The sequence below is a fragment of the Neoarius graeffei genome, chromosome 2 (assembly GCF_027579695.1).
Source record: "Neoarius graeffei isolate fNeoGra1 chromosome 2, fNeoGra1.pri, whole genome shotgun sequence".
NCBI classification, from domain to species: domain Eukaryota; kingdom Metazoa; phylum Chordata; class Actinopteri; order Siluriformes; family Ariidae; genus Neoarius; species Neoarius graeffei.
The window spans coordinates 67012838-67084926 of NC_083570.1; the positions used below are offsets into that span (position 1 = coordinate 67012838).

Sequence of the window (72089 nt, forward strand, 5' to 3'; positions counted from 1 at the left end):
AGCCTGAGCCATTTCCAGAGCCCAAGCCAGAGCCATCTCCAGAGCCCGAGTCCAGTCCAGAGCCATCTACAGAGCTCGAGACCAGTTCAGAGCCATCTACAGACCTCGAGACCGAGTCCAGTCCACTCCAGAGCTCAAGCCCAGTCCAGAGCCCACATCATCCTCAGAGCTTGAGCCCAGTCCAGAGCCCATGCCATCTTCAGAGCTCAAGCCCAGTCCAGAGCCCACATCATCTTCAGAGCTCGAATCCAGTCCAGAATCCATGTCAAGTCCCAAGGTCAAGCCTACTCCTAGCCAAGAACCCAAGTCGTGTCCAGAGCCTGAACCCCCACTGGGGCCCAGTACGATGGATTTTCTCTCCCGGAGGGAGCACTTTGGGAGGGGGTTCTGCAAGTCCTGCGCGCTGTGGCACGTGCATCAAAAGGCGTACCTCGGGCTGCACGCGTGCCGAGTGAGCTCCAGCATGCATGCTGTGAACAAGGCGTACCTGTTCTCAATTAGTGAGCCAAGTATTGGGCTATTTAAGGACTGCGCTGATGCTAAGGCGATGTGAAGTATTACACCACGTTCAGTGCGCATTACCGAGCCTTTCTTCCCATGTTTGTGGTGTTCCTGGTTTCTTGACTCATGTTCCTGTTTCTAGTTCTCGTTCTACCTCTGACATACTGTTTGTGCCTCGACTGACCCTTTGCCTGTTTTCTTGTTTATGACCTTGCCTGACAATTTGGACTGTTTGCTTTTGTGCAAGTTTCATGCACTTTATGTATAGATCACACTTTATTATTAAAATAAACACTTCTGCACATACAGCCGCCTCTCTAGCGTACTTGACAGGAAGTTGATTCTATTAAAAGTAATAAATTTATTTATGAATTATCATAATTACAGTAAAAAAAAGTAAAAAAGACATTGAGATTGCTTATACTGAAAGGTTGTTTTCTGCTAAATCAGAGGCTTATTCCAAAAGCGTATTATTCTAACTCCAGCACCTACAGCATTATGTTATAATGAGCTAGCCAAGGCCATGTTGAATCAAGCAATTGTTCATTCTGAATCATGCGATTAATGTGCCAGAGTGTTTTGCACGCTAATGTAACACATTTTATCAAGTCACTCTGAATTGGGTATTGTTACAACACAAGCTCCACAGCTGCATTATGCATTTTTTTTTTATCCTATGCTGTGGCAGTCTGGCCAAGGCCACTATTGTATCCTATCGAGTGACGTGCTTGTTTGCACCTGTAGCCTGTATCAATCTTTAAGCTGATTTGACTCCAGTCATTTTGAATCATATATTTTGATTCTTCCTGAAATGACCATTCATACTGGAAAATTTGGCCTGGTTGATACAAAATATGAGAGGCATGAGATATACTGCCCAAAAGAAAATGAAGAGGTAGGACATGACAGGTTAACCATTGAGATTATTTCCATAAACTTATTTTGAAACTATAAAACGAGAACTTTGTGATTGCATCAGATCACTCTGCAGACTAACTCAGCTTCTGTTATTGATTTAACAAAAGTCTAAACTTTTCTGCAAACTCTTTGACCTTGGATTATTCTTGAGAGTTTCCACAACAGTGTCAATACAAGACATCAGGAGTTCTGACAGTGTGACTTTCTAGTTCTTAATTGACTAATGCCTGTCTTCACTGTTTGCTCACTTGGCTGGGCAGCCAAATCTAAGGAGTTTCTCAGGCTTTTAATGATAAGTCAGTGTGTTTTTCATGACCTTCAAGCTGTGGATATTTTTGGTACCCTTCCTCAGTCAGTCCTGTCTCACAAAGCTAGCAACAATTCCTTTGACCTCATGTTTTTTTTTTACTCCGACATTGCACAGCTTTATATCATCATCAGAACAAGCTGTAAAGACATCTCAAAGATGATCACTGAAAATGGGAAGCACCCAAGCACAATTTCTTCAACACTCATTTCATTGACTTAGTTTTCAAGATGAAATATTGGGTCGCAGGCGAGTTTCGACTGAAACCTTGGACAGTCAAACTCACTTCCAGCATTGCAACAACAAATCCAGAGGTCGCAGATATTTATTTTTAAATGTTTATTTTGGGGGGTATTTTTAAAAAAAAGTTGTTTGAACAAACAATGCAAAAACATACTATTTAATATTTAAGCAGCATTATGGTCAGAAGATATAATAGTGTCTCCCTTTCAAACAATGTTTCATCAACGCTGGAGCTTCAAATGAGGTCACATTTCTCACTTGATTGCATTACTATTTTAAGTGGTTATTTTCCTGTACAAATCGAAAGGCTCAGCTCCATTTAGTTAACTGGCTAAATACACATACTAGGTATAGAAGCATAAACAAAACGTTTATGATAGCATCACTGATGTATTATTTTTATATACTTTAAAAGAAAATTAGGTATGAATTCTCTGCTTTTTTTCTTCATATTTCTTCTTGAATTCTTGGAATGTGCTGGACCCAGATGTGTTTGGTAAGGTAATGGTAGATTTGAGGCAACGTTTCTTCCTGGGGCTGTCACACCAAGTACCTACCAGGATAAAATATAAACTTGACAGGTCAACTATAATCTGCTTAATAATAATAATAATAATAATAATAATAATAATAATAATAATAAATAAATAAAATAAATCAACCTGACATGCCCCATGTCCTTTTGGTTTGCATCACAGTTTTAACCTTTGTGCCTAGTATTTAAAAAAAAAAAAAAAAGAAAAAAGGGGTAAGTAGCCATATCTAAGCCTTTCCGAAGGCATAAAGGATATTTAAAAAGATGTAATACTTACCACTATCTGCACCTGCAGACTGACTGGCTTCCATGGAGGAACTACCATCTGATATGTTGAAAGACTCTGGCAGAACTCTGAAATTTAAGGCTAAACCTGTGTTTAATTTACTTTTATCAAAAGCCTGAGCTGGCTCAAAAGAGGACTTCACTAGTTTATGCCCATTATTTGTGCAATTCCACCTTTTGTTGAGATTAAGTGATGTCAAAATTTTATTTTGTTTCAGCTTTCTTATTTTATCCTTTCTGGTAGAACTGATGTTTTTCCTGGTTTTTTTCCTGGCTTGAGCTGTATTTTTCCGATTGTCAGCTGATGCAAGAGAGAATGTATTTTCACATTTTGCTTCAGATTGACATGTTTGTACATCATCTTCATGTGACAGCAAAGTAGGAATCAGATCCAACACTGCTGTATTTATCAAAGAGTTATTTGCAGCATCATTTTTTGATTCTGGTGCTTTTGCATGTTTTAGCTTCTTTGACTTTCTGTTAGTAGACATCTTTGATGGCACATGGGTCTTCTTCCAGGAATTCCAAACTTTTTGTTTAGGAGTCTGGCTTTTAGTAGTGTTTAGGTATTCATTCCAACCAGAACTTATTTTTACATCAAGTGTTTCTGGGGGACAATCCACATTATCCAGTGATGTGAATCCAGAAATATTTTTCTTTTGTCTCAGGTGAGAAGTGCCAAATAATGCAAGGCGTATTAGTGTATCTCCTGTTTTGAACTCAGGCGTTGTGATCTCTTTGTGGTGATTTCTGTAATGTTTTCTGCCTGATGTAGACTCATGTGAAGTACATGCTAGAAGTGGCATTGCCGTCAACTGCTCAGACATTGCATTGGACATCTCAAGTATATCTTCATAGTTTGTGATGACATCCACAATCTCAATCTCATCCATGCTGGCATCATCATCATCAGCATGTGAGGTAACTGATTTTTTTCCAGGTATGCTTCTGTATTCAAGTCTACATTTTGCCTGCCTGTTATCTCTTAGCACGCCAATGTCAGTATCAGTGAGCTTACAAGCTTTGTTGGAAGGATGCATGTGCTTAACTGCATTTGCCTCCTTCACACCTTTTCCCAAGGTGTCGGCATGATGACCAAGTTCAGCCTTTTGCTCACACTTACAACGTCCTCCATTTCTAAAGCCCAAAACTTGGAGCCATTTAGCGAGACAACAGTAGTTCTCCAATTGCCAACTGATTTTAATTCCATTGCTCCTTTCATCCGATTTCATTTCAGTGTCCATGTGTTTTTTATCCTGGTCAAATAATTCCACAGTGCCTTCATCCTTGTGCTCTGTCAAAATTTGTGCATCTTTTTGGATGTTATCTACCACTTTGTCTGGCTCCCCAGTAAATGATCTTCTAGCTTTCTCTGGTGGAAGGATGCTCATCTCAACAGAAACACAGTTTGCAAAACCATTTCTGTCCAACACAGGAGTCGTGTCTGTGGTGGGGAGTTTGAACAAATTTCCTGGTTTTATAGAGCCATCACTCACACCTGATGATTGTCGACTTAAGGACACAAGCAAAGGGGCCTCGTTTTCACCCTGTGTTTTATTTTGTTTCTCAGATTGCGTTTTCTTCATCACCACATTTTCCACAGTCATACTATCCTGTCCTTCTGTCTCTTTGACAGAACTTGTATTTTCAGCATCCATAACCACTGGCTCTTTTCTTATCACTTTGTCACCTTCAACACTAGAGGAGTTCTTTTGATGTTCAGCTGGTAATTGTTTTCTCTGTTTCACTTCTCCACTTAGTGCCTTATTAGATGCTTTTACCATCTCATTTGTAGACTTCTGCATGTTTTCCATCTTTTTCATTGGCAGTTCCTTATCAGCAATTTGAGATTTGCCGTGCAAAGTCATCAAGGATGACAGACACTCATGTTCCTTGTCAATATCATAGTGTGCGTCACTGAGATTCAACCAGGATGATCTGTATACCATCTTGGGTGGTGCAACGCCATGTTCTAAAATGTGAAAACTTGATGCAATTTCATTCAGTCTCTCTCTTGAAACTCCCTGAAGTATTACAGAATTTTCTTTTCCACAGTGAAGTCTGGCTTCTTTCATGATGTTGATATAAAGGTTTGATTTTGCTGCACTGCATAATTTGAGATAATCTCCGTTCCAATACAACTTTAGAATCTCACTAGAGAGATTGTTAAAAGGTATGTTTCTCTGCTGCTTTTTTTGCATCTGCTCTAAGCCAATCACCAAGGTGTGCAGCCTTTGAAGAGACCACTCATTTACAGGTATGGTAGACAACTTATTCATTCTAGCATCCATTCTAGATTCCTCTGAATTTCTGCCCTTCACTGTAGCATTATCTTTACTGAGACATTTAGCACTAGAGTTATTGTCAGTGGGACACAGCTGTACCTCCTTCATCTCTATACTCCCACTAAGAGGGACTGAAGACAGTCTTTCACTCTGACCAGGAAGTTGATTATTTTCAGCAGGACCATCATCCTTTTCATAATGAGAAACTCCAGGGGCGAGTACTGATTTTGATCGTTCTTCCTTTGGTTGTGACATAGAATCATACAAAATTTTCGCACCACTTTCATTTGGTGTTGATTGCAAAGTATGTGGAATGCAAGTTTGGTCATTCTTATTTGGTGCAAATCTTGTTTCAAGGCCTCCCTCCTTCATGTTGGTCAGGTTCTTTGAAAATGTAACGTCTGCCACTGCCTGTTGAGTCAGTGGTGTAACAACAGCAATAGCTTTCTGAGGTGCATACTTCTGCTGATCAGTATCTTTAGGAATACAAGCATTTCGTTGACAAAGTTTGACAGTTTGAGCTTGTGCTAAAACAACACCAAAATATCCAACATCAGTGAACAAGCCTTGACACGTGGAATCCTTAGGCAAATGATGAGTAATCTTTACATGCTGTTGCTCCTTGTATAAATTGTTCTTCCAGCTTCCACGGAGATTATTAGAATTCAAAACAATCATATGTGGCATAGACTGCTGTGGTATATTTGTGGTCATTGAGGTAGATGTATGTTGGCGTTCACAGGATGAAGAACTTAACTGAATTGGGCACTGGTGAAGCAAGTGTTTCTCACCTGTGGCAGATGTTTCTGATGGTCCATCATTTGAACGGACATGTTTCGATTCATGTTGAGGATAGTTTTCTCTAAGAAGCACTACTGTACAACCATGATTTCTACTCTGTCCACTCGGTCTATGAATTGGCACTGTAGATTTCCTTAAGCAAGCGTCATTATCACGTTGATAGTGTGCCAAAATCTGGTCATTGCTGGTTTGCAGACTTGGTAATGATTGTTTCCAGTCAAGTGCCATTGTTCCTTCACAAGAATGGATTTCCTTGTCCTTTGTAATGGTGTCCAGAGGTACTGTTATGTTATTAGATGCTTGGCTTAGATGATTGGATGTGCCATCTCCAGAGCCACCAACCTTTTCCATTGTTTAGAAACTATACATTGGTTGCATTCTTTTCTAATTCAGATTCACATCAAAAGGATGGTGCTGATGCAAGCTGAAAGAGGGAACATGAAGTTAGATGGGGAGGGGGGTTAAAAATAAATTGAAAACTCACAAAAATAAATACTTCCATAAATAAATGTCTTACAGAAAACCTCACCATATCAACTATTACACAGTTGGCTTTTTAGATAACAGCATTATATGCAATTTGCTTTGCAGCAGCATCTACTGTCAGAAATGTGCCGTTATAGAAAAGTAAACTGTGGCAGGAAAAAAAGCCCAGGATGGGGTCACCTCCTTTGGTCCTTGTATCTCTTACTATATCAGGTTAATTAATTCTTCTTTTGTAAAACAATTTAAAATGTTTAAACTGAATTATTTACTAAAACAGATTCAGAAAGTCGAAGAACTTATCTGGAGTCCTTGCTAGCAAGAATCAGCAGTTTATTTCAGACAAAAATCACAGCCGAGAGTTTCATCCCACAATGAAGGTCAACTGAACCTGATTCTATCAGAGCATCAGCAACTGAGACTCATCAGAAGTAGACCAAATCACTGAGCTGACCACTGCTCCTTTTATACAATTTCTGGTGACCCCTCCTGCTTTGTTTCTCATGGTTTTCCCCAAAGCGTTTTAGTGTATCGGGCCCAATATGCTTGCTCTGCCTGCCGATACGCTTAGTCGCTTTAGTTAAAATCCGATACATTAAATTTCCTACCCACAAGTAACTAGATACATAGGAGAGCAAATAACAGATCCATTTACATATTGATTGATGTGTGTGTTAAACAAGCGGTCTTTTTTTCTAATGTTCGTGTTGATTCTGTCAAAGTAATGTGTCCGCGCGGTATGATGTAAACAAACTAATCTATTGGCTACGTCAAGATCACATGCTCAAACCGTCCAATAAAAATATCGAAAGAAAACGTCAGACATCCCGGAAGTTTCCAATTCATTATAAGTGATCTCACTGGCTGCCGATGTTGTCCCCCACCAGACGGACAAAGCCGACTGATTTTAAGCAGCTAGGAGAAGACTCGCTGGACAATCTGATCCACATCAGCATGGATGACAGCGAGATGGACTATGAGAGGGTTGGCCAACATTGGGCCAAGCAAAAGCCAAGGAGAATTAATCTGCTTTAAAGGAGTAGAAAACTTCATTCATTAGTTTGGGTTTGCAGAAAGATTATGTATTTATAAACACTCACAAAGTGAAGTTGTCCAAATGTGTCAAATATAGCATAATTTCAAATAATCATCATAAGCATTTTTGGCAGCGTGAAGTCACTGGGATCCATTTAACAAAAGGCGGCTCCGGATTATTCTTTTGTTAAAGGCTCACGGTGACGTCACACTGCCAAATATGCTTATCGTTATTATTTGAAATTATGCTACATTTGACACTTAAATTCTCTTCATGAATGTGTTAAGTACATAATCTTCCTGCAAACTTAAATGAATTAAGTTTTCTTTTCCTTTAAATATGTTTTGATCTTAATCTAGTCCATTTAATAAAGTGCCAAAATTTAAACTTTATAATATGCAGTTGTCTTACTTTTCAGTGCATCTTAGTTACACATATATTACGGTAATTGCATCAGAAACATTCTAAATCATTACAGTTATAGTAATACAGCAACTTATTTTAAGGTGGCAGTTCTGAGGTTCAGATCCCTTTGTGATCAACAGGAGGTCATGATGATCGATTCTCTTCATTGGATTGCATAAGATGGAGCAAACCACTGTTCATATTTTCATACACATTTTTGTTACAACACGACTTGATCATAGATAATTAAGGGATCCCCATAGACTGAAAATCTATCATATACCTCAGTAATCTATAACAAAACAGTTTAACTTGCATTCTGAACTTTAAGGTGAAATTTCAAATGTGTATACGTTAATACTGTTTAGGTCAGAAATAATTGAAACACTGGTAAAATCTATCCTATAATCATGTATCTAAAACCTCTCAGAGACCCTGAAAATGCACCTGAGAGCATCTATTTTCAAAAAATTTGGGGGGGGGGGGGGGGGGGGGGGGGGGGTGCCCCCAGACCCCCTAGTTTCGCTTTGCGCTGTTGGCGCTCAATTGTCTGTGTATTATCATGCCAGAATTTAGGACTTTAATTTTTTTCTGGGGAAAACACTGGTTTCTTCATCCTTCAATACCTCCCACTGGTGAATGTTCCCTATTTTCCATTCCATTGTAACTTATTTTCCATGATTTTAACCACATTTTTCTACCACTATGCTTTGCCGCTTATCTACAGTTTTCTATCATTATCAGGCCTCAATGTTAACTTTTGACACCTTTTTCCCCTGCAGGATAAATGGCCTCAAATTTTTTTGCCCCCCCCCCCCTTAAATTTCCTTTTGCCCAAAATTTTGCGGTATTTCAGCAAGTTTAAGTACATGGTTCAAGGCAATACTGATGTTTTCTAGGGGTATAACCGAATTATTTAGAGAAAAGTATGGTTTTTTTTTAAGTTTATTTTTAAAAACAATATTTCTGCAACAGAACAAGACAAGCCCTGAAAACATGAAACATAAAATCGATATATATGTAAGACTTACGTACGGTATAGAGCATGACATTTGTCGGGAATTCCCGCGGGTCACGTGAATCCCGTGGGATTCCCACGGGATGGGAATCAAAATTTTATTCATCCTGTGATTGGGATGGGACGGGAATATAAATCAACGGGAGCGGACATGTCGTTTTTACAGTCCTCTTTCAACGAACCAAAAACAGTCTAAAGGACTACACTTCCAACAATGCTTTGACTTCCGCTACCGGAACTTGCATGCTGTAAAGGCGGCAAGAAATCAAATGAACACGAGATGCAACCAAAGTCGGTCTCTGATGCAATGGAGAAAAAATGAAGAGTGACCTGCAAAGTAAGGTGAAAAACAAAGACACCTCAGTACAACTCGTAGGTACAAGGCGTACCTCCCTTGACCCAGAGAATGTTAATGCACTTCTGTTTCTTCACAGCAACATGTAATGGCATTAAGGAACAGTTTTTCACACATACACTTGCACACTGTATAGTAAATACAGGGTGTTCGGAAAAAAATGCATACACACTTTAAATCACTGTAATGTTGGTCTTTAATAAAATGTACATAATATTCAAAGTTTAATTTACAGACATCATTTTATTGTTTTGTCACCACCTATTCTCAAACTGATGTTTAAAGTTTATGAGACCTGCAAGAGTCACTGAAGTTCAGTGCAGTAATTCCAAGAGAATTGTGATTTCACGTACTCAGCAGTGCCTTGACCAGACTGAATGTCAGTTTTTGAGAATAAGTGATGACAAAATACTAAATTAAGGTCTGTACATTCTAAACACCTACTTTACAATGATTTAAAAAGGTGTGTATACATTTTTTGGGACACCCTGTACATAATGTGCTATAGCTATATCTATCTATCTATCTATCTATCTATCTATCTATATATTTTTTTTTTTTACTTTTGTTGTGGTTGTACCATTTGATGTTTTCAGGGGCAAAGTCAAATTCAGTTTCGTCAATTTCTTCACATGCCCTGTTCATAAAAAGGAAGTTTCTCAGTTATCCTATGCGTAGACAGACACTAAAGGGCAGGACAACATATCAATAGTGATGGGCGCTTATTTTTTGTTTGTGACCTATCCTAGATGTAACAACCAGTGTCTTAAAAATGGTTAAAAATCTATATGAAATTGACTGAAAGAAATAAAAAAAATACACATTTTGCAAACCTGATCAAAGTGATGTGATTCTTTAGGTTCACACGTTAGAATTCATTGGGCAAAAAGTTGTCACTTTGCACTTTTTTATTACACCAATCTAAGATTGGTACTTCAATGTTAATGCTTTAAGGGAACCAAATAAAAATGCTACATTTTTGCAACATGTTGGGATTAATTTAATTAAGATGGACATAAATAGATATGGTGTGACCAATGTACTGTGTTGGTTTAACTGGCCTCCATCTCAAACGACTACAGGCATTTACATTGCATTATTACATTACACTAAGCTGATGCTTTTTTTATCCAAAGCAACTTAGTTACTACAGGGTATTGATTACAACCTGGAGCAATGTGGGGTTAAGTGCTTTGCTCAAGGGCACTTAAGCCATGGTAAGGGCAGGATTTGAACCAGCAACCCTCTGATCTAAAGACCAACTCCCTAGCCCACGGCTGCCTATTTTTGTTTGGATATGTAACCATGGATTACACCCATGATAAACTGATGAAACTGGATGAAAAACATCTAAAAACAAACCATTAACTGTCTGAATGACTTAACTTATTTAAAAAAAAATGGGAGTGGGATGGGAGTGGGAGTCATTTTGAGTGGGAGCGGGATGGGATTGGGAATCATTCTACAGGAGTGGGACAGGATGGGATTTGTCTTTTTACTCCGCCACGGGATTAGGACGGGATGGGATTTTTTTCTCTGGGAGCGAAAATCCACTCCCGTGTCATGCTCTAGTACGGTACTAGTACATAATTTGTCTTTTTATATAGAGAGTTTAGGACACAAAACACACTTTGTTTTGCCTATAACAATGACTAGCAATATTGCAAAGATGAATTATAAAACTAAAAACATTATACAAACAGGAGTCTATACTACAGTACGGTCTTATCATTCAGTCTCCCATTGCATTTAGGAGGAAATTAAACAACCTGTCCTCCTCATCTAAATCAGCTTCCTGTACAGCCTCTGCAAATTGTGGGCGCCATTCACACAGTCCCCCCCCAACATAGGTGGACTGCTTCTCAGCGTTATATGCATCAAGATCCGGGCCCTGTAGAGCAGGGGTTCTCAACCTTTTCTGCTTTGAGGCCTACCTATTCATACTTGTAAAGAGTCAGGGGCCCATTAAAAAAGATCCCCAATTATTTTGGCTCATCTATTGTATTAGAATCTAATAATCTATTGCAAAGTGTATTAATGGGATGCAACATCACTCCCTGTTACAGATGGGAGCCCAGGAATTAAATAAACGTGATAAACTGTTTTTAATTGTAGGTATTGTATTTAAAACTGTATGAATGTGCCAGAAGTCAATATAAACCATGCATGCAGGGCATTCTCAGTCAAAAGGGATTAATGATCCAAAAGTGGAGTCTGGTCCATTAACACAAAAACTTATTGCCATGTTTGTGTTCAGAAAGCAAGCAAGTTATTAAAACCAAAGTAGTATGGACCCTTTTCACGTGACGTCACGACAAACGCGGCCGCCATTTTGGACATGTACTACCAGTAGTTTACCACAGCCAGCACTAAGGAATGGCAGCAAAGAAAGTGTTTATTTTCAGCAAGACTTCCATCATGCCACTATATTGTTGTGCACCTGGATGTAGTAACCATCAACAAACAAGGCAAGGGTTATCATTTTATCGGATCCCGGTAGATGCTGACCGACGGAGAAGATGGATAGCGGCCATAAACAGGAAAGATTGGCAGCCCTCGGCATACCAGCGCTTGTGCAGTGACCACTTTGTTGGAGGTAAGACGAATAAAATTAGCCAGAAAAGGCATTACATTGCTGTTAACATTCTGTGGCGGCGAGTGTGTAACCAAATAGGCTAAAATAACCCATTGTAACCTCTGTTCTTCTGTAGTAGCTATTAGCTAACGACATTAGCTAGCGTTGTGTTCCTTTGCTGTTGGTAGACTGTAGGACAGATCAGAGGCAGTGTCCTACAAACAGCGCTTAATTTGAGGGGGAGCAAGCCGGAGCGCGCTCCAGAACCTCGGGCGTTGGCTCCGGCAGCTATTTACACTGGATCCGGTGATCCGACACCTCTTGACTATGTAACCAAAAAAAACCCCCAAAATAATTAAATAAAAAAATGAAAGTTTATTTAGTGTTAATGTCTGATTTTGATATCTGTCTTGGTGATTTCTCTCATGAAACGACATCCACAAAATATCTGCAGATGAACTTAATTTGCAGTGTTATTACAAAACATGCCCAGAAGCGTAGCGCCGCACCCCCCCCCCCTTTTTTCCCCGCACCGGAGCTGCTCATCCTCTGCGCTCTGGGACCTCCCACTTTACAAATTAAGCACTGCCTACAAATAAGTGTTCAAAACAAGAGGAACATGTATTTGTCTCTTAAATCCAGGCCGTTCCCTGTAACAACGGTTGGAGAAAGTAATGGCAAATAGTGAGTGCACAAACCATAGAAGGTAAACTGTACACAGCGCCAGGGCACTGTGATGGTATGTCTACTTTTAGATTGTGTTAGCTTATCAATGAACACACTCGTCACTCGACGAGTTTCACGTCTTTACGACGGATACTTAAATGTGTGTTAGGTATTATTGTTGCAGTCTAAGCAGTCATTGTAGCAGCTAGATGAGCGAGAACCGAAAGGGTCTGTGCCATAAACCGTTATTTCTGTACGTCTGTAAACAATCCAGGCGGAAGCAGGTAAACGTCGCTCTCTAAGCCTGCTAACCTCAATTTTTGAAAATACCTCTCCCACTGCTCGCCCTGTAAATGCCCTACGTCGCTGGATAGCGAAGGTGTTTTCTGCATCTCGCTCCTTTTTCTTGTATGTTCTCCATTTGTCGCCTTCCTCGCATTCAAACCAATTCGAGCCGAAGTCCGCTACATGTCCAAAATGGTGGTCGCGTTTACGAAGGTCATGTGACTGAAAAGGGTCTATACTCAAAAGAAGTGGATATAGAAGCCACTCAATGGGATAGATCCTTACACGCTAACAAAGAAGGATTTTTCCTGTGAAAGAAAAATTTACTAGCTAACATTATTTGTTGACATTAGTAGAATAAATTTTATCATATTGTAGCCGTAACTAAATACAATGACAATAGTTATACATACTATTAATTAACTTAAATGTGAAGATCAACAGATTTTAATTTTTTTTCCAAAAGGTTGTTTATTTTTAGTCTTTTGTATTTGTACATGCACAACCCCACCAGCTCTGCTGATCAACTTATTGTGTTTAAATAAAAAGTTATTCATTCATTAAGAATTGGAAAATTATCCATCTGTTGAGTTCCTCGACATCTCAAACTACCTGGTGCTGCAGACATGGGGCCATTATTAAAAACGTTCTGTTTCCGGTCCACCGGCCAGGTGAGTGCCATTTGTGCGGTTGAAATTTTTTTTTTAACGCCGGTTTTTCAACATTTTTTTCGGGTTCGTAAATCTAAAATCGAACTTGACATTTACGCATTCTGCACAGAATATAGAATCGAATCAGCTCTGCGCATGCGCCGTGCAGCACAAAAAAATGGCAGCCACCATGAAGGAAGGAGATCCGGAGTTTTCAAACATTTGCTTAAGTGTGAAATTGCAAAATGGTATTCTAGCGAACAACAAAATAGTAAAGATTCAGAAAAACAAATCATTCAGTGATCATTTTAATAGTGTAAAAGTTTTGCAAATGCTGCAGTCAGCATTTAAAATGCTAACTTAAAGTTTTTGTACAAGTTTCAGTTGATTAAACTGTCATTTTATTAAATGTGTCTGCTTTTGTAATAAAAAAAGTACTGAAAGAAAAAGCAAACATCACTGCGATTTCTTATCCATCCATTTTATATATATATATATATATATATATATATATATATATATATATATATATATATATATATATATATATATAAATAAATACCCGGGTCAACAAGGTCTGCGTCAGTTGCTAGGGAACCAGGGCAAACTGATGAGAAATGGGCTACTGGAACAAGACATCGATGGACGAGGACAGAAAATACGGATTTGCTGGAACGCTACTATACAAGCAATCCCAGAGAGAGGGGATACATGCAGAGAATGTGGGACCATTGGATACTTCGAAACCCACAATCAAGGCTAACAAAGAAACAGCTATTAGCCCAGTGTTCCAACATCCATAATCGAAATCTGCTATCACAACTAGAGATTAATGAAATACAACAACGATGCTACGGCAAGGGGGAGCCAGGAAGACAGGTCAGCGGGGAGATGTCATCATCCCCACAACCAGAGATTGGGTACCAAGCCCCAACAGCTAACAGCCTCAACACAAGAGCTGCTGACCTGAGAAGGAAGATCGTGACCCAACTGGAAACCTGGAGCCCCCGACAAATACCGAAGGTGAGTTGCCAAGTACCTTCAGAAGATCTACTAGTAGATGTGAATGCTGCTCTGAAGACAATCTCCAACAAGAACCATCACTGAGACCAACAAGCTGATACACAGTACAGCAACAGTAATCATGGAGATGCTTGGACACAAGGTGGGCTCGGGACATAAACAGTATCCACCATGGAAGAGACGATTAGAGGCCAAGATAAAGGCAGCAAGGAGAGAAGTTAGCCAGCTAGCTGAACTACAGAAAGGGAACATGGTGAATAAAGGGGCGCCCAGGAAGTACAACTCACTCTCCATACCAGAGGCACTCGAAACTGCCAAACAGCGACTAACAGCTCTGGCCACCCGGTTGAGGAGATACACCAAGGAAGGAGAGGCCAGGAGAATAAACAAGCTGTTCTCCACTGAACCAGCCAAGGTGTACTCTCAATGGCAGGGGAACAACAACCGGTCAGACCCACCAAGAGCTGAGGTGGAAAAATACTGGAAAGACATATGGGAAAGAAAGGCATCACACAACACCGATGCCCAATGGTTAGTGGACCTAAGAGCTGACCACAGCAACCTCCCAGAACAAGAACTAGTAACCATCTCAATGGCAGACGTCCAAGAAAGAGTGTCAAAGATGAAGAGCTGGACAGCACCAGACCCCGATATGATCCATACGTACTGGCTGAAGAAGCTAACTGCACTCCATGAACGCCTAGCAGCACAGATGAACCAGCTGCTGAGGGATGGAACCCACCCAGAATGGCTAACCCAAGGCAGGACAGTCCTAATCATGAAGGACCCCCAGAAGGGACCCATCCCATCCAACTACCGGCCAATTACCTGTCTCTGCACAACATGGAAGGCCCTGTCAGGCATCATTGCGGCAAAAATGAGTAAGCATGTGGCTCAATACATGAGCGAGGCACAGAAAGGAATTGGCAGTAACACCAGAGGAGCCAAGCACCAGCTACTGGCCGATAGAACAGTCACCCGAGACTGTAAGAAGAGACAGACCAACCTGTGCACTGCCTGGATTGACTACAAGAAAGCCTACGACTCAATGCCACACACATGGATACTGGAATGTCTGGAACTGTACAAGATCAACAGGAACCTAAGGACCTTCATACAGAACTCAATGGAAATGTGGAAGACAACCCTAGAGGCCAACTCAAAACCCATTGCCCAAGTCAACATCAAGTGCGGCATATACCAAGGAGATGCGCTATCACCACTGCTGTTCTGCATAGGCCTGAACCCCCTCAGTCAGATCATCACGAAGAGCGGCTACGGGTACCGATTCCGTAGTGGGGCAATAATCAGCCACCTGCTCTACATGGATGACATCAAGCTGTATGCCAGGAACGAGCGAGAAATAGACTCGCTGATCCACACCACCCGGCTCTACAGCGATGACATAGGGATGTCATTCGGATTGGACAAGTGTGGCCGGATGGTCTCAAAGAGAGGCAAGATGATCCGGACTGAAGGGATTGACCTACCAGAGGGCAACATAGGTGATATCCAAGACAGCTACAAGTACCTTGGCATCCCACAGGCTAATGGAAACCATGAAGAGGCCACAAGGAAGTCAACCACAGCCAAATACCTCCAGAGAGTAAGGCAGGTCCTGAAAAGTCAGCTGAATGGTAAAAACAAGGTCCGAGCCATCAACATGTACGCACTACCAGTCATCAGATACCCCGCTGGTATCATAAACTGGCCAAAGGAGGAGATAGAAGCCACAGATATCAAGACTAGAAAGCTCCTCACCATGCATGGAGGGTTCCACCCCAAGTCCAGCACGCTGAGACTATACACTAAGCGGAAAGAGGGAGGCCGAGGGCTAGTGAGCGTCAAGACCACGGTCCAGGATGAAACATCGAAAATCCGAGAATACATCAGAAAGATGGCCCCAAAGGATGAACTGCCAAGTGAATGTCTCAGGCAGCAGAACCCTGAAGAGAGTGCAGAGGAGGAGGAGGAACAGACAACCTGGAGAGACAAACCCCTACATGGCATGTACCACCGTCAGATAGAGGAAGTGGCTGATATCAAGAAATCCTACCAGTGGCTGGATAATGCAGGACTGACAGACAGCACAGAGGCACTAATCATGGCAGCACAAGAACAGGCCATAAGCACAAGAGCCATAGAGGCCAGGATCTACCAGAGTAGATCAGACCCAAGATGCAGACTGTGCAAAGAAGCCCCTGAAACAGTCCAGCACATAGTAGCAGGGTGTAAGATGCTAGCTGGATCAGCGTACATGGAGAGGCACAACCAAGTGGCTGGGATAGTATACAGGAACATCTGCAACCAGTATGGAATAGAAATACCCAAGTCCCAATGGGCCATACCACAGAAGGTGGCTGAGAACAACAGGGCCAAGATTCTGTGGGACTTCAGCTTCCAGACTGACAAACAGATCCTGGCTAACCAACCGGACATAGTGGTGGTGGACAAAGAGCAGAAGAGGGTGGTGGTGATAGATGTGGCGATCCCAGCTGACGCCAACATCAGGAAGAAGGAACATGAGAAACTTGAGAAGTATCAAGGGTTGAAAAAGCAGCTGGAACGGATGTGGAAGGTCAAGGGTTGCGTGGTCCCCGTGGTAGTGGGGGCACTTGGGGCAGTAACCCCCAAACTGGGACAGTGGCTCCAGCAAATCCCAGGAACAACATCTGAAGCCTCAGTCCAGAAGAGCGCAGTCCTAGGAACATCGAAGATACTGCGCAGAACCCTCAAACTCCCAGGCCTCTGGTAGAGGACCCGAGCTTGAGGATGACATGGATACCACCCCCCCGCCGGGGGTGAGAAGGAGATTTTATATATATATATATATATATATATATATATATATATATATATATATATATATATATATATATAAAATCCCTCCCTCCCGAAAATTTTTTTGCTCACCCGGTGGACAGGAAACGGAATTTTTTTTTTTTAAGGATGGCCTGGTTCTACACGGACACACAGATGAAAATCTGGAAGAGCATGGAGGCGTACAATTTGTTCATTTATTTATTTAAAATGTGGCTGGGTTCTGGGGTGATCAGGACACAACAAGATAAATCCTGTATCATTTTTGCATGGATAAGGAGGAGTTTCTGGGCTTTTTGTACACGTCTTTGCTAGGATGCTACAAGTTTTGGTATTGGGTGTAAACAAAACGACAGCCGCTCGATTCCCAATCCTCCTTGCTCTTCTCTTCCAGCAGGCATCATCACAGATCCATAGAATTTACCCACAAACTTGTGTGTACGCGTGACGGTCAAATGTCAAGGAGGAATGTGACAAAATAAAGGCTCATTCATCTTAATTTGCCCACAAATGTATTTATTCCACTTGAAGTGTTCAGCAAACTAACTACCGGATTTGGGACACGACGACGTCCTGAACTATTTAGTATTTGGCCTCAAACTTGAAAAAACTTCCCAGTCCACTAGATGGCGCTGGGCCACGGCCCAGTGATTGGGAAACACTGTGTAGAAAAACTGCAAGAAGGTTGTTAAGCTAGGAAGTTGTGAGCGAGGATCTCCAGGTCACTTTTGATTCTTTTGACTGCTGAGAATCCCTGCTCACAGATACTACTTGATGGGGGATGATAAATACTACATGCACCACTTTAAGAACACGCATGCAAATTGGCTCGCTTCAGGCGCACATCAGAATCGCCATCACAAATCGGGAAGAAAAAAACAAAATGGCGACCAAAAGGGAGGTGAGGAAGCTGGTTAATATGTCTTGTTTTTTGTAATGTACTCGCTTGAAAATAATTTTTGTGCTTAAAGAAGCCGACCGTAGGTGTGCCCAAACAGGCCTAACTTGCTAAAATATTTCTGCCCGAGCGTCTTGGTCAGGCAAATCAGGCAGTGCCTGGCGTTGAGGCTAGATTATAACTTTACTTACAGTTCCAGTGCTTTGGTTTTTCCTACCTATAACCTTTCCCCCATTTGCCCATTAAAAAATTATATCTCACACACACACACACACACCTTTCCAGGTTAAGATGAAAAACAGGAACAGCTAATGTCTAATTAGTGTGCTTGCTTCTTAAGTTTTATTCCATTTCACCCGTTTTTTGGATCCACTACTCCTCCTAGGGCTTTCGAGATAGAGACACCGTTCCAACGCTGAAACGTAGGGCCCGATCTGGAATGGCGTGCTTGTTAAAATGGTTGCACTACCCCTTGTCGTTCATTTGGTATTCCCGTTTTTCGGCAAAATTCCGTGCCATTGAAATGAATGGGTAGAACTTTGGAGCGATGAATCGAATCATCCTACTTGGACACGCTCCATCGCAGATGCACCAAACCTCATGTGATACTTCAGGCCAGCTCCCCCGACACATACATGCAATCGGTTCTGACCTGCACTCATATTTTTCCTTTCTTTTTGCTCATCCCTTTTCCTCCATAGGTTTGCATTGATTTTTGGCCCCATTGAAAATGAATGGTGTTTCAGGAGAAAAACTTTCAGTCTCCATCAAGTTTTTTAACCAAGTGACCAAGCTTCAAGAAACTTCACTTGATGCCTCAGGCCAAGTCCCCACACAGCTCCATCCCCTCATCTGAGACCTGCACTCGTCTTTTCCTTGGTTTTCACACATCTCTTTTTACCTCCACAGGCTTCCATTGATTTTTGGCCCCATTCAAATGAATGGAGTTTTGCTCAGTAACACTTCACCACACATCCACCAAACGTCATACGGCACCTCAGGCCAAATCACCCATCACACACATGATATCGGTTCTGACCCGCACTCGTCTTTGTCTTGCCTTTCATCCATCCATTTTTTCTCCATTTTGCCACTAATCAGTGGAAGCTTGACTGAGTCATTCCTCCCTTCCCCCATAGGTGATGATGCATTTGGCAAGGATCTGCTCATTTGAGACTTTGACAGCAAATCAACTTCAACTCAATGGCCACTTTATTAGGAATACTTACGCACACACGATAGCAATTAGCATATAAGCATTCACGTGTTACCATGCTAGCTGTTAACATGTTACCCATTACGATATCATGCCTGCTGTTAGCTCGCGAGTTGTTAGCATGTTCACCATTAGCATGTTATCATGAGAGCTGTTAACATGTTAGGATTAGCATGGTAGCATGCAGAGTTCGCATGTTTGCTGTTAGCAAGTTCGCCTGAGCATGTTAGCATGCTAAAAGTTAACATACTAGTCATTAGCATGTTAGCTGTTAACATGATAGCTGTCAGCATATTAGCCTTAAAGTGTTAGAATTTTAACAAATAGCATGTTAATCATTAGCATGTTAGAATGCTAGCTGTTAGCATGTTATCTATTAGCATGTTAACATGCTAGCTTTTAACGTTAGTATGCTGTTAACATGTTAGTATGCTGGGCGGCACGGTGGTGTAGTGGTTAGCGCTGTCACCTCACAGCAAGAAGGTCCGGGTTCGAGCCCCGTGGCCGGCGAGGGCCTTTCTGTGCGGAGTTTGCATGTTCTCCCCGTGTCCGCATGGGTTTCCTCCGGGTGCTCCGGTTTCCCCCACAGTCCAAAGACATGCAGGTTAGGTTAACTGGTGACTCTAAATTGACTGTAGGTGTGAATGTGAGTGTGAATGGTTGTCTGTGTCTATGTGTCAGCCCTGTGATGACCTGGCGACTTGTCCAGGGTGTACCCCGCCTTTCGCCCGTAGTCAGCTGGGATAGGCTCCAGCTTGCCTGCGACCCTGTAGAACAGGATAAAGCGGCTAGAGATAATGAGATGAGATGTTAGTATGCTAACTGTTAGCATGCTAATTGTTAGCATGCTGGCACGATAGCTGTTCTGCTGCAGCTCAGCAAGCACACTGCATTTTCTCTGCGGAAATGCAGTCTAGTTCTTTTCACCCCCCACCACAAAACAGCAACTTCTGTCCAATCACAGTTAAGAAGAATTCAACAGTACTGTGGTACAAAGACACCTGGGGTGGAAATGACTCACTGAAACCACCCAGTCATGTTTTATTGTTTATCACAAATATAGCATTGTTCCAAGCCAGGGTGTTTCCATTCTGATGGGTTCTAGACATTTCACTTCCAAACACTTTAAAAAAAAAAAAAAAAAGTGTTACAAAACATTCCCAATAACTTCAAGGAGAGTCAAGAGAAAGTCAAACTAACTTCACTTGCTAAGCACAAATGTACAGGGTTAAACATATTAAACAATGTTAGATTGTGAAGTAAATCCTGTTTTCCCTTTCAATAAAAGATGCAGGCACAGATTTGGAGGAGCTTCATGTTTTAAGAAGCCTTTGTCACATGTACACTCAAGCACAGTAAAATTCCTCCTCTGCATTTCACCCATCTGAAGCAATGAAACACCAGTGCACGTACACAAACACACATACACAGAGCAGTGGGCAGCTATGCTACAGTGCCCAGGATACGTGTTCATACACAGCTATTGTTCTCTCTCTGAATGCTAGAGAGAGGACAATCTCTCACACCTTCACATACCAAAAAACTCTTTCCCATAACACCTACATCATAAAAAGATGCTACCATGGGCACATCTGAACACGCACGCACGCACACTCCCCCTCTCTCTCACACACACTGCATGTGGAGGAGTGTCATGAAGATCTAAGAAAACCCTCTTAACTGTTCAAGTAATTTACATTTCCTTCATCTGATAAGAATAGAACTACTACTTGATTTGATTTTTTTTCACATTATAATCTTATTAAACTTTTTACCAACCATGTTCTCACATCTAACAGACTGTCATTATTATTTAACAACTGTTTTGGTGTCTCAAAAATCTGGTCAGTTGATGTAAAAATAAGGAACTACGTACCTGGAATAATCTAATAATTGGAACGTTGTGAAACATGCTTAGTAACCCACAATAAAGACAGACCTTATATCAGGCACAATACATCATGTTCAAGACAATAACAAATATATAAAAAGACATAACAGCCTAGTCCAGGAGCTGGCACACTTACAATCCCACTACCAACCTCTTACTGACTATTGTATTTCACACTAAAATATGAGTGATTCCACGCTTATGGGTACTGAAATGGGGACATGAACTTATTCACCTAAAACCATTTCTTTTTTTACCATCAGGTCACAAAACATGTAATCTTTAATGAATGAATATGTTAAAAGATAACTTTAATTTTCTGAGATGTAATAAAAACATTTATATGCCAAAGTCAAGCCTATGAGTTCCAAAATGATGTCTGTTACATTACTTCTGTTACGATTGTCCATCTCGCGTCTGTTACAAATTAATTACAATCTAGCTATATACCATGTTAATCTTATTGAAAGAATGTGTATGTTTATTCTACTACACATGTTTATTAATTATATTTGCTAAAACATCACCTTCCTAAGTTTCAAAAAGTAATTCTACATTGTTAAAATTGAGAATATACATGTCCACAACACTTCTGTTACGTTCTGACTTTGGCATATAAATGTGTTATTACATCTCAGAAAATTAAAGTTATCTTTTAACATATCATTCATTAAAGATTACATGTTTTGTGACCTGATGGTAAAAAAAAGAAATGGTTTTAGGTGAATTTTTAAAAATAAAGTTCATGTCCCCATTTCAGTACCCATAAGCGTGGAATCACTCATATAATGGAAAAAGGACCAGCTGTAAATCACAAACTGAATTTAGTGGCTCACAAAAATGGTCCATCCAGAATAGGAAAACAAATTTTCTGTTTACATTAAATTTGTACAGCCAAAAGACAAGCTCAAACTTTTTTTATATATTAAAAAAAAAAAAAAAAAAACAACTGGGCATACTGCCAACCCTATCTGTTCTACCAGTTTTAATTTCCTGTATGGTATGAATATTATATGTACCTCCACACCATAGCATAGCTGAAACAACAGCTGTAATGCTTCAACAGAGATCTTGCAGTCACGTGACCGGAATGTAAACAGCCGCCATCTTGTCGGTAAAAAACACAGCTGAATACTGCTGCACTCGTATACAAAATGGATCAATTTCAACCGACGGACTACACGGCTCATTTTTCTAATGAACAGATAATTAGATACATGTCTAAAATAAACGACCTACAGATTAGTGACCCTTATCGCTTACCGGATGTAGTTTTCACGACCGTGTCAGTGGATATTGAACTGCCAGAAGTGGAATACCCAGACGTGTATAATTACCTCATTAACTTTCCCTCGCTGTTCAGTGGTGAAGCACTGCGTGCTTATAAATCTCTGGACAGTTATCTTTACAGAAATTCAGGATTTGGCAGCCGCCCTCAGATGTGGCATCTTGTAAACAAGAAAATAACAATCCTCATTGGACGGGTAAGTCACTTAAGTATTACTAGTACTGATACTAGATATATCAGTAGTATCTAGTATAGCACTGACCAGCCGATTATAGAATAGAATAAGGTAATTCCAGCTGTAATTCCAAATCGTCCGTCTGGCGTTGGAGAGGTAGAGGCTTGGCAGTGGAGATTTGAGTGGCTGTTTTCTGAGCTTAGTCAACAGGCCGGCTCTGCCTGCAGCCTTGCTTTTGCTTCCGCTCCCGACGCCGCCTCCTTCACCGGCCAGACCCGATAACAATCCACGGAGACCCCGCTGGTCTCACTATCTCGTCCGGAATGTTGTGCATGCGATGGAAATCGCTACAAACTGTCATTTTCTGCTGGAAACCAATGTCCAGCAAGTCCATACGGTTGTAGTGGATATTGAAGTCCGGTACAGACGAACAACACGCAAAAATACACGCAAAAACACAAAAAACAAACATGCACAGGTAGGGAGAGCTTGTAGCCGCAGCTGTTGTAGTAGAATTGTATATAGTAGGGTTTTCCAGAAGAAAAGGTAGAAGCAGAAGCAGAACCAGAAGCAGGAAATATGGCGTCTGTTACAATCTGGATCGGCTGTGACGTCACATGCAAGATCTCTATAAGCAACAAATTATATAATATTGTCTGCTGCCGTCAGTGACCAGGGACGTGGAGTAAATATGACGGCTGCAAGCAATTAGAGAGTATTGAAAAGAATAAGGCAAAATAAATCCAACACATGCAGCAAGGTTGTAGGCAAACAGACAGAATTCAGGTGATCACCAGGCAGCTTGGCAGAGACAAAAGTAGGGACAAAACCATGACAAGAACAAGATAACACTAGACCAGAGGATTTGTATAGGCTGGTGTAAGCACTCACAGCATGTATACGTCACCAAGACTGTTAGGGTTCAATCTCCACCTACAGTCTGTTCTTTTCCTGGGTAGTTCTTCAGTAACTGAATTACATTCATAGCAAAACGTGGCAACTTTTTTTTTTTTTTTAGTTGCAGTACTCAAGATAATGGTATTAAATAAAAATTTCACACTAAGGGTAGTATCTCACTGGGCTGCCCACGACTAGTTGGAGACAACAATTGCGATAAACTATGCGAATTAGCGACAATTTTCACTTGGAATCACACGGAATTGATATTTGCATATTATTTTACAAATTATGAAAGAAAATGCTGCTCCTAAAAGCACTAAAGATGTTACGAAATTTGGTTTAAAACTACTCAAAGGTAAGGTGGAACTGTGATTTATTTTACCCATTTCAAAACAAAAGTATTTTATGTGAGTCAGTATAGATAAGTGACAAGTCTGCGCCACACCATTATTACATGTGTGCTGCTTTTGAAGTTCTAAATTTTTTTTTTTTAAATAAAAATCACCTGTGTATTTATACTAAAACAAATGACCCACCTCAGGCTCAGTGAATAATAACCTCGACTCCGTCTCAGCTATTATTCACCGATATTCACTTCACCTTCAGCAAATAACTTGAGTAAAAGCAGGTGCGTGTGGTTATGTGGGAAGTGTCGTTCAAGGGGTCATGCTCATATTTTTGGGCAAGTGACTAGACATTGCAATCTCACTGTATAAGCAAAAATGTTATAAATAACCTTTGCTTGAACAAAACAAAAATGTTCAGAAAGAGAAAGAACTCTCTCAACAGAGACGTGATGTAACTTGACTCGTGCCATGTTGCTAACTGGTTAACTTGGGCTTTTCACAACAATGGACTTGCTGCCTTGTGAATTATAGGACATATCAGGTCTCTAATGGCTCACGCTCCATAGCATTCCATTAAATACAGTCAGGAGGAAATACAAGACGTGTTACATTTCCGTTATGGAAGATTAAGTGAGAATGAAAATTTATCCTTTCCGTGTTGTTTTTACCTTGTACAATAACAGATTTAGCATCTGCAGCCTCAAACAAACCACTATTGAAGAGAGTAGTAAATTTCTCAAGAACAGCAGAATTTTAAAAAGACCTTACTATTGTTATAATAAAGTTTAAAAAGGCTAATTAATATATCACAAATATATTAAAAAAAATTAACAGTTATTCCACAAAATCAAGTCGCACAGCCACGTACGAGATTGAGTGGAATAACTTTTATTCTATCCACATTCACTGGATTTTGCAAAAGAGCATTTTTATTTTTAGCAAATTCAAAAGAGAAAAACTTTTATATAAAACATCCAACAAAATCATTTCCACTTAGAATGTAAACAAACCGGCAAAATAACAGCAGCAATTTGTGAAAAATGCAATAATAATTATTGAGTAAGGAGGAGGGGGAAAAAAAAAAAAAAAAAAAAACTTATCAAACGCTCATCTCATTATCTCTAGCCGCTTTATCCTTCTACAGGGTCACAGGCAAGCTGGAGCCTATCCCAGCTGACTACGGGCAAAGGGCGGGGTACACCCTGGACAAGTCGCCAGGTCATCACAGGGCTGACACATAGACACAGACAACCATTCACACTCACATTCACACCTACGCTCAATTTAGGGTCACCAGTTAACCTAACCTGCAGGTCTTTGGACTGTGGGGGAAACCGGAGCCTTATCAAATACTTTTATTCCATATTTTGCTGCTTCTTTGTATTTTTGGGGGTCTTGTTTTCTAGTAGAGTTATTATTTCATCCTTCATTGGTTCAGCAACACACTCCGCTATTTTGATTTTCCTCTACTCACAGTAGATGAGCTGATAGCCTAGTAGTACAGTGGGGCAAAAAAGTATTTTGTCAGTCACCAATTGTGCAAGTTCTCCCACTTAAAAAGATGAGAGAGGCCTGTAATTTTCATCATAGGTACACTTCAACTATGAGAGACAAAATGAGGAAAAAAAAATCCAGAAAATCACATTGTCTGATTTTTAAAGGGGAACAGAGGGCAATATATAGAGTAAATATAACAATAAAACACACATTAACGAACCTTATTCAAGACTTACAAAAGTTTTTTGTTCTAAGGTTGGAAAGTTAGTGTTTTGAAAGTAGCTCGAGCAAACTATTTCCGCAGTTTGAACAGCCCGCCATGATATTAATTTTATCCAATCAGAATGCACGTTCATTTTCTCTGCGTAACACTCATGACGTATGTATGTGCCCAGTTGTGTTGGCTCATTGAGGTTGGGAACAGCACGTGTGAAATACCTGTTTCTGCCTCTTGCGACGATTTCGCAAGTCCACGGGTGGCGCCTATCTCATTGCAGCAAATAAATTCTGCTGGACTCGTGAGCAACTCCACGTTACATTTTCTACACGAGCACCATGCCGTGTCACCTGCACGCAGACACACTGCCCCACGCTCGCCATGCCCATGGTCAGCATCAGTCTCATCCGAGCTTTCTTCTCTTATTTCATCACCGGAGTCGAGAGTACCTCTCCTAGCTATTTTAAGTTCGTTTCTTAAGACAAGGATTTTTTAAGATGTTACCTTGTTGATAGTTTCGGCGAGAATCTTCTGCCTTCTTCAAAACAGTCACCAGATGTGTCCTGGGGGAGCGACCTGACAGCAGGAGGCGTGAACTACCTGTCAAATTGGGCAGGATGTTCACGCCTCCGTAGCGGAACATCAGCTGATAAGGCACGTCACCACTCGACATCTGGTGACTGTTTTGAAGAAGGCGGAAGATTCTTGCCGAAACGGTCAACAAGGTAACATCTTAAAAAATCCTTGTCTTAAGAAACGAACTTAAAATAGCTAGACATAATGAACTTCCACTACATAGTACCTCTCCTAGGTTCAAACTGGTACCCTTCTAAGCCATAGCCTGCTTGCAGTGTGTCTTGCGGGATCTCTTCGTATGATTCGACAGAGCTGTCGCTTTCACTTGATGCGCCCGACGCCATGATTACACGCTTATCTCTTCCATTTCGGAGAGTTCCGCTAGTGCAGTGGGTAGCGCTGACGTCACGGTCTTTTAAAAATGGCGACTCTTGTGCGGTTTAGCGTATAAAGTATTATATTTACAATTACCAAGATATTTCATTGTTTTCTAGTATATAAATTTGATAGAATACTTAAGAATATGTTACTTTGTCACATCAGCAACTGTATACATTATATTTGGTACCTCTTTAAAGAATTTATTCGCAAATTATGGTGGAAAATAAGTATTTGGTCAATAACAAAAGTTCATCTCAATACTTTGTTATATACCCTTTGTTGGCAATGACAGAGGTCAAACATTTTCTGTAAGTCTTCCCAAGGTTTTCACACACTGTTGCTGGTATTTTGGCCCATTCCTCCATGCAGATCTCCTCTAGAGCAGTGATGTTTTGGGGCTGTCACTGGGCAACACGGACTTTCAACTCCCTCCAAAGATTTTCTATGGGGTTGAGATCTGGAGACTGGCTAGGCCACTCCAGGACCTTGAAATGCTTCTTACGAAGCTACTCCTTCGTTGCCCGGGTGGTGTGTTTGGGATCATGGTCATGCTGAAAGACTCAGCCACGTTTCATCTTCAATGCCCTTGCTGATGGAAGGAGGTTTTCACTCAAAATCTCATGATACATGGCCCCATTCATTCTTTCCTTTACACGGATCAGTCATCCTGGTCCCTTTGCAGAAAAACAGCCCCAAAGCATGATGTTTCTACCCCCATGCTTCACAGTAGGTATGGTGTTCTTTGGATGCAACTCAGCATTCTTTCTCCTCCAAACACAAGTTGAGTTTTTACCAAAAAGTTCTATTTTGGTTTCATCTGACCATATGGCATTCTCCCAATCCTCTTCTGGATCATCCAAATGCTCTCTAGCAAACTTCAGATGGGCCTGGACATGTACTGGCTTAAGCAGGGGGACACGTCTGGCACTGCAGGATTTGAGTCCCTGGCGGCGTAGTGTGTTACTGATGGTAGCCTTTGTTACTTTGGTCCCAGCTCTCTGCAGGTCATTCACTAGGTCCCCCATGTGGTTCTGGGATTTTTGCTCACCGTTCTTGTGATCATTTTGACCCCACGGGGTGAGATCTTGCGTGGAGCCCCAGATCGAGGGAGATCATCAGTGGTCTTGTATGTCTTCCAAGTTCTAATAATTGCTCTCACAGTTGATTTCTTCACACCAAGCTGCTTACCTATTGCAGATTCAGTCTTCCCAGCCTGGTGCAGGTCTACACTTTTGTTTCTGGTGTCCTTTGACAGCTCTTTGGTCTTGGCCATAGTGGAGTTTGGAGTGTGACTGTTTGAGGTTGTGGACAGGTGTCTTTTATACTGATAACGAGTTCAAACAGGTGCCATTAATACAGGTAACGAGTGGAGGACAGAGGAGCCTCTTAAAGAAGTTGTTACAGGTCTGTGAGAGCCAGAAATCTTGCTTGTTTGTAGGTGACCAAATACTTATTTTACCAAGGAATTTACCAGTTAACTCATTAAAAATCCTACAATGTGATTTCCTGGATTCTTTCCCCCCCATTCTGTCTCTCATAGTTGAAGTGTACCTATGATGAAAATTACAGGCCTCTCATCTTCTCATCAAACAAGCAAGATTTCTTGCACAATTGGTGACTGACTAAATACTTTTTTGCCCCACTGTAGAGCAGGCGATGAATTGGGGGGGGGGGGGGGGGGGGGATTAAGCATGCTGAAACCCAGAACCTGAAGAGACAAAAGAAATAGGTTTTATTCAATCTTGCAAGATAGAGCTCTCACTAGAAAAGAGATATTGTTTCTTCAGTGAAGAGCACATCTCATCCCTTTTGTGCTCTCTTTATAGCCCGAATATGTGAAAACCTTGAAGCTAGGCGAGTGGATGCAAACATTAACGAATAAATACTGAATGAACGCAAACAGTCTCATCATGTGTACACACAAGAATGAAAAAAAAAAAAATCTCTGCTTAGATGGTCGAAATATTTAAATTAGTTATTTAAAATCTTCTTAAAACACTTGATTTTCCATGACACTTCAGGCTATAAAGAGAGTACAAAAGGGACGAGATGTGCTCTTCACTGAAGAAACATTATTTCTTTTCTAGTGAGAGCTCCATCTTGCAAGATTGAATAAAACCTAATTTTCTGTTGCTTCAGGTTCTGGGTGCCAGCATGTTTAATTCTTTTTTCCACCACAGTAGCCAATCAATCAGAGCGCGTGTTATCCAGTGAATAATAATAATAATAATAATATTATTAAAGTTCAACTTACATAGCCCCTTTCTCACACCCAAGGTCACTTTAAAATTGGGGGGGGGGGGGGGAGTCCACCAAAAAAGGATCAGGATGCAATTCCAATGGCATAGCCACCCACAAGCCCACCAAAAGTCGCATGAAGATAAATCCCACGCCACCTACACAGCCACCAGGCAACATCGTGCCATAGATCCACACAGCGAGCACAGAAACACCGCCACACAGAGCATCGGTTTGTCCCAAACCACCTACACAGCCACCGCATGGAGCACCACGCCAAGCACAGAAGCACCGCTGCACAGAGCACTGGACAACCCTGATGTTAAAAGAGCAACAAGCTCACTACAGTTCATAGTGAGGAGCACAGGCATTACCCACGGCAGATCAAGGCCTGGAGGGAACTGACGCCCAAACCTGGGTCCAGAGCTACACCACAACCGGCAGACAAAAAAAAAAAATTCTTCAAAACACTATGCAAACACAAAAAGAAAAACAAAGGGAGGAAAAGGGAAAAAAAAAAAAAGAAAAAGCTCCGGTGAGAAGCAGCAGCCAAAACGCACACAGCGTACTCAACCAGAAATGGAAATGGCAGACAAATATACTAATGTAGATACAAATATACAATGAATTTAGCTAGAAAAAAAATTAAAATATATTTAGATAAATATATCTAGGCTGAAAACACATGTTTAGTCAAGCCTTTTGTTAAATGGTGTTTATGAGGTAAAGGTGTAGATCTGGAGGGTCCTCAGACCGAGTGTTGTTTTGGTAAACTGGGATGCATGGATGCTGTCAGTCCCCACTTGCTTGCTCACTCGAGTTTGTTGACGGTGTAGTGGCTGGCTGCTTTATGTCCCGGGGCTCCCTCATGCCTGTGTTACCTTCTGGCTCTCTCCTTTTAGTTATGCTGTCTTATGACCCTTTTCCACTACCCTTTTTCAGCTCACTTCAGCCCGACACGGCTCGCGTTTCGACTACCAAAGAACAGCACGACTCGGCTCGCTTCAGCCCTGCTTAGCCCCTAAAACTCGCACCGTTTTGGAGTGGGGCTGAAGCGAGCCGAGTGAGGCTGGGGGCGTGAGCAGACACTCCCCTGTGCACTGATTGGTGAGGAAGAGTGTCCTCACATGCCCACACACGCCCCGCGAGCATGCTGGGATCTGTAAACACCGTAAACCCGGAAGAAGAAGAATTACGAATTACGAGAATTTCTGAAGCCTTATGCGCCTCGCCTCATCTATACGCTCTTGCCAGTATCTGTTGGCGTTGTCGGAGACAACAAGCCACAGCACACCAAGACCAGCAACACTAACGACTCCATGTCTCCATGTTTATTGTTTACTATTCGGGTCGTGAGACTACCGCTTAAAAGATCACTGATGTCACCGTTTGCGCTGCTTAACGACATCACGTGATGTCCACCCACTTTCGCTAACTCCACCCAATGTGTCCACCCACTTCCAGCCAGCACGGTTCAGCGCGGCTGTAGTCGAAATGCAACTTCAATAGCCCCGCTCAGCTCGACTCAGCCCAACTCAGCACGGCACGGCTCAGCCCAGCCCGACTCAGCCGCGTTTGTAGTGGAAAAGCGGCAATAGTTAGTTTTGCCGGAGTCCCTGCTTGTACTCAGCGCAAAATGTATACTGCACCTACTTATTCAAGTGACATTGGGCATACCTAATAACCCGTGTTCCCCCCCCCCAAAAAAAAAAAACTGTCCCCCCCGAGTTACATGTCAATCCTGGGATCGAGATGTTGACCTCTTCTGCTCCTCGGACCTGCCTGATCCATCCTGATGCCCCATGTCTGGTTGGAATCTCATCGCATCGCTCCTGTGGAGGACAGCCCCATATGGACAGTTGAAAGTCACACCTGGAGGACGCTCTGGACTCTTACAGTAATGCTTTTATGGCTGAGGACTACAGTTGACTTGCTAACTTTAGGACTGCAGTTGTCATGAACAGTTTTGCACTCAAGTTTCCATCAATGAAGGGGTTTATAACATCAACAAAACTGACTTCATGTTAAAACTGTTAATGTTATAGTCATGTCTGTTGTTCAGGTGAGGATGGGTTCCCTTTTGGGTCTGGTTCCTCTTGAGGTTTCTTCCTCGTGTCGTCTGGGGGAGTTTTACCATGGAATTTGCAATGGTAGCATGCACAACCTCACAGCGAGTTACCATGGTAACATACACAATCATACCGAGTTACGATGGTAACATTCATCTTACAGTGACCTTGGTAATATACATAACCTCAGACTAGTGTTGTTAGAGACTGCATACTACACTGGCATATATTAGAAATCCTCAACTCCGTTACTGATGCTGCAATCGATGTTTTCAATACCGGAGCTGTAATAGAAGCGTTGTCTCCAGATATCATGACAGTTTTCTCGGCAGTTGGAATGTAACAGTGGTGACTTCAGGTGCCACAGACTGCTTCTACATTGAGATATCTGGATTTCAGTTAATCATCATGCTGAAGTACATCCTCACTTGAAACAAATAAGAACCTCACCTTTTGTATGTTTCCACATCATACAACTGTCTTGGAATAAGTATGTGGCCAGTGGTAACAGCCTGAAGACTAGCTTTTGCTGTTTCTCATTTTATGGTGCCCCAATACCATCACAGGCATTCCTGCCATGTCTGGTAGCAAAGGTAGTACAATCTGGAAAGATTTGGACATATTTCTTGCAACTACTTAAATGACAAAACTGACTGCACTCTTTTACACTCACTCATTGGCCACTTCATTAGGTACACCTATTCAACTATTTGTTAAATTAAATATCTAAAATCAGCCCATCACATGGCAGAAACAGTGCATTTTGGGTAATTTAAAAAATATATTAAAGTGATGAAAGAGAAATACAACATCTTTAGTTTTCAATATAAATATATTGGCAATGAACATTAAACACTTTCCCTTAAAAAAAAAGTTTCAAGTAAATTCAAATAACACTTCTTGGGAAAGTATACAGTCAACATACCTTAAAATGTGGGTTTTCAGCTCTGAAACTATTTGGCATGATCTGTGGAACTTTTTTTTATGCAGAACCAAATAATGTCTAGATGTGATAGAACTATAGTAATACAGTACTACGCAATCAAATTTTGGTTGCAAGAAAGTGAAAACTTGTGGAGACATTAATTCTTGAAAATTAAAGATTCTTCATTCAGGTTAAAAAAAAACATTTTTCATTTGCTTACTGTAAATATTCAGCTAAACTATGTACATGCATATATGCCCAATATCCTTTAGGGTATCTTGGATATTCAGTACAAATTTCAACCTAATACAGTGAAAAATAAGTAATTGGTGAGACTTTGAATACAAAGAATATCAAATAATTTGAAAAAATCAAATATTAAATAAAATCATTAATAAATTTTTATTTGGAGTAAAGTTATAGGATTTTGCAAGGCTCCATGAATTTAATACACATTTTGACACGAATTCTTTCAAGAAAATCCATGACATGAACTGGGAGGCCCTTGATGATTTGGCGCGTAGTGACTCCCATGTGGTTATATCGGTTATAGGTGAATGACGATTCTTGCTGCACTGCTGTCCAAGGGATCGGAGATCACAGGTTCAGCTTAGGTTTGCACCCTTGGCCTTTATGCATCGAAAGTCCTCCAGATTCCTTGAAAATCATTTAACCTCCTAAGACCCAAGCTGTTTTTTTTACATGCATTTTTTATTTCTTTTTGCTATTTGGGCTTATTAGAACCTGATTAGAATAAAAACTAAGCATCATCTTTGATAAGATGTACTTTTTGAGAAAAAGTATGTCCACATATGTGGATTCTTGTTCTGAATTTCTAAAAAGTGCTGTCCACGTATGTGACCGCTAGGCCCTAGGAGGTTAATGATATTGTACACCACTGAGGGTGAAATATCCAAATCCCCTTCCTATCTTTCTTTGAAGAACATTGTTTTTAAACATTTCAATAATTTTCTCATGCATTTGTTGACAAACTGGAGATCTTCAGCACATCTTCCTCAAATATGGATCCTAAGTTTGTACCAAATCATGATTCCAATCACCTGTTTCAAAATCCCATCATTATCAGGCCTTTCAATTACATGAAACCTGCGATGCATAACGTCGTAGGCTCCCAAATTAAAAAGGCACCCAAATTAAGCTACCAAAAGTTTAAAAAAAGATGTTGATTACATAAACATGGCTGCATAAAACCCAATGTCTTGACTTTCTTCTTTAAAGGTCTCCTTGCATCATTTTTTCATTAATTGTGCGGTGGTCTCTAGTATGAATGAATGCCCTGTGAGCCGGTTTTGGTGAGAAAAAAAATGCTGTGGTTCTCCTGTTTCAGGCTGTTCTAGTTTGGTGGAGGAGTGGGTGGCGGGAGAACGACAGGATTTCAGCTCTTATGCAAGGCTGACACTTGCACGACTTTTGGCCACGATTTTGTCGTGGCAAGTCGTGCCATTTTGGGGCACGAACTGGGAGGCTCCCGCACTGTTCACGACTAGTTCACGACGAGTTCACGAATGCGTGCCCGCCCACATTCACGAACTGGCACGACGAGTTCACGCATAGTTTACGCACTTCCCGCATTGGCACGACGAGTTTGCGCAATTCGGACGGTGTCGTGCCGACTTGGGCACGCCTGTGTCATGCACAACCTCATCCTCATCAGATACCCACACGCAATTTCAGAAGTGGACCGCGAAGATCCAGACACACATGATCTGATCCCTGGTGGATGGAGGACTGACCGACACCTGCAGGGGCTGCTGCCTCTAACCGGCCATCATACCCAGAAGGATGCAAAGGATCAGCGAGACTACCTGTCACATTACTACATGTCCCCTGCTGGTGCTGTCCCTTGGCAAGAAAGAATGGTAGTAGCTTCATGAGCTGCATCCACAGTTGTTCCATTTTTGAAATAAAAGAAACGAAACTCCCCCCCCCAAAAAAAAAAAGTCATGAAGGAATAGAAAATAAAAGACATTAAAAAAAAAAGAAAAAAAAATTGCGAATGGCGAGAAGTGTCCAGGAAGCCCTATATATACACCCCCGCACCGACACGAGCGCCACTGTCGCGCAGTAGTCGTGAACTGCTCGTGAACTCGTCGTGAACTGCTCGTGCCATGCGCAAACTGTTCATGAAGTGCGTAAACTAGTCGTGAACTGCTCGTGCCATCAATGCGTGACCGTGTCAGTGGGAAGGCACGGCCACGCTGCGACGCGCACCAATTCGTGAACATGTCGTGAACTACTCGTGAACTGGACGTGAGCTGTTCGTGAACTATTCGTGGCAGTTCGTGGCATGGCGCGCACTTCCACGCACTGGCACGCATCCTCCCGCATCGTCCCGACGAGTTCACGACGAGATCATGAACAGTTTGCGCATAGTTCACGACCCGGTCGCAAAATTTTGTCGTGACCAAAATTTTGAACATTTCAAAATTCTCGTCCCGACATGGCACGCAGTCACGACGGGTTTACGCACACTTCACACCAGTTTACGATTAGTTTGCGCACTGGCACGACTCGAGTCGTGCCAACGCGTGCCACGGAATCGTGCAAGTGTCAGCCTTGCATTACTCATTAATATTCATGATATGTAAACGTGTTACCTCTGATTGGCTAACAGCAATCAGTAACCGCGTTACCTCTGATTGGCTAACAGCACTGTGATGCTACCTCCAGTGGGTCAGAACAAGCGGATGTGGGGGTCTTTGTAAAAACTGTTTTGATTGGCTATTATGGTCTCGACGTCGATGTTTTGACCAATAACAATGTAGATAACACGAATTTTACATCACATTCAACGAGATTTAAACGAGACTAAAGATGGCGACTTACAAATAATGTGTAAACATCGTTGGACTTAAAGTTTGAACAGCATGAAGGAACATACCCCAACCCCCCGAAATTAATTTAAAAAAAAATTCTCAACGGATTTGGCATAATATAAAAAGGTCGTTTTTTTACTCAGAAAAAGCGGAGATCCGCTGAAAAGCGGAAAACGCTCATCCCTGCCTAGCTTGTGACCATGTCATGCATGCTAACGTGGAGAATATGAACACGCTATTTTGTAACAAAAGCCTTCGAACAAAAAAATTCATGTTTTACTTACAGCTTGTGAGCTGGTGGTCGACAGATCCAGGTATTAAAAACAACCTCGAAGCAAAACCACTACTGAAGGCACCAAAGTTTGAAAAGTCACTGTGGTTGAAATGATCAGAACACAGTACTAACGCTGCATTATACTTTGCTGGTGGTGTTCCAAAGATAAATTCCAACCATTTCTTCTTCAGCTCTTCTATCTTGGGCAAGAAATGCAGCGGTGATGTCTTACTGCCACAAATAACACAGGCACAAACTTGTCCAGACATGTTTTCAGCTTGCTGTTAGGTCCTCTTCGTTAGCTACTGACGAGATGGGCTCTGCTATCTCTCCTCGCGCTTAAATCCGAACTTCCTTCCCGTGGGCGGTCGCAAGCCAAGGTGGGCGAGGCCATGAATACTAATTTTCGAAGTGACATAACTTCGTATGACTTTTTCTGATCCACTCGTTTTTCCGACTATTTTCTTTCATAAGGCCATCCTTAAAAAAAAAAGAAATCAGTTTCCTGTCCATCGGGTGAGCAAAAAAATTCAATCGGGAGGGAGGGTTTTTTATATATATATATGAGAAATCGCAATGCTGTGTTTGCTTTTTCTTTTAAAATTCATTTTAAATGCCGACTGCAACATTTGCAAAACTTTTACAAAAGGTACTTAAAATGTCTGACACACGGACTTTTTGTAGTTCTAAATCGAGCGTTAGGCCTAGTTCGGATGAAATTACACTATTAAAATGATCACTGAATGATTTGTTTTTCTGAATCTTTACTATTTTGTTGTTTGCTAGAATACCATTTTGCGATTTCACACTTAAGCAAATGTTTGAAAACTCCGGATCTCCTTCCTTCATGGTGGCTGCCATTTTTTTGTGCCGCACGGCGCATGCGCAGAGCTGATTCAATTCTATATTCTGCGCGGAATGCAGGGCTTTCCACAAGCGCCGGCCATACAGCCAACTACATAATTAAGTCCAGCCGGCTACTTTAATGACTATTTTTGTAGCCCACAGGCTCTAAATATTAATTTTCGATTTTAATAAAATTAAATTTTTATCTAATGGACTGACAATAATGTCGAACTGAACCGCACTCATTTAAGTTGTGATTCACGCTGTTTGTAATGATAACAACCACAAATTCCCCGCCGACTTCGTTGATCAAGGGAGAGTAACTCATCCGCGGCCCCGACATGCGGTGTGCGCGCGCGTGCGCACGCACTCGGCGGAGGCAGTAGTGTGTCGGGGCCGTCGGAGGTGACATCGGAGGGAACAGAAGCAGAGATGATGCTTATTTTGTCTCTGGTAAACCAGTCTTCTCTCGTTCAATTACGTGCTGGCATCAAAAGACACCGTTGGCTGTAAATGAAACCAAACTGAGTCGTTGGAGTGTATTTTCATACACAAATAGAGAAATGTTCACTGAGTGTTTGTGTAGCCCCACTGCAGACTGTTGTCATTGTTAATTCATAGCATGCTCAGTTGCGTGAATGTGTCATGCACCGAAAATAAGAGATTTACAAGCCAGGAACGCCTCATGATGCAATACGCAAGAAAAGAAAGATGATTTACTGCCATTTTACTTTGTATTTGAGTAAAGTGAATAAATAAATGGTCTGTGGAAAATACATTTAATCCTGGGAACTGCGTGCACAGGAGTTTATTTTGTGTTTACTCTCCCCGGCTGGCTACTTATTTGTCATGGCTGGCTAGTACGAGTCTTAGTGGAAAGCCCTGGGAATGCGTAAATGTCAAGTTCAATTTTAGATTTACGAACCCGAAAAAAATGTCGAAAAACCAGCGTTAAAAAAAAAATTTTCAACCGCACAAACGGCACTCACCCGGCCGATGGACCGGAAACAGAACATTTTTTAATAATGGCCTAAGCTAATACAGGGAATGGGAGCAGAATTACATTTTCACATGCAGCATGCATATGCAACTTGGAGTGAACTATGGTATTTCAAAAAGAGCCAGTATTAAACATTTTTCGTGGAAGGGCACCTTTAAAAACACAAATTAGCGAGAATTAGCATGTATTTCTCGTAATTGACGCAAAATCCGCACCATTCCCGTGTTGTTCCAGGTTTGTCGAACTAACCATAAGCTTTGCACAGAGCACAAATTCTCCATCAACGCTGATCGACACGCCATGATTTCGTGGAGGAGCGAGACTCGTGTACCAATGACCAGAGCGGGATTTCCACATTGGGTAAATCATCTTTTATATTGTTTTATGGCGGTTGGCAAACAGCTTTTAGGTGCATTACTGCCACCTTCTGGACAGGAGTGTGAACCAGAATGTTTACTACCCTATTGTGCTAAATTCTCCTAATAATTCCTGTATCATTTAAAAACCTAAAAATAACCCTATATCCCACGTTATCTGACCTCAACTGCAATCTCTCTCTGATACCTAGTTTCATGTGATTTAAATCATGTAAAAGACTGAATAAAAGAGAGCTATTCAGGACATAACTGTGTATTTAAGATATAGCTTGCATCTTAAATACACACAGTTGTGTAAGTGGAATCAGTGACTTGGAGCTTGGTCTGCTTGTTGATGGTCTTAGACACTGGCCTTTCATTTAAACGAAGATCTTTTACTTGACTACATACTGTGAATTGCACTGCCAATTCTTGTGAGGTGACTGAAAAACCTTCTGTGTCGCAGGTCTGCTACAGGTTTCTCTCTTTGATGGCAACAGTGCAGAACTTGCTTTTTCATTCCCAGGCTCCTTTCCTCCAGGCTCTCCTCAGGCCCCAACACATCTTTTAAATACTAACTGTATTCTAATTATTTTTGTCATGCAAAGAAAGAAAGCACAACTTTATTCATCACACACTTGTGAAATTCCTCTCTGCATTTAACCCATCTGAAGCAGTGAACACACATGAGCAATGAGCACACACACATACCCAGAGCAGTGGGCAGCCATGCTAACAGCGCCCGGGGAGCAGTTGGGAGTTAGGCGCCTCGCTCAAGGGCACCTCAGCCCAAGGCCATCCCATTTTAAAAGGGCATATTCTGGACCAATTTCATTTTTTTTTTTAATGAAAGTATGTCCCTTTACACACTCATACAGAAGGGTAATTTTGCACAAGGCCATCTGTCTACAGCAGAAAAAAATAAAATAAAACATGTCTGGAAAAATCCCAAGGGAGTCTGGAGCCAGATTCGTGACGTTACCTGTGGAAGCGCCAGCAGGCTGCACGAGCTTGCACAGTTTCAGTGCACAGCCTGTGTAAACCAAGCGCTCCCATTTCTCTCTCATTGTCCGGTCTTTTGGAAAATGATGAGTACTAATCCCATCAAGATTGGTGTTGCTACACCCTCCTACGATACATCTGTTAACCATTTTAATAATTACGTGATAACGTTGAAGAAATTTGCAGAAAACCACCAGGTCGTTTTCTCATAAACAAACCAGCGCTGACGTAGGATTCAGAGGGAGGCGTCCCGCACGTGATGTCATGAAAATCAACGTTTGCTGGGAAATCCAAATGCCAAGTTTTTTCAGAGGCGGACAAATTCGCCTCAAATGGCTTGATTTCAACTGAATTTTTCTGGTATTGTGCAAGGTAAAAAAAAATTGCACAAAATACAAAATGTGACAGATATTTGACCAAAGTTTAATATAAAATAGAATTACATTGATCTTGCTCCTGAATTTACCCGTGATATGCCCCTTTAACCTAACCGCATGTCTTTGGATTGTGGGGGAAACCCACGCAGACATGGGGAGAACATGCAAACTCCACACAGAAAAGCCCCCGCCGGCCGCTGGGCTCGAACCCAGAACCTTTTTGCTGTGAGGCGACAGCACTAACCACTACACCACCGTGCCATCATGTACATCAAGAGGGATTAATGCTGTAGACATTTTGCAATAAAGGCAAAAAATAACTCAGATTTCTTTATTTATTCATAACTTTGTAGCTTAAAAAGCAGCAGCAGGTTTAAACACACAGCACTGGGAAAACAGCCCTTTGTGCGTGCAGAAAAGCCCAAATTACCCTGTATCATGACAGAAAAAGCCCAAATACAGAAATACAGGGTGTAGCCCAAATTATGTAACTGACAGGCCTGATTATTTAATTGTTTTATGTTACCACTAACCCTAACTTGCCCCATCACAACTTTTTTGGAATGTGCTGCAGGCCTGAAATGCACTAGTGGATGTATATTAACAAATGAAATGAAGCGGACCAGAAAAAATATGAAATATTTTGGGTTCACACTGTCTGCAACGAAATACAAGTCAAAGTAAATTTGGAAAAATCACTGCTCCCCCAATATTCCATACCGTCCCAACGTTTTCTAATCTGGGGTTGCTGATGGACACTTTATTATTCAGGCGGTGTTGAGGGAGACAGCAGGAAGTTGGGTCGCCCAAGACGACATACAGGTTAGAATAGGGTGACCAGACGTCCCGATTTGGGGTTGCGTGTCCCGAGTCCCGACAAAAGTCTGTCGGGACACGGATATGTCCCAGTTTTCGCCACTCGCAACTGAGCAGCGTGGGGATCATTAGCGGAGAAATGTCTGCATTTACTATTTTGATGAACTGACAGGGATCGCAAACTTTCCTGGTTACTGCCCCCTGGCATGGGTGTTTATTTAGCCACATTATTCCAGACAACAGAACGTGTTGCCATGCAACAATAAAATAAACATTAACTGGCCCGAATGTTTTGTCTAGCAGCAGTAATGCCGCAGCAATTATGCCGAAAAGAAAATGTACGTTTTCCAAAAATTTACAGGGCACCTACCCCTTCCTCCGAGAGGTGCAGAACAATGCGCACGAAGCCTACTGCACACACTGTAAGTGTTCCTTCTCCGTAGCCCACGGTGGTAACGCCGATATACAGGATCACATTAAAATGACTAAACACAAGCGGTGGGTTGAGGCAGGGGCTGGCAGCGTGACCAATTTCTTTAGCAAAGTCAGTGTTGGGAGTGCTGAACTGAAAAGGCTTAGCTAAGGCTCAGCTTTGTTCCTGTGTTTTGTTCTTGTACTGAGTTGGGTAGCCTATGTTGCAAATGATGTGCGCTCCTGTGGGGGCTTTCCTCGGGCTGTCGCCCCTCTCCTCCTGTAGTGCTGTTTTGTTTAAGTGTATATTCTCAAATCACTTGTCTCTTTTTTGTTTCCGTTTAACATACCATTCTGACAGTTTGGCCACATTGCTGTGTTGAACAGCTTGTTGCACCTTCCATTAAAGTGTTCACTTTTGTACACATCTTGCTTTATTCATTCAGTTGTGGGGAATGGTTAGTAAGGTTGATTCTGGCCTAGGCTATGTTGAGGTCACATATCTACTTTTTAAGTTCATGCTATAGTGCATACAATTTTAGAGCTATAGCCTACATGTGCATATGCATTCTTCTTGGTGTTCTCACAAACAGGTGGAATAAATCAGTTTAAATTTGGCCTATGGACACAGCCTGGCCTATTCTCAGCCATTACAAAATCTGTTGTCTGACCATAATTTAACTGACCTGTATACCACCATGCTACTAGATAACAAAATGCCTGTTTGTTTTATTTCATGTGAGATGTTGATAAATGTGAGCTTCAACAAAATGATAAGAGCACCTCTCTGAGTGTCACATTTACGTAAAAAAAAAAAAAAAGGTGTGCGTGTACGAGCATGGTCGCGTGCAAAAGTGTCCCGGTTTCAGACTAGTGAAATCTGGTCACCCTAGGTTAGAACGGACACTGATTTTTTTTATTTTATGCATTTTTTCCCCACGGAGATGAAGCAGCAGTTTACCTCCTGATATCACAATAACGGAAATGTTGCAGCTCCAGCATACTGTTTACAAACAGTTAAGGCTACCTCCTCTCCTCTCCTCCGGATTTCATCCATAAAGAGCTTCAGCTAACGGTTACTCATATTATGTTCTGAAATTCCTGACACACACATTACCTACCGTATAAAAATGAAGCAATGGAATAATACGCATGAGCCTACATACCTTACAAGAGGAAAATCCATATTTCGCTAGTTTAGACAATATAGATGCACAAATCACTTCTTCGTCTTCTTCCTATAGGCAGGATAAATGGTCCAGCAGCGTGTTCTTCTTCTTCTTTCGGTTTTATGGCGGTTGGCAACTAGCTTCAATGGTGCATTACCGCCACCAGCTGGACTGGGGTGTGGTACTTGAGTTTTAAAATAAATAAATAAATAAATAAATAAATAAATTATTTTAATTAGACCTGTGTTCCTCTCCCCCATCTCATTATCTGTAGCCGTTTTATCCTGTCCTACAGGGTCGCAGGCAAGCTGGAGCCTATCCCAGCTGACTACGGGCGAAAGGCGGGGTACACCCTGGACAAGTCGCCAGGTCATCACAGGGCTGACACATAGACACAGACAACCATTCACACTCACATTCACACCTACGGTCAATTTAGAGTCACCAGTTAACCTAACCTGCATGTCTTTGGACTGTGGGGGAAACCGAAGCACCCGGAGGAAACCCACGCGGACACGGGGAGAACATGCAAACTCCGCACAGAAAGGCCCTCGCTGGCCACGGGGCTCAAACCCGGATCTTCTTGCTGTGAGGCGACAGCGCTAACCACTACACCACCGTGCCGCCCCCTGTGTTCCTTAAGAAACTAAATACATATTTGAAGCAGGTTTCACCTGTACTTCTTTGCAGAATGTCCTCCAATTTTAACACTAATTGTTTCCCTTGCAACTGTAAAATTAATCTTTGTCTTTCTTCCTGGTATTTAGGACATTGCAAAATAACATGCTCTGTAGACTCTGGGCTGCCACAGAAATCACATTTTCCATCTGAATGCTTTTTTATCATCACCAAAGAACTATTTAATCTTGTGTGTCCAAACCTCATTCTCGAAAAAGCATCCTCCTCTTCCTTACTTCTGTTGGTGTTTCTACTCTTTCCCACTTCATTCTGGATATTATAAAACTGTCTCTCAGTCTGGCCATTGTCCCATAATGTTTGCCATTTTCCCTTAACTATGTTTTTAATCATACTTTTAATTTCTGCCTTGCTGTAAGCGACTTCAATATCTATGCTGGGATTTCCAGCTGCTTGTTTAGCGCACTTATCTGCCATCTCATTCCCTACAACTCCTATATGAGCTGGTACCCATACAAGAGTTATCTTAACTCCTGTCTTTAACAGATTATTTGCAACTTGTAATATTTCATACAAAATGTTCTGCCTTGATTTTGACTGGGACGTTCTAATGCTAATCAAAGCTGAGCTGGAGTCTGAAGCAATTACTGCCTTCCTTGGCCTGTTAACTTCCACCCATAGCAGGGCTAGCTACACAGCAACCAACTCCGCTGTATAAACTGCTAGATCATCATTGATTCTTTTTCCTACTTTGACTTTTAACTTTGGGATAACAAAAGCAACCCCAACTCTTTTACCAGCCATTTTAGAGGCATCTGTATATAGAATTATATCCTCTCTATACATCTCCATAAGATAGCTCTGAACCCTTAATTTGTCCATGTTACTCTCTTGCATCTCCTCTAATAACCCCAGGTCAATGGAGAGCTCTTTAAAGACCCATGATGGGATAGCTGGGATAGGCACAGTAGGACTTATCTTTAATTCACTAAACCCTATCTCATTAACTTTATCATTAATCACCCAACCAAAACTTCTGACTTGGGCATTTCCACACTCTTGACATTGCCTCAGGACTGGTTGACTCATATGATTTTCATTATGACCCTTTAAATTTGCCCAATACACAATGGCTAACTGTTCTCTTCTAAGATAAAGAGGCATTTCTCCCATCACCTGGATAGCTGGCACTGGAGTAGTTTTAACAGCACCACAGCATAACCTTAATGCTTGATTTTGGATCACATCCAACTTATTCCGCAGTGTTTTGGCTGCAAACCCATATATTATACTTCCATAGTCAAGCACAGACCTAATCAAACCTGTATAAATTGTTCTTAAAGCATGTCTGCTTGCTCCCCACTCCACTCCGCATAGACATCTCATTACATTTATTACTTTCTTGCATTTATCAATCATTTTTTGTATATGCACTGCCCACATTAATCTTTGGTCAAACCATATGCCCAGGTATTTAAAGGAGTCAACCCTTTCCAATTAATTAGCAGATAGATTCACTTTTATATCCTTAGCCAATTTCTTTCTTGAGAAAACCATTATTTTAGTTTTGTCAATAGAGATCCTAAAACCCCATCTATTGGACCATTTATTCACTACATCAACTGCTTGCTGTATCTTACTCACCACAAATTCAATATTTCTCCCTCTTTTCCATAAAGCACCATCATCTGCAAACAATGCTACATCCACAAAATTCTCTACTTCCTTAAAAATGTCATTTATCATAATGGAAAACAATAAAGGACTGATAATGCTCCCTTGTGGGATACCATTTTCTACCTGATACCGCTCACTTGTCACTCTGTTAATCCTCACCATTATTGTTCTATCTGATAAGAATTCCTTAACCCATGTAGAAATTCTTCCCTTGACTCCCATATGATTTAACTTAATCAAAAGGCCCTCCTTCCACATCATGTCATACGCCTTCTCAATATCAAAAAAGACAGCCACAACTGATTCCTTATTCACATGGGCTCTTCTTATGGTATCCTCTAAATATACTAAAGGATCCATGGTGCCTCTGCCTCTTCTAAAGCCACTCTGATAATTTTCTGTCAGTCCTTTAGCCTCAACTGTATATTTTAGCCTGTCATTTATTATCCTTTCCATTGTTTTCCCCATCTGAGATGTAAGTGCTATTGGTCTGTAGTTGCTAGGGATCTTTGGGTCTTTCCCAGGCTTTTTAATAGGGATAATTATAGATTCTTTCCATACTTTTGGTATTATTCCCTCTGTCCAGACCCTATTATAAAGACCCAATAGAACTTCCTTTCCTTTATCAGTTAGGTTCTCTAACATAGAATAACAAATCCCATCCTCCCCTGGAGAAGACTTACCTAACTTTCTTAGTGCATTATTAAGTTCAGTTATTGTGAGTAGTTCATTCAACTCCTCACCTATCACCTCTTCACAGTCCTGCTGATAATTTTTAACTGTTTCTGCCCTTGCTCTCTTTTCCTGATGGCTAAGATTTTCAATGTTGTGTACCTTACTTAATGTCTTTGCCATTATTTCTGCTTTGTCAATACTACTAATGGCTATATTTTGACTGTCAATCAACTCAGGATAACCATATTCTTTCCCACTTCCTTTCATTTTCTTTATCATGCCCCAGACACTCTCCACTGGAGTAGTCCCATATGGAAAAGAAACAGAAGAAACTTATAAAAAAAAAAAAACTTTCCATCACCTTCAGTTTGTTTCATGCATTGTGCATCATATAAGGAATATGATTTACTCCTGAAAGTGGCCACTTTTGCATTACTGTCATATATTGTTCTGATAAATACGCAAATCATACAAGTTTCATTTTGTTCAAATTTACTAAGGATCTTATATCTGGTTTCACTGTTGCATGCTTTACATACAAATTTTATAAGATTTATCTACATCTTTTCCATCCCATATGGAAAAGATGCATATAAATCTTATAAAATTTGTATGTCCTTTGTCTGAAACTTGTATGTAAAGCATACAACAGTGAAACCAGATATAACATCCTTAGTAAATTTGAACAAAATGAAACTTGTATGATTTGCGTATCAGAACAATATATGACAGTAATGCAAAAGTGGCCACTTTCAGGAGTAAATCATATTCCTTATATGATGCACAATGCATGAAACATAAACTGAAGGTGATGGAAAGGTTTTTTTTTTATAAGTTTCTTCTATTTCTTTTCCATATGGGATATGGGGTTCTTCCTACAGAATCACAAAACTTTCTCCAGTAACCATTCTTAGCCTCCCTTATGGTTTTCCTTACAACCGCTTGAGACTTCTTAATTTCAATTAAATTCTGGAAATTGTGCGTTCTTTTCAAGACTCTAAATGCCTTGTTCCTATCTTTTATTGCTTTTTTGCATTCATTAGACCACCATGGAACTATCTTACTTAACTGCTTAGATTTGGGCTTAGGAATGGCTAAACTTGCTGCACTAATTATGCCGTCACTAATATCTTTACATAAGCTTTCAATATCTTTATTTTTATCTATTACTGACATCATTTCATCACTTACCTCTCTAAATTTGTCCCAGTCCACTTTCTCTAAAATCCATCTCTCATTTTTAACTTTGTATTCAAATGAAACTTCCATACCCACTTGAATTTTAATAGGGAAGTGATCACTACCTATAGTATTATCATTCAATACCTCCCACTCACACTTATTTGCTAATGATATTGTAGCTAATGTGAGGTCTATTGCTGACTCTGTGCCCCTAACAACATCCAGTCTAGTACTTGACCCATTATTCAAACAAACTAATTCTTCCTCATCCATAAATTCTAAAATCACATCCCCATTAACATCATTCTTATCCCCCCACAATGTACTATGTGCATTAAAGTCACCACACCATATCACTCTTCCCTTTGTATCTTTCCAAATTTCTGTCAATTGACTTAATTCTATTTGCCTACATGGGTTATAGTAATTTATTATTTCTATATTGCCTTCATTTGACCAGACCTCTATTATAGTGTATTCTAGATCTTTCCCTCTTGTAATTTCCCTATATTGAATACCTTTTTGTATGAATGTTATAACTCCTCCACTTTTTCCAGATTCTCTATCCCTCCTTATTAAAGTATATCCTTTAATAATAAAATCCAGTTTAGAGATCAACCAAGTTTCCTGTATGCATATAACATTAGGTTTTATACTTAAATTATCTATATATTTTTTTTTAATTCCTGCCCGTTCGCTATTAAGCTCCTCGCATTCCATTGCAATATAAACAAGACCATTATCCTGAGCCAACCCATACTTGAGATTGTTGATGAACCTCTTCATTTAAAGTAGCCCTGACTGATTCCCACAGCAGATCTTTTACATCCAAGAATTTCTCAGCAGATTTGACTATAATTTTGATTTTCTCTGTTCGGCTTGTCGTCTGTGCTGAACAATTGATAACCTCAGCCATGAACAATATAAAATTACTTTTAGACACAATCAGTGTCTCCTCTTTAATTTTGTCACACTTTACACACGGCCTCCCCTCTTTCACAACTGGGGCTGGACCTGCTACTACCCTTTTAAGTTTTTGTTGCTTCTGCATATGATAACCCTTGAGTTATTTTGAGCCGCTGTACCTCTTGCTCACTTCACATCCTCTGTAGGCAGAGCTGTGTTCCCCCCCACAATTACTACATTTTAACTTTGCATCCTTGTCGCACTGCCCATATTCATGCTCTCCACTGCACTTGCTACACCTTTGTTTCCCCTTACATACTGCAGCTATATGTCCAAACTCATCTCATCATCTCTAGCTGCTTTATCCTTCTACAGGGTCGCAGGCAAGCTGGAGCCTATCCCAGCTGACTACGGGCGAAAGGCGGGGTACACCCTGGACAAGTCGCCAGGTCATCACAGGGCTGACACATAGACACAGACAACCATTCACACTCACATTCACACCTACGGTCAATTTAGAGTCACCAGTTAACCTAACCTGCATGTCTTTGGACTGTGGGGGAAACCGGAGCACCCGGAGGAAACCCACGCGGACACGGGGAGAACATGCAAACTCCACACAGAAAGGCCCTCGCCGGCCCCGGGGCTCGAACCCAGGACCTTCTTGCTGTGAGGCGACAGCACTAACCACTACACCACCTATGTCCAAACTTTTGGCACTTAAAGCATCTTAGTGGTGGTGGGATATACATCTTTACTTCATAACTCATGTATCCTGTGAATACCCTCTCAGGAAGTTTATTTTCTTCAAATGTTAGCACAATTGAAAGGCTATCAGTTATAATTCCACCTCGTCTTGTTTTCAGCAGCTTTGCTTCCTTTACCTTGGCATTAGTTATATTTTCTTTGACATCACCCACTGATTCCCTTAACGGGATCCCTGAGATTACACCCCTTACAGGATTATTGTCAAACACCACCGAACACTTGACTTTGTTACCATTTATTTTATTAACTTTGATTGCATTTCTTTGCTGCTCTTCATCCTTACATGTAATCAGCAGACAACCATTTCTTATTTTTTTTGGCACTTCTTACCTCACCAAACTCCCTATGCAGTGCTTTGGTTAGTTTTATTGGACTCCACTCGTCAAATGTAGATCCCTCATTAATCAATCTTACAAACACTTTATACTCCACTCTACTCCTTTCCACAACATTAGGCATACACCTTTCCTCCTCATTAGTTATTTGTTTTCTCCTTTTTTTTACCCTTAGTTATCATTCATGGCTCATAACTCCCGCTTTCTTCCATTTCCTCACACTCACTTCCTGAAACATCACTTCCCTTTGCAAACTTCTGACCATTCCCAGTCCAGTTGTCACCAACCGCCTTTACGACACTTCCTCCACTCGTCTCAGCCATCCAGCCTCCACTTCCCAGCGGCGTGTTGCTGCCTCTTACTGGTCAAAAGTGGAACTTCATCTACAGCTCGGTGGCGTCACATCATGCCACACGTGGCAAAGAAAGATTTTCTTGTTTAAAGCATATACGCAGAGCCATGGCCTCACTTTCGTTTATAGATGCCTTGAGACCTCAAGAATGGCACAGGAATAGTTTTAAGCATTAACAATAAATCTAATATCGTAATTTTTACGATTAAAGTAATTCGTAGCGGTCTGAGTGAATGACCTTGACGTCCGTAACGTCACAGCAAGCAGGAAGTCTGTCGATTCGGTCTCATCGCCACTTCCGCTATACTAAAACACAGAGCTGACTGCAACTCCGATCCTCCATTTTAAAAGATATTTTTTGGGGGCTTTTTTCACCTTTATTGGATAGGACAGTGTAGAGACAGGACAGGAAATGAGTGGGAGAGAGAGACGGGGAGGGATCGGGAAATGACCTCGGGTCGGAATCTAACCCGGGTCCCCGGATTTATGGTATGGCGCCTTAGCCACCTGAGCCACGACGCCCCCTTCCCCGATCCTCCATTTTGAGCTCATTTATCGCCATGCCACATAGACGTGTTGCTGGCCGGTGCAGCAACATGACAGAAGGTGGATTTACGTTGAATTCATGGCCCAAGAATGTTCAAACTGCAAAGATTTGGACGCGTTTTGGAAGAAGTTAGGTCATCAGCAAAATCCAGGTCTTCTAGCTTCCTTAGCATCCCTAGTCTTCTAGTGTCCATGGCGTCCACTGGATTCCGTTCCTTGCTTGTGCTGTGACTGATCTCATAATCCAGTCAATTGCCAATAGGAACAGAAATGACGAAAGCAAGCAGCCTTGCCTAACTCCTGTTCTCACACTAAATGCTTCTGTAAGTTGTCCTCCATGGATAACCCTGCAGGTCAACCCCTCATATGAGTTACAAATGATGTTAACAATCTTGACTGATACCCTGTAATGTCGCAAAAGCTTCCAAAGAGTATCTCTATCAATGCTGTCAAATGCCTTTTCAAAGTCAATGAAATTGACATAAAGCAAAGAATTCCATTCCATCGACTGCTCAATGAGCCACAGTGTTGCAATTTGGTCTGTGCAGGATCTGTCTTTGCAAAAGCCTGCTTGCTGATCTCTCAGTTTAATGTCTACCTTATCTTTTATTCTGTTTAGGATGACTTTGTTAAATACTTTTCCTGGGACAGATAGAAGTGTGATCCCTCTGTAGTTTGCACAATTGCTGAGCTCTCCTTTCTTGGATAATTTTATTAGGTATCCCTCTTTCCAGTCTGATGGCATCTGTTCTTCTAAGCAGATTTTCTCAAAGAGGGAGTAGAGCATACCCACTATAGTCTCTACATCTGCTTTTAATACTTCAACAGGTACCATCTGGTTCAGCTGTCCAATAGCCTTCCTGATTTCCTCTCTGGTTGGCATACTGCAGTCTATGTCCAGGTCCTTTGGTGTGGGGTGGATGGCACGGGTCTATTAAGTAATTCTTCAAAGTGCTACACCCATCTGTTCCTTTGCTGTTCTTCCCCAATGATTGTCATACCAGCCTTATCTTTCACTGGTTGCTCAGGCTTGCTGTACTCCCCAGTCAGTTTCTTGGTTATGTTGTACAGGTCTTTCATGTTGCCCACTCATGCTGCTTCTTCAGCTTCTGTGGCCAGATGTACTTTATTTTATCTTGGCTGATGCTCTTTTTCACCCTTCTGTTGGCTTCACTGTATTTTTCCTGTGCCTTGGATTTCTCAGCTCTAGTTCTGGTGACATTGCTGCCTTTTTCTTTTTTTCTCTCCTGTATCTTGTTCAGTGTTTTTACTGAGATCCATTCTTTGTGGTTGTGCTTCTTGGGCCCAAGTACTTCTCTACAAGTGGAGACAAAAGTCTCTTTAACCCTATTCCATGCACTGTCTACCGTCTCTTCATACATCAATTCTTGCAGCACTTGATACTTGTTGCTGACTTCCACTCTGAACATATTTAACATTCATGGATCCTTCAAAAGTCTGGTGTCATACTTGTGATGCCAGTTTACAGCTCTCGTCTAGTTCTTCTTCAGCTTTAGTTTTAGTCATGTAATGACTAAGTGATGGTCTGAGGCTACATCTGCACCTCTTTTTACGCTCATATCCAGGAGGGATCTTCTGAACTTCTTACCTATGTAGACATGGCCTATCTGGTTCTCTGTTGAGTGGTCTGGCAATACCCAAGTTGCCTTGTGGATTCTCTTGTAAGGAAACACAGAGCCACTGACCACCAGGTTGTTGAAAGCACACAAGTCTGCAAATCTCTCACCATTTTTGTTCATTTTGCCAAGTCCATGTTTTCCTAGTACTTCCTCAATCCTGTGTTGTCATTTCCTATCTTAGCATTGAGATCCCCCATCAGGATAGTGACTTCTCTTCTTGGACAGGCATCAATAACAGACTGCAGCCTATTATAAAAATGGTCCTTATCCTCCTTATCACTGTCATTGGTTGGTGCATAACACTGTATGATGTTCAAGTTGATTTTCTTCTGCTTTGTTCTGAAGGATGCTGTGATGATTCTTGGTCCATGGGCTTTCCATCCAAGGAGTGTTTTCTGAGCTGTTCTTGACAGCATCAGGGCTACTCCCTGGGTATGTGGGCATTGTCTTCCTCATGGCCCGAGTACACTATCATTTCTCCTGAACCAAGTATTTTCTGACCTGACTGCATCCATCTCATTTCACTGATTCCGAGCAGATCTAATTTGTAGTTCTTCATTTCTGCTTCTACTTGTGCTCTCTTACCTGTTTGGAACAAGATGCTAAAGTTCTATGTCCCTATGGTGATGGTGGCCCTGGAAGTGAGAAGGGTAGTTGACTTAACAGCTCTGGGAACTTTCGACTTTCACTGCAAAGCGTCTTATCAAAGAGGCAACTCCTCTCCCCAGGACAGAGATTTCTGGCATTTTTCTTACTGGCATTTCTGTAGTTGAAAAGTTTTTTTTATATGGGGTAGGGTAGCTAACCCCACACCCAACCCTCCTCCTTTCTCATCTGGGGTTGGGACCAGCAACGGGGGAGTTACCATTCACCTCAGGACGAAGTCTGAAAACTGTGGCTGATTACACGCTTTCTATACATTTTAGAAACCCCAACTGCTCTTTTTTCAGATCTTATCTTTTTCCCAGATGTTTTCAGTGCTTTCCACTGAATGTATTTTCTACCGTTATATCATCCCCCATTTTGTCTGTTAAGACCTTTACACACCAGGGCTGTATTTTTCATACAATTAATTTGCACATCGATATACAGTGGTGCTTGAAAGTTTGTGAACCCTTTAGAATTTTCTATATTTCTGCATAAATATGTCCTAAAACAACATCAGATTTTCACACAAGTCTGAAAAGTAGATAAAGAGAACCCAGTTAAACAAATGAGACAAAAATATTATACTTGGTAATTTATTTATTGAGGAAAATGATCCAATATTACACATCTGTGAGTGGCAAAAGTATGTGAACCTCTAGGATTAGCAGTTAATTTGAAGGTGAAATCAGAGTCAGGTGTTTTCAGTCAATGGGATGACAATCAGGTGTGAGTGGGCACCCTGTTTTATTTAAAGAACAGGGATCTATCAAAGTCTGATCTTCACAACATATGTTTGTGGAAGTGTATCATGGCATGAACAAAGGAGATTTCTGAGGACCTCAGAAAAAGCATTGTTGATGCTCATCAGGCTGGAAAAGGTTACAAAACCATCTCTAAAGAGTTTGGACTCTACCAATCCACAGTCAGACAGATGGTGTACAAATGGAGGAAATTCAATACCATTGCTACCCTCCCCAGGAGTGGTCAACCAACAAAGATCACTCCAAGAGCAAGGCGTGTAATAGTCGGCAAGGTCACAAAGGACCCCAGGGTATCTTCTAAGCAACTGAAGGCCTCTCTCACATTGGCTAATGTTAATGTTCATGAGTCCATCATCAGGAGAACACTGAACAACAATGGTGTGCATGGCAAGGTTGCAAGGAGAAAGCCACTGATGTCCAAAAATAACATTGCTGCTCATCTGCAGTTTGCTAAAGATCATGTGGACAAGCCAGAAGGCTATTGGAAAAATGTTTTGTGGACGGATGAGACCAAAATAGAACTTTTTGGTTTAAATGAGAAGCGTTATGTTTGGAGAAAGGAAAACACTGCATTCCAGCATAAGAACCTTGTCCCATCTGTGAAACATGATGGTGGTAGTATCATGGTTTGGGCCTGTTTTGCTGCATCTGGGCCAGGACAGCTTGCCATCATTGATGGAACAATTAATTCTGAATTAGACCAACGACTTCTAAAGGAAACTGTCAGGACATCTGTCCATGAACTGAATCTCAAGAGAAGGTGGGTCAAGACAACAACCCTAAGCACACAAGTCATTCTACCAAAGAATGGTTAAAGAAGAATAAAGTTAATGTTTTGGAATGGCCAAGTCAAAGTCCTGACCTTAATCCAATGGAAATATTGTGGAAGGACCTGAAGTGAGCAGTTCGTGTGAGGAAACCCAACAACATCCCAGAGTTGAAGCTGTTCTGCATGGAGGAATGGGCTAAAATTCCTCCAACCCAGTGTGCAGGACTGATCAGCAGTTACCAGAAACGTTTAGTTGCAGTTATTGCTGCACAAGGGGGTCACACCAGATACTGAAAGCAAAGGTTCACATACGTTTGCCACTCACAGATTTGTAATATTGGATCATTTTCCTCAATAAATAAATGACCAAGTATAATATTTTTGTCACATTTGTTTAACTGGGTTCTCTTTATCTACTTTTAGGACTTGTGTGAAAATCTGATGTTTTAGGTCATCTTTATGCAGAAATATAGAAAATTCTAAAGAGTTCACAAACTTTCAAGTGCCACTGTAAGTCAAGTCAGTTTATTTGTATTGCATTTTTAACAACAGACATTGTCGCAAAGCAGCTTTACATAAAGATTTTAAACACATGAGCTAATTTTATCCATAATAAATTTATTTATCCCTGATGAGCAAGCCTGTGGTGACAGTGGCAATGAAAAAACTCCATCAGATAACATGACAAAAAAACCTTGAGAGGAACCAGACTCAAAACGAAACCCATCCTCAATTGGGTGATAAGATAGCGTGATTATAAATCACTTGTTTCTCTAGCTGTGTCCTATGTAGTCACAAAGTATAACTGTGTAACCAGGAAAATCATTAGTTTTAGTATGAAGTCTATTTTATTGATGTTATTAGCTGTTCATTGATGGAGACTTGAATGCAAAACTGTACATGACACCTGCAGTCCTAAAGTTGTTATGGCAATTCTAGTCCTCAGCCACCATAGCAAAACTGTAAGTGTCCAGACCTATGTTCCAAGTGTGACTTTCAACTGTCCACATGAGGCCATCCTCCACAGGAGCAAAGTGATGAGACTCCAGACAGACACAGGGCATCAGGATAGATCAGACAGGTCCGAAGAGCAGAAGAGGTCAGCATCACTGGTGTCTCAGGATTGACATGTAACTCGACAGAGAGGGGGGAGACAGAAAGAAGAAGAGAAAAAAAACAGTGAGTTAGGTATGCCCGGTGTCACCTAATGGTTAAGAACAGTATACATTTTGCGCTGAGTGCAAGTGGGGACTCCAGAAAGACCAACTATGACAGCATAACTAAACGGGAAGAGCCAGAAGGTAATACACACATGAGGGAGCCCTGGGACATAAAGCAGCCAGCCACTCCACCATCAACAAACCTGAGTGAACATGTGTGTGGGGGTGGGGTGGGGTGGGGGGAGAGACAGAATCCATACATCCCAGTTTACAAAAACACTATGCCTGAGGACCCTCCAGATCTACTCCTTTACCTAATAAAAAGCTATTAACAAAAAGCTTGACAAAAAAGATATGCTTTCAGCCTAAACTTAAACACTGAGACTGTGTCTGAGTGCCGAAAGCTACTTGGAAGGCTATTCCATAACTGTGGGGCTTTATAAGAAAAGGCTCTGCTCCCTGATGGAGCCTTCACTATATGAGGTACCAACAGATAGCCTGCACCTTTTGATCTAAGTAGGCGTAACAGGTCATAAAGGACCAGAAGGTCCCTCAGGTACTGTGGTGTGAGACCATCCATCCATCATCTGTAGCCGCTTATCCTGTCCTACAGGGTCGCAGGCAAGCTGGAGCCTATCCCAGCTGACTATGGGCGAGAGGCAGGGTACACCTTGGACAAGTCGCCAGGTCATCGCAGGACTAACACATAGACACAGACAACCATTCACGCTCACATTCATACCTACAGTCAATTTAGAGCCACCAATTAGCCTAACCTGCATGCCTTTGGACTGTGGGGGAAACCGGAGCACCCAGAGGAAACCCATGTGGACACGGGGAGAACATGCAAACTCCACACAAAAAGGACCTTGCTGGCCACTGGGCTCGAACCCAGGACCTTCTTGCTGTGAGACGACAGTGCTAACCACTACACCACCGTGCCTCCCTTTGGTGTGAGACCATTCAGTACTTTATAAATCAATAGTAGGTTTTTATAATCAAAGACTGTTCCAGTGTTCGTTTATTTTGCTCCATATTACAAAAGCATTGTAGGTGGTTACATCAATGATGTTGAAGATAATGAGAAGGGCCAACAGGCACTCTTTCTTTTTCACTGTTGGATGTGTGCTGTGGGTTTTTGTCCTGCTGAAAGACTCAAGACATTCACCTCAAACCTAGTTTTCTGACACTGGGTAACACATTTTGCTCTAAAATGCCTAGATAATCTTCTGATTTCATCATTCCTCTGATACATTCAGTGCCTCTAGTACCAGAGGCAGCAAAGCAGTCCTACAACCTGATAGAACCTCCACCATGTTTTACTGTAGGAAGCATGTTCTTTTCCTTATGGACTTCATTTTGTCACCCATAAACAAACTGATACACTGCATTCCCAAAGAGCTCTACTTTGGTTTCATCTATCCATAGAACATTATTCCAGAAAGACTGTGGCTTATCTGTTTAAAGTTTTGCAAACAGTCTTGCCTTTTTGTGCTTTTCTTCCAGTAGTGGTGTCCTCCTTGGCCATCATCCATGGATTGCCTTGTAGCTTTTGGAGTTATGTTTTTTGATAATAGAATTTATCTACGGCACGGAAAATAGCAAAGTTTTTATGGGAATTGTGTTTTCCCATTCCACAGTGGTTCTTGTACATGTATGGTTAGGTTATGGTGCCAAAGCAGAGGGAAGCGTTTTGAAATTTATAAAATTGCATGTTATACTGACCTTAATATCATCCAAAACAACTGTGTGTAAAATGTTGATATTTCTTGTTGACTTTTGTGTTAATGTTGATGTTTTATACAGCTGAAACAGCCTGTGGTCAAATTGACCCCATACAACACTGATGAGTACAAAATGCGTAGAGAACATTAAAAAAAAAAACAAAGTTAATTTTATGTTTCTCCAATTGTCCCCACTAAATCAGGAACAATCATTAAATATGAAGCATAAAAATTTGTCAATCATTTATTTAGAGATGTTAAACACTGAATAGGATCCAGTTGACCCCAAACATAATTGGAGGGTTAATGTATCCTTACTTCTCTAGAATACCATTCTAATATACTCTGCTTCTAATGCAAAGCATAGATAAAGGAAAGAGCGTTAATAAAGGGTGGTCTCAAACTAAAATACATTGTATGCTTATTAGAAAAATATGCAACCATAGGCATTCCATGTCTGTAACAAACATTAGGACGCAGCCTGCTTATCAGAACAAGACATTCCACTGGCAATCTGTCTGAAAGACCTGCTGCCTCAAACCACTATTGAAGAGAGTTGTAATTTCTCAAAAAGACAGCAGAATCGACAGAGTCCTTACTACCATTATAATAAAGTTAATATAAAGTCTAAAGTCCTTCCCACGCCATGCCCTGGTCTTCCCAGGCAGTCTCCCCTCCCAGTACTAACCCTGGGCTGCCAACTCTCATGCAATGAGTGTGAGACACACGCATTTGATTGTCTTCACATGCTCACATGCCATACCTCCAATTTCTCACGCTAGAAAAAAATCTAGTTTATCTACAGTGGGGCAAAAAAGTATTTAGTCAGCCACCAATTGTGCAAGTTCTCCCACTTGAAAAGGTGAGAGAGGCCTGTAATTTTCATCATAGGTACACGTCAACTATGAGAGACAGAATGGGGGGAAAGAATCCAGGAAATCACATTGTAGGATTTTTAATGAATTAATTGGTAAATTCCTCAGTAAAATAAGTATTTGGTCACCTACAAACAAGCAAGATTTCTGGCTCTCACAGACCTGTAACAACTTCTTTAAGAGGCTCCTCTGTCCTCCACTCGTTACCTGTATTAATGGCACCTGTTTGAACTCGTTATCAGTATAAAAGACACCTGTCCACAACCTCAAACAGTCACACTCCAAACTCCACTATGGCCAAGACCAAAGAGCTGTCAAAGGACACCAGAAACAAAATTGTAGACCTGCACCAGGCTGGGAAGAATGAATCTGCAATAGGTAAGCAGCTTGGTGTGAAGAAATCAACTGTGGGAGCAATTATTAGAAAATGGAAGATATACAAGACCACTGATAATCTCCCTCGATCTGGGGCTCCACGCAAGATCTCACCCCGTGGGGTCAAAATGATCACAAGAACGGTGAGCAAAAATCCCAGAACCACACGAAGGGACCTAGTGAATGACCTGCAGAGAGCTGGGACCAAAGTAACAAAGGCTACCATCAGTAACACACTACGCCGCCAGGGACTCAAATCCTGCAGTGCCAGCCGTGTCCCCCTGCTTAAGCCAGTGCATGACCAGGCCCGTCTGAAGTTTGCTAGAGAGCATTTGGATGATCCAGAAGAGCACTGGAAGAATGTCATATGGTCAGATGAAACCAAAATAGAACTTTTTGGTAAAAACTCAACTTGTCGTGTTTGGAGGAGAAAGAATGCTGAGTTGCATCCAAAGAACACCATACCTACTGTGAAGCATGGGGGTGGAAACATCATGCTTTGGGGCTGTTTTTCTGCAAAGGGACCAGGACGACTGATCCGTGTAAAGGAAAGAATGAATGGGGCCATGTATCGTGAGATTTTGAGTGAAAACCTCCTTCCATCAGCAAGGGCATTGAAGATGAAATGTGGCTGGGTCTTTCAGCATGACAATGATCCCAAACACACTGCCCGGGCAACGAAGGAGTGGCTTCGTAAGAAGCATTTCAAGGTCCTGGAGTGGCCTAGCCAGTCTCCAGATCTCAACCCCATAGAAAATCTTTGGAGGGCGTTGAAAGTCCATGTTGCCCAGCGACAGCCCCAAAACATCACTGCTCTAGAGGAGATCTGCATGGAGGAATGGGCCAAAATACCAGCAACTATGTGTGAAAACCTTGTGAAGACTTACAGAAATCGTTTGACCTCTGTGATTGCCAACAAAGGGTATATAACAAAGTATTGAGATGAACTTTTGTTATTGACCAAATACTTATTTTCCACCATAATTTGCAAATAAATTCTTTAAAAATCAGACAATGTGATTTTCTGGATTTTTTTTTTCTCATTTTGTCTCTCATAGTTGAGGTATACCTATGATGAAAATTACAGGCCTCTCTCATCTTTTTAAGTGGGAGAACTTGCACAATTGGTGACTGACTAAATACTTTTTTGCCCCACTGTATCTAATCTAGGCTACCCATTGCGTCGCGCCAACCACTTGCGATTGATCAATTACGCCTTATGCACGGCTAAACAGGCAGAGAAGTGTTCCCTTCTGTACACACTCCCCTATGGTAGGTGGCGCATCTAATGATGCTGCACTCGCCGGAAGTTGGATAATTGCCTACCGTCAATTTAGAGGAAGAGGAGAGAGAAGGTGGTATCCGAGTTGAAGATGGGTGTCTCAGACAGGTTTGTACATATGCATGCCAGTGTGTGGTGTTACTGGCGTAATTATCTCATCTCATCTCATTATCTCTAGCCGCTTTATCCTTCTACAGGGTTGCAGGCAAGCTGGAGCCTATCCCAGCTGACTACGGGCGAAAGGCGGGGTACACCCTGGACAAGTCGCCAGGTCATCACAGGGCTGACACATAGACACAGACAACCATTCACACTCACACCTACGGTCAATTTAGAGTCACCAGTTAACCTAACCTGCATGTCTTTGGACTGTGGGGGAAACCGGAGCACCCGGAGGAAACCCACGCGGACACGGGGAGAACATGCAAACTCCACACAGAAAGGCCCTCGCTGGCCCCGGGGCTCGAACCCAGGACCTTCTTCCTGTGAGGCAACAGAGCTAACCACTACACCACCGTGCCGCCCTGGCGTAATTATGAACTTATATAAAGTTTCTTAATCGTTTTAGCCTATAAGTGTTGTGAGAATATTTAATGCCATATCGAGAGCTGTGTACTAGGCATGCTAAATCATTATAGGCCTACTGCCATGCCACAGCCTCTATCTTCCCCAACAAGCAGCACGGGAGAGCACCTCCTTAGCACACATTTATTAAGGCACATTTTTAGTTTGTTTACTGTATGTTATCATACTTTATGACTTTATTTGAAGCCATACTGGAAATGTTGTAAAATAAAGCAAGTAAGAGGTAATATTACAAATGCAAGAAGAGTCATTAGCCACCATACCTATTGTTTATTTAGAGAGTATTTATTTTTAATTATTTATGATGTATAGTGGTGCTTGAAAGTTTGTGAACCCTTCATAATTTTCTATATTTCTGCATAAAAATGACCTAAAACAACATCAGAGTTTCACACAAGTCCTAAAAGTAGATAAAGAGAACCCAGGTAAACAAATGAGACAAAAATATTATACTTGGTCATTTATTTATTGAGGAAAATGATCCAATATTACATATTTGTGCGTGGCAAAAGTATGTGAACCTTTGCTTTCAGTATCTGGTGTGACCCCCTTGTGCAGTAATAACTGCAACTAATGTTTCTGGTAACTGTTGATCAGTCCTGCACACCGGCTTGGAGGAATTTTAGCCCATTCCTCCGTACAGAACAGCTTCAACTCTGGGATGTTGGTGGGTTTCCTCACATGAACTGCTCGCTTCAGGTCCTTCCACAACATTTCGATTGGATTAAGGTCAGGACTTTGACTTGGCCATTCCAAAACATTAACTTTATTCTTCTTTAACCATTCTTTGGTAGAACGACTTGTGTGCTTAGGGTCGTTGTCTTGCTGCATGACCCACCTTCTCTTGAGATTCAGTTCATGGACAGATGTCCTGACAGTTTCCTTTAGAATTAACTGGTATAATTCAGCAAGCATAATTATGGCAAGCCATCCTGGCCCAGCTCCAGCAAAACAGGCCCAAACCATGATACTACCACCATCATGTTTCACAGATAGGATAAGGTTCTTATGCTGGAATGCAGTGTTTTCCTTTCTCCAAACATAACACTTCTCATTTAAACCAAAAAGTTCTATTTTGGTCTCATCCATCCACAAAACATTTTTCCAATAGCCTTCTGGCTTGTCCATGTGATCTTTAGCAAACTGTAGACAAGCAGCATTGTTCATTTTGGAGAGCAGTGGCTTTCTTCTTGCAACCCTGCCATGCACACCATTGTTGTTCAGTGTTCTCCTGATGGTGGACTCATGAACATTAACATTAGCCAATGTGAGAGAGGCCTTCAGTTGCTTAGAAGTTACCCTGGGGTCCTTTGTGACCTTGCCGACTATTACACGCCTTGCTCTTGGAGTGATCTTTGTTGATTGACCACTCCTGGGGAGGGTAACAATGGTCTTGAATTTCCTCCATTTGTACACAATCTGTCTGACTGTGGATTGGTGGAGTCCAAACTCTTTAGAGATGGTTTTGTAACCTTTTCCAGCCTGATGAGCATCAACAACACTTTTTCTGAGGTCCTCAGAAATCTCCTTGGTTCCTGCCATGATACACTTCCACAAACATGTGTTGTGAAGATCAGACTTTGATAGATCCCTGTTCTTTAAATAAAACAGGGTGCCCACTCACACCTGATTGTCATCCCATTGTTTTGAAAACACCTGACTCTAATTTCACCTTCAAATTAACTGCTAATCCTAGAGGTTCACATACTTTTGCCACTCACAGATATGTGATATTGGATCATTTTCCTCAATAAAAAAATGTCCAAGTAAAATATTTTTGTCTCATTTGTTTAACTGGGTTCTCTTTATCTACTTTTAGGACTTGTGTGAAAATCTGATGATTTTCATGCAGAAACATAGAAAATTCTAAAGGGTTCACAAACTTTCAAGCACCACTGTATGTAATTGCTCAGTTAAAGTAAATAAAGCATGGTCACCTGTAATATCAAAGAACTTGAACTTGTGAATAATTAAAAAAAAAAAAAAGACCTAGAACAATATACTGAGGAGACAGGGTTTCAAAGAGGGCAAGACAGGTAGAGAATATTTGTCAGATAACAGGCCCTGACGAATGCTCTATTACTAATAAGAAACATAGATAAGAAATATATTAATAAGAAATATATTAATATAGCTTATTTAAGTATGACCAAAATTTTTAAGCCCAACTGTGTGTGCACATTCCCACCTATGGCCAAGGTTTAGCTTTTTGTGTTTCAATACTGTTCAAACTTAATCATTTTAATGTTTCTTGTAGCACATGCACATTTTGCTTACTGTTTAAGCATTTTATTTGTTCTTTTGCTGTTGATATTTTTCCCCATGCCAATCTTCTTCTGAACCCAGTGGCAGGGAAAGCCCTTAAATGCATAATGAGTAGTCAGTGAGGGACAATCTTATTTTTTGCAACAGTTATTAAAAACTTAATATTTAGTTTCAATTCAGAAGGTGTTTAGGCTTAGCTGATGAAATATTTTCAAACATGAACTTGCCTTTAAATCTGAAACACAGGTCTATAGGGCTACAGGAACATTGGCAGTCATCTGTAGTTTTCTAGTGTGGGGGCTTTTAAGCCAAAACTTGGTGCTTTTGTTGGCCACAAGCTGAAGGCCTGGCAAGTCAGGGTGTGTAAGAATGTAGGTATGGCACAGCAGGCCACTCCAAAAATCCACCAGAATGCAGGAACATCTACTAAATCCAAAATCTCAACACCCCCCGTCTCCAGCTGGACGACCCACAAACAAAACACCAGAATGCAGGGGGACAAGTGAATATCAAACTGAATACAAAATTCCCACTTACTGCATGGTGTGTGGAAAAATTTTGCCGTCGACCCCCCCCAAAAAAAAACTCTCACTCCAAGGAATTTCGAAAAGTTGGCAGCCCTGACTAACCAAGCTGTTAAGGCGCATTGGGAGGCACTGATCTCTGCTTCTATGGCCCTCTGCCTCTCACCTATACAGCTAGGGTTACAGTGGGGGGGGGGGCTAGTTCTCTGGTAACCGTGAGAGTTTGAAAGTTAATATAGGTTAATAATAATTTTTATATTATATATATATATATATATATATATATATATATATATATATATATATATATATATAGGGGCGGCACAGTGGTGTAGTGGTTAGCGCTGTCGCCTCACAGCAAGGAGGTCCGGGTTCGAGCCCCGTGGCCGGCAAGGGCCTTTCTGTGCGGAGTTTGCATGTTCTCCCCATGTCCGCGTGGGTTTCCTCCGGGTGCTCCGGTTTCCCCCACAGTCCAAAGACATGCAGGTTAGGTTAACTGGTGACTCTAAATTGACCATAGGTGTGAATGTGAGTGTGAATGGTTGTCTGTGTTTATGTGTCAGCCCTGTGATGACCTGGCGACTTGTCCAGGGTGTATCCCGCCTTTCGCTTGTAGTCAGCTGGGATAGGCTCCAGCTTGCCTGCGACCCTGTAGAACAGGATAAAACGGCTAGAGATAATGAGATTATATATATATATATATATATATATATATATATATATATATATATATGGGACTTTCTGTCTCTACTAGGATGCATACATGAAAAAATATTTCCCACAAAATCATGCTACATGTAAGTAATAACTAGTGCCCAAGCTTATAGCATTATTAGTGAAACATGAGGGATGGAGGATTAGGGCTAACCTCAATCCTAAACCTAATAACTCTAACCCTATCCCTAACCCAAGATGCATTGCCAATGAAACATGAGGGATAGAAGATAGGGTTAACCCCAAACCTAACCCAACCCTCTACCCTGCTAACTATACTAACCCTAAATCTGATAATTCTAACCCTAACCTAGGTTTGCAACATTATCAATAAAATATGGTGGACTGAGGCAAAATTGGACCAGCTAGCCTGCTGTGAATGATGAGTCTTGATTATCATATATGTGCTTGATTAAAGAGGTGGGCTGCCCACTTCTGATTAGAGGGTAACAACATTTAAAAAAAAAAAAGATGCAGCGAGGTACAGTGGGGCAAAAAAGTATTTAGTCAGTCACCAACTGTGCAAGTTCTCCCACTTAAAAAGATGAGAGAGGCCTGTAATTTTCATCATAGGTATACCTCAACTATGAGAGACAAAATGAGAAAAAAAAAATCCAGAAAATCACATTGTCTGATTTTTAAAGAATTTATTTGCAAATTATGGTGGAAAATAAGTATTTGGTCAATAACAAAAGTTCATCTCAATACTTTGTTATATATCCTTTGTTGGCAATGACAAAGGTCAAACGTTTTCTGTAAGTCTTCACAAGGTTTTCACACACTGTTGCTGGTATTTTGGCCCATTCCTCCATGCAGATCTCCTCTAGAGCAGCGATGTTTTGGGACTGTCGCTGGGCAACATGGACTTTCAACTCCCTCCAAAGATTTTCTATGGGGTTGAGATCTGGAGACTGGCTAGGCCACTCCAGGACCTTGAAATGCTTCTTACGAAGCCACTCCTTCGTTGCCCGGGCGGTGTGTTTGGGATCATTGCCATGCTGAAAGACCCAGCCACGTTTCATCTTCAATGCCCTTGCTGATGGAAGGAGGTTTTCACTCAAAATCTCACGATACATGGCCCCATTCATGCTTTCCTTTACACGGATCAGTCATCCTGGTCCCTTTGCAGAAAAACAGCCCCAAAGCATGATGTTTCTACCCCCATGCTTCACAGTAGGTATGGTGTTCTTTGGATGCAACTCAGCATTCTTTCTCCTCCAAACACGACAAGTTGAGTTTTTACCAAAAAGTTCTATTTTGGTTTCATCTGACCATATGACATTCTCCCAATCCTCTTCTGGATCATCCAAATGCTCTCTAGCAAACTTCAGACGGGCCTGGATATGTACTGGCTTAAGCAGGGGGACACGTCTGGCACTGCAGGATTTGAGTCCCTGGCGGCGTAGTGTGTTACTGATGGTAGCCTTTGTTACTTTGGTCCCAGCTCTCTGCAGGTCATTCACTAGGTCCCCCCGTGTGGTTCTGGGATTTTTGCTCGCTGTTCTTGTGATCATTTTGACCCCATGGGGTGAGATCTTGCATGGAGCCCAAGATCGAGGTAGATTATCAGTGGTCTTGTATGTCTTCCATTTTCTAATAATTGCTCCCACAGTTGATTTCTTCACACCAAGCTGCTTACCTATTGCAGATTCATTCTTCCCAGCCTGGTGCAGGTCTACAATTTTGTTTCTGGTGTCCTTTGACAGCTCTTTGGTCTTGGCCATAGTGGAGTTTGGAGTGTGACTGTTTGAGGTTGTGGACAGGTGTCTTTTATACTGATAACGAGTTCAAACAGGTGCCATTAATACAGGTAACGAGTGGAGGACAGAGGAGCCTCTTAAAGAAGTTGTTACAGGTCTGTGAGAGCCAGAAATCTTGCTTGTTTGTAGGTGACCAAATACTTATTTTACTGAGGAATTTACCAATTAATTCATTAAAAATCCTACAATGTGATTTCCTGGATTTTTCCCCCCATTCTGTCTCTCATAGTTGACGTGTACCTATGATGAAAATTACAGGCCTCTCTCATCTTTTTAAGTGGGAGAACTTGCACAATTGGTGGCTGACTAAATACTTTTTTTGCCCCACTGTACCAAACAGTTGACTCAATGTTAGCATCAGTTTTGCAAGGTTCAGGATGATTTTAACCAGTAGATGGTATTCTGAGCCATTTTCAACCCATACAATGCTGATTTTTTTTTAAATAAAAAAAGGTAATTTTGTCAATATTAACTATCAGCATTGATGTGTTTCACCACAGTACAGTCATTTCATTTACAGCTCAAAAAACACATTTAAGGTGTGCTGTACCTCTTTAAGGTGCATTAACCATCTTATTAAAAACACTTGGATTTTAAACAAAAGGAACATTTCACCACTAACGAATTGGAGGTTGGCCTTAGATGCGAGTCGAGTTTAGCTCATCCAAGGTGTGGGGAATTTGAAATATTGCCACACTACTTTTTTTTTTTTTAACATGTTGATATAACATCTTGAAAAGCTGTTGCAAATGGGTTCCCATTTCACTAAGGATGTACAACCCCACCTCAGAAAAACTTGGGACAGTATGTTGAAATTGGAATTAAAACTGAAAACAATTTGCAAATAATCTTTGACCTGTATTGCACTCAATACAACAGCACATTATTTGATGTTTTGCCTCATGAATTTTTTTTTTCAAATTCAACACCTCTCATGTCCCAACAGCTAGCCGCTGTGTCCGGTCATGAGCTTTGGGTAATGACCAAAAGAACAAGATCGCGGATACAAGCGGCCAAAATGAGTTTCCTTCGCAGGGTGGCTGGGCGCTCCCTTAGAGATAGGGTGAGAAGCACAGTCACTCGGGAGGAGCTCGGAGTAGAGCCGCTGCTCCTCCACATCGAGAGGAATCAGCTGAGGTGGCTCGGGCATCTTTGTCGGATGCCTCCTGGACGCCTCCCTGGGGAGGTGTTCCAAGCATGTCCCCCCGGGAGGAGCCCCGGGGAAGACCCAGGACACGCTGGAGGGACTATGTCTCTTGGCTGGCCTGGGAACGCCTCGGTGCTCTTCCTGAGGAGCTGGCTGAAGTGTCTGGAGAAAGGGAAGTTTGGGCTTCCATGCTCAGACTGCTGCCTCCACGACCCGGCCCCAGATAAAGCGGAAGAAGACGAGACGAGAAACACCTCTCAATTTTGATTCTCGCAGCACATTAAAAAAGTTGGGACAGTAAAACATTTACCACTTTGTAATGTTGCCATTCCTTCTCAAAACACTTAAGACATCTAGGGACTGAAGACACCAAGTGATGAAGTGTTTTGGGTGTTATTTTGTCCTGCAAACATGTCTTAAGGTATGCAACATTACAGGATTATCAGTCATATTTTTCCATTTCAAAACACACCATACATTCTCTATTGGGGACAGAGGGGACATGCACCCTCTTCTTCTGCAGCCATGCCTTTGTAATGTGTGTAGAACCAGTTAATAGAGGGAGATGGTTAGGAAGGCCGGCAGACTTCAAAGGACTAACTCTTTGTTCAATGTTGTGACATGTCACGTGACGTTTACCGTGCACACGAACCCTGTTTTGCTATAGAAAAGACTATGCATGCGATGTATTTTTACAGTTTATTGAGAATATTCTAAGAATTTGGGTTTAAAATCAACGTTTTCAAACCGCAACATGCTTATTCTCCTTCATAATGGGTGAAGATTGTTTGAAAGTAGCCTTGAAGATCGCGAAAACACGAAAAACCATCGCGATACGGAAAAGTCTACTCGGCCAGAAGGACAATCAACTGACTAAACTGGATAAATAAACCAAAATGGATGAATTCAGAACTTATAGCAAACAGATACGATCGTATATTAGCATGTTGGGGACTGTATCCCAAAGGCATCGGAATATTTTAGTTATTAAAGTTTGCATACGTGCGCGATGCTGCGGCCAGTTCATTGCTCGATTGGCCGCTTACTCAGATACTGATATTTCCTTTTACAAACTCGTGATAAGTTTTCAGTTATAGTTACTAATATTTGAACAAGATTTCCTTGATGTTCATTTAACTACGAGTAATGATAAAGACGATAATGCGCAGCCCATACTGTCTTACTCGTGCTTCGCTTCTGTGTTTGTTTACATTTCGCAACAAGAGTAAAGTAGCGCAAAGTTCACTGAAAATAATATGAGCACAAATTGAATAACGCTGTATGTACTTTAAAAGCTACTGGGATAATAAAAGGTCCCAAAACATCGAGTATCAATATTTTATCTCTTGAAATCTCATCTCATCTCATTATCTCTAGCCGTTTTATCCTATTCTACAGGGTCGCAGGCAAGCTGGAGCCTATCCCAGCTGACTACGGGCGAAAGGCGGGGTACACCCTGGACAAGTCGCCAGGTCATCACAGGGCTGACACATAGACACAGACAACCATTCACACTCACATTCACACCTACGGTCAATTTAGAGTCACCAGTTAACCTAACCTGCATGTCTTTGGACTGTGGGGGAAACCGGAGCACCCGGAGGAAACCCACGCGGACACGGGGAGAACATGCAAACTCCACACAGAAAGGCCCTCGCCGGCCACGGGGCTCAAACCCGGACCTTCTTGCTGTGAGGCGACAGCACTAACCACTACACCACGGTGCCGCCTCTCTTGAAATCGAAGTTAAAAAAAAAAATCAAATCTCAGATGTTTTTTTTTTTTTACAATTTTAGGATTTTTTGACTTCTACTCAGTTTCGAACTGTTGAAGCTCATCGCTATGAGATGCCAAATTGTCCCTATTTCTCAGATCGCTTGATTTGAAAGATTCTGGCTTTTATTACTATTCTTTTTAAAGAAATAACAACCAGGAAATCTGGGGCTAAAAATTTTTTTTTATAAGCCTTCAGTATTTGGTTTTGATTGCCATATTGTAAAACGATGATGGTTAGAAAATAGGTAAATTGACTGCGTTTTTTACAATAATTAGGACTTATTTTTAAATGATTTTTACTCATCTTATCCATAGTTTTAAATGTTTTGTTTTTAAGCTTTCTTTCACTTCTAAAATAATGAGTTTTAACTCAAAATCATCTCTAAATTCACTGTCGTCCTATATGTTTCTTTGGCCGGTGTGCACGGTCGTGGTCACGTGATGGTGCAGTTCAACATAAGAATCAAAACAAAAGGCCGGTCCTTTGAAGTCTGCTGGCCTTCCTAACCATCTCCCTCTATTAACTATGGTAGAACATGGTCTTGTTGAAATATCCCTAGAAAAGAAGGCAGCATATGTTGCTCCAAAATCTCAATGTACTTTTCTGCATTAATACTGCAATCACAGAAGCCTAAGTTACATTGCCAAGGGCACTAACAACCCCATACCATGACAGTCCCTGGCTTTTGGACTCGTTGCTGGTAAAAGTCTGGATGGTCCTTATCGTCTTTGGTCCAGAGTACACAGCATACATTTCTTACATAAAAAGACCTGGAATACTGATTCATCTGACCACAATACATGTTTACACTGTGTGATGGTCCATCCCAGATGCCCCAGAGTGTCAATGGTAGTTCTGGACACAGTTAATATAAGGCTTCTTTTTTGCTCAATAAAGTTTTAACTGGCATTTGTAGATGTAACTCTGTTTTGTAGTCCTTGACAAAGGTTTGTCAAAATAATCCTGAGGCCATGTGATTATATCAGCTATAGGTGAATGACTGATCCCACAGACGGCACTGCATAAAGAACAATCATGGGGGTTCAACTTAGGCTTGTGTCCTTGCCCTTTACACACTGAAAGTCCAAGATTCCTTGAATCGTTTAACGATGTGTGTAACCCACGTGAATTAATCCCATACTCCAGGGGTGTTCAAACTGATCCATAAAGGGCCGTGTGGCTGCAGGCTTTCATTCCAGCCATGCAGCAGCACACCTCATTTGGCTTATTCAATCAACTGACACACCCACCCTTTAATCAAGGGTGGGTGTGTCTGCAAGTATTTGACTGTGTGAAGACAGTTCAGTTGATTGAATGAGCCAAGTCAGGTGTGCTGCTGCATGGCTGGAATGAAAACCTGCAGCCACACGGCCCTTTATGGATCAGTTTGAACACCCCTGCCATACTCTGTAAGCCAGTTATAAATAGTTCCTTTAGAGGGCGCACTTCCAAAAAGAAAAAAAAAAAAAACGGCAGCACAGTATACATGTATGAGCGGAGCTGATCTCGCGCAGACATGAGTAAACATTCCAGAAGCCAGCCTGTTAATATCATACAGGAGTCAGTCAATTGAGTCAATTTTTATTTCATAATTCACGATAACTGTTAGAGTAACATGTAGAGTAACTTTTCCCACGTCTGCATTTGTTGAGCGAAACTCCGGGGAGTTGTTTCTTTTCTTGTGCTATGCTAGCAAATTCGCTAGTTATGTCAGCATGGTATTGGTATATAGTTACGTGAATGATAGACCTGGGACTAAATTTGTTGCGTACAAAGGAGTACGAGTTTTTTTGGGGAAAAAACCCAATCGGAGTAGTGTTGTATGATTGTCGATCGTATGATTGTATGAACTTGTGTAAGGCTGGTAATCTTTATGCGTGTGCGCTAGTGCATCGAGTGATCGGATGTATGCTACTGTAGCAGACCCTTTTGAATGCGTAGTTCGATACCCTGCTCTCTTATTGTTACACTGTATTTGAATTTTTATTTTATGAAAAAAATGCAGATTTGTGTACATTGCAAATGTGAATTTATGTATTTCATAAATTAACAGTTACGTTTTCCTGCATTTTGTTCTTTCTGGTTCAGTTAAAGAAATAGCGAGAGAGAGGTTTTTTGTCACTAGGTTGTAAGGTTGCAGAATTGACCATAATGAACGTATTCTGTGCCATGCAAATTGTTTTTTGTTTTAGGAGACTTTTACCACCACTAGACGGCATATTAGATAGTGAGCCAGACCCAGCGGTGAGCGCATGCCAAGATAGTGTGAGGAGTTCCTGTCATTAGGCACCTTCCGTCAGCTAAGAGACTCTGACAGTGTACTGTTACTCTGTTCCCCCCCCCCCACACACACACACACACAGTCACATATACATTTCCACATACACTTGGACTTGTGCCTACAGCAAAAAAGCCTACCTGGGTAGCAACTGTGGGACAGAAGAGTTATCCTTTTGTATTTTTTTGTTTGTTTTTGTTCCCTGAGGCCTCATGGTCAGTATTGTAACCTGTTCTGCAGTTCATGTTTAGAAGTGAATGTATGTCTCATCTCATTATCTCTAGCCGCTTTATCCTTCTACAGGGTCGCAGGCAAGCTGGAGCCTATCCCAGCTGACTACGGGCGAAAGGCGGGGTACACCCTGGACAAGTCGCCAGGTCATCACAGGGCTGACACATAGACACAGACAACCATTCACACCTACAGTCAATTTAGAGTCACCAGTTAACCTAACCTGCATGTCTTTGGACTGTGGGGGAAACCGGAGCACCCGGAGGAAACCCACGCGGACACGGGGAGAACATGCAAACTCCACACAGAAAGGCCCTCGCCGGCCCCGGGGCTCGAACCCAGGACCTTCTTGCTGTGAGGCGACAGCGCTAACCACTACACCACCGTGCCACCGTGAATGTATGTATTAAAGGAAAATAAAAATATATACATACCTGCTTTCTACCAAACCATATTCTTCTTGTGCTTTTCTGCCCGCTTACTAACCTCCTTCCCGAACCTAGAGACATGGTGTTAACTGTGCTGTGCCCGTTAGTTATCAATTAGAGAAGAGACCACCACGTTACATGTGCACCATAGAGATTGAAATATCCAAATCCCTTCCCATCTTTCTTTGGAGAACATTGTTTTTTAAAAATTAAAAAAAAAAAAAAAATTCCCCCTCACACATTTAACAACAAATTGGAGATCCTCAGTTCATCTCAAAAGATTAGGCCTTTCCTGGATACTGATTTTGTACCATGACTTTTAATCATGATTAAAATCATCCTTTTTCAAAATTACTATTTGTTTTACCTCATTACTAGCCCTAAATTGCCCCATCCCAACTTTTTTTGGAATGTACTGCAGGCTCAAAACGCAGGCAATTTTGACAACTTTAAATCACAATGTAACAGTTTTTATGGGTGGAGCACAGAGGACAGCAGGACAGAGATCAGGTTCGAAAACGGGGTTTTATTGGCACACTTTGCAGTGAACAACTTCATAAACTTAGACACACACACACAACCGGCGTCTGGTTCGGGGAAGAGCTCCTCTGCTCTCGCTCTCCCTCCTTAAGTAGGGCGCAGTCACTGGGAAGACACACAAACACAGATTAATTGACATCAGGTGTAGTGATTCTGCCACTTACCTTCCCTGACTCCGCCCTCCTGTCACAGACCGGCGCTTGACCACGCCCCCGCTACCACATACCCCCCACCGCCCGACTCAGGCCGGGCGGCTGTCCGGCCTGCAGCCGACTCCCCCCCCCCGACGGGAGAGGAAGTCCGCCACGACCATCTGTGCCCCCGGCCTGTGGACCACCTTGAACTTAAAGGGTTGGAGTGCTAGATACCAAAGGGTTGGAGTGCTAGATACCAAAGGGTTGGAGTGCTAGATACCAAAGGGTTGGAGTGCTAGATACCAAAGGGTTGGAGTGCCAGATACCAACAGGTGATCCACGCGTTGGCATCCTTCATGTGGTGGAGCCACTGGAGGGGTGCGTGGTCCGAACAGAGGGTGAAAGGGCGTCCCAGCAGGTAGTAACAGAGGGCGAGGACCGCCCACTTGATCGCCAAGCACTCTTTTTCGATGGTGCTGTAGCGCCCCTCACACACCGACAGCTTCCTGCTGATGTACAAGACTGGGCAGTCCTCCCCCTCCACCTCCTGGGAAAAAACAGCCCCCAGCCCTTTGTCCAACGCATCCGTCTGCAACATAAAGGGGAGAGAGAAGTCAGGGGAGTGTAAAAGTGGCCCCCCCACACAGTGCAGCCTTTACCTCAGAGAAAGCCCGCTGGCATTGCTCCGTCCATTGGACTGGATCTGGTGCCCCCTTTTTAGTCAGATCAGTCAGCGGGCTGGTGACGTCTGAATAATTAGGTATAAACCTACGATAATAGCCAGCCAGCCCCAGGAACTGTCTCACCCCCTTTTTGGTCTTGGGCCTTGGGCAGGCCGCAATTGCTGCGGTCTTGTTAATTTGGGGACGCACCTGCCCGTTGCCCAAGTGGAAGCCCAGATACCATACTTCCACCCGCCCAATCGCACACTTCTTTGGGTTGGCTGTGAGACCTGCTCGCCTCAGCGACCTAAGGACGGCCCTCAGATGTTCGAGGTGCCTCGGCCAGTCATTACTATAGACTATAATGTCATCGAGGTAGGCGGACGCATAAGTGGCGTGGGGGCGGAGGACCCGGTCCATCAGCCGCTGAAATGTAGCGGGCGCTCCAAACAGCCCAAAAGGAAGTGTGACGAATTGGTGTAATCCGAACGGTGTGGAAAAGGCCGTTTTTTCTCGGGATAGAGGAGTCAAGGGGATCTGCCAGTACCCCTTTGTTAAATCCAGTGTTGAATAAAAGCGAGCCGTACCTAGTCCATCGAGCAATTCATCAATATGAGGCATTGGGTATGCGTCAAATTTAGACACCGCGTTGACTTTTCTATAGTCCACACAGAAGCAGACCGACCCGTCAGCCTTGGGTACCAAGACCACTGGGCTGCTCCAGTCACTGTGGGACTCCTCGACGATGCCCATTTCAAGCATGGCCTCGAGTTCTTCCCGAACCACCTTTTTTTTTTTTGTGTTCGGGTAGCCTGTAGGGGTAGCTACGCACTACCACCCCTGGGGGCGTCTCAATGTGGTGCTCTAGGAGGTCGGTGTGACCGGGCAGGGGTGAGAACACGTCCGAAAACTCGGTCTGTAACTGGGCAACCTCCGCGAGTTGGGTCGGGGAGAGGTGGTCTCCACAGGGAACCGGAGAGGTACGTAATGCCAATGCCCCCTTTTGAACCTCCGGCCCCAGCTCTGCCTTCTCCGGAACCACCGACACGGGGACCCCCTCATTCCAGAGTTTAAGCAGATTGAGGTGGTAAATCTGTAGCGCCCCACCCGTCCGTTCGCCTCACCTCGTAGTCAACGTCCCCGACTTGCCGTGTGACCTCAAAGGGTCCTTGCCACTTGGCGATCAATTTGGAGCTCGATGTGGGCAACAGTACGAGTACCTTATCTCCCAGTGCAAACTCCCTAAGGTGCGTACCCTTGTTGTACAGGCGGGCTTGCCGTTCTTGGGCCTGCCGCAAATTCTCCTGGGTTAGGTGGGTGAGTGTGTGGAGTTTTGCGCGCAGGTCCATAATGTATTGAATTTCATCTTTACTTTGTGAAGGTCCCTCCTCCCAATTTTCCCGCAGCACATCTAGAATGCCACGCGGCTTACGCCCATATAATAATTTGAACGGGGAGAACCTCGTGGAGGCTTGGGGGACCTCTCGCACTGAAAACAACAAGGGCTTAAGCCACTTATCCCAATTATGTGCGTCCTCACTTACGAATTTTTTGATTATATTCTTGAGGGTGTGATTGAACCATTCCACTAAACCGTCCATTTATGGGTGATACACGCTGGTGTGGATCGGCTTAATCCCCAATAACCCATACAGTTCGCGCAGTGTCCGTGACATAAATGTGGTGCCTTGATCAGTCAGAATCTCTTTCGGGATTCCAACTAGGGAGATGATGCGGAAAAGCACCTCCGCAATACTGCGTGCTGAGATATTGCGCAGAGGCACTGCTTCCAGGTATCGCGTTGCATAGTCCACCAGAACTAATATTGTAATGAAT

General features: G+C 41.9%; 1 protein-coding gene across 1 annotated transcript; it reads right to left on the reverse strand.

Annotated features, from left to right (window-relative positions):
* Positions 1 to 2050: 2050 nt before the first annotated feature.
* si:ch211-106e7.2 (uncharacterized) lies at positions 2051 to 41014 on the reverse strand. Its single transcript, XM_060914750.1, has 4 exons — positions 40895 to 41014; positions 2782 to 6299; positions 2632 to 2682; positions 2051 to 2522 (listed from the first exon to the last, which is right to left on the reverse strand). The coding sequence occupies exons 2-4, from the start codon at positions 6224 to 6226 to the stop codon at positions 2389 to 2391; spliced, it is 3630 nt and encodes a 1209-aa protein (XP_060770733.1). The 5' UTR covers positions 6227 to 6299; positions 40895 to 41014; the 3' UTR covers positions 2051 to 2388.
* Positions 41015 to 72089: the final 31075 nt, after the last annotated feature.

Coding starts and splice junctions, on each gene's coding strand:
- si:ch211-106e7.2 (XM_060914750.1), bottom strand. CDS start 6,226: ATGGAAAAGGTTGGTGGCTCTGGAGATGGCACATCCAATCATCTAAGC. Junction 2,683..2,781: donor GTCTGCAGGTGCAGATAGTG/GTAAGTATTACA, acceptor TTTAAATACTAG/GCACAAAGGTTAAAACTGTG. Junction 2,523..2,631: donor AAGGACATGGGGCATGTCAG/GTTGATTTATTT, acceptor TTATCCTGGTAG/GTACTTGGTGTGACAGCCCC.